Here is a 72,089-nt window from a genome sequence, read left to right as displayed (position 1 = left end):
CTGGTGCTATAACATATGAAGGTGAACATACATTTCATAGATTGTTTAAAATACATCAGCGTTTTTTTTTGCAAAATGATATCAACACAATCCTGGACAATGGGTCGTCTCAATACTTAACTGATTTCCAGTTCTACATTTATACCTTGCTTCTCCCTGACCCTGGTAGCGTAGTAGAGGAGGGTATCGGTGAGGGTGTCAACATGATGAGATGGTGTCATCTCTTTTGTGATCTTCCCAAATTATTTTCTAATGTATTATAACAGCTAACATAGATTGATCTATCAATTTTACCTGTAAATGAGGCTTCAGCTGGCATGCAAAGTCATAGTGAAGAAACGTTGTGATGTTTGGTCCCTGCATTGCTTTCAGGTCCCCCAGCAGGAACACAGCATTTGCAAGCCTGAAATGACAGTTCAACATCAGTCATCGTAGCCAATGTTATATATAACTAAAATACATCAGCTACACATTTGAAGCATCCATCCATCCATCCACATGCATCCATCAACATACTTCTCTCCTCTCTTCAGGTTCAGGAACTTCAGCGGATGCTCGTGCCTGCACGCCATCCCAAACACACCAGTTATGTCCAGTTTCTGGGTTTTGTGTTTGGATCGCAGCGCATCCCTGGCTTGAAATCCCGGGTACCCCTGTAAAATGAAGTGAAAAAAGTCACATTCATTAAGCAGTTCATGTTTCATCCAATCTGTTCAACTTCAAAAAAATAAATATGGACAGAATAGTCCAATTGTAGAGTCGCATCACCAAGGATAAATGGCTTCTCCTGATTTCAATCAAACCTTTAAACTTCTCCAACATTAGCCCAGCTGTTGGTAATACACACAAACACACGTCACACAAGTCACACAGAAGAGGGCTAGTGAAACTAACTGATTGTGAGATACATCCCATTCTTCAAAATCCAGTATACCTCAGTTGGTGTGTCTGATGCTCCTCCTACAAAGCAGTCAACTTTGTCTTGATCACAAAAGAACCGCCCAGCATGTTTGGGACCCTCAATGCTGGTCCCAGACAATCTATTTCTGGGAAGCCCAAATAGGGCATCAGCTGCAATAATTTGATGACTGTTTTCCTTTAAAATAATAATGCAAATAATTAAATTAAATTATTAGGGATACAGGGAATGGACATTTGCAAGGGTATTACTTAAACCCTTGTGCTCTTTGGGAAACATAGGTCATTTACACTATAGTTTATTCGTGAATGTATCTGTAATCAGTACTATCCACTCAGCAGATGATTGGTCCACCTAGCTTTACCAGAGCCCTGTTATCCAGCATGTTGTGGATCCAGACAGGCCTTCATGGCAACCGTAGCGGCCTTGGTAGCAAAGCCACCCACAAAACTTTGCCCTGTCTGGCAATCCCATACTTGACCTGTTTCCGCCTCCCACGACTTGGACGAAGGGTTGGGTTTTTGAGAGGCTTGCAATGGTACTGCCGCATAACATTACTACTGTTTGGCAAGGCAATGATAGAATATATTTAAGAAAGACAACTGAGGTTGGATATATTTCCCCTTATAAATTATGAACAACACTGAATGCAAATAAGAATCCTAGCTTACTGAGACTTTATAGTTGTTCCTTAATTGTTATCATTGACATACCTGTGGACAGTTGTTCCTTAATTGTTATCATTGACATATCTGTGGACAGAGAGGACATTTTGTTCCGTCCGAGGTCAGTGGCGCCAACTTCCTGACAGTCTCTCGTTCAAACTGCCAGTGTTTGAACTCCTCAAATGACTCATTTGTGAGCTCCCGGTAGAGCTCAACTGTCTGGAGATAGAACAAAACAAAAAAACGAATCCTCATAGTAAAAAACACTTACATGTATGGTTTGATTTCTAATTTAAAATACAATAACTACCTTCCAGCATGCATTGGATTTATGGAAAGGTAATCCCCCTCAAAGACACCCCACACTCCAGCTGCAGGGCTGCAAACTGGTGCAGGAGGTCCACTGAAATTGCTGTTGTGGCAGATGGGGGGTGGCAGGCCAGAGTCTGTAGCGGATCAGGGTGACAGGTTCCAGCTCACAGCTGCAAAACTGTAGCCAGACGTCATTAGCTCTTCCTGAAATGAGGACATTGCGTTTCTTAGATTGCATTGCTAAACATTACATCCGATGTTGGTGAGATGCCTCCTAAGAACTTGACACCTTATTTTCATCATAACAACAGAGTGAACAGGGTTATGGTAAACTAGATCAAATGAAATCAAAGTCAAAGTTGTCTTTTGCGCAGGAATACAGCGTAGTGTGCACAATACAATGAAATAAATAGATACAGTGGGGAGAACAAGTATTTGATACACTGCCGATTTTGCAGGTTTTCCTACTTACAAAGCATGTAGAGGTCTGTAATTTTTATCATAGGTACACTTCAACTGTGAGAGATGGAATCTAAAACAAAAATCCAGAAAATCACATTGTATGATTTTTAAGTAATTAATTTGCATTTTATTGTATGACATAAGTATTTGATCACCTACCAACCAGTAAGAATTCCAGCTCTCACAGACCTGTTAGTTTTTCTTTAAGAAGCCCTCCTGTTCTCCACTCATTACCTGTATTAACTAGACCTGTTTGAACTCGTTACCTGTATAAAAGACACCTGTCCACACACTCAATCAAACAGACTCCAACCTCTCCACAATGGCCAAGACCAGAGAGCTGTGTAAGGACATCAGGTATATAATTATAGACCTGCACAAGGCTGGGATGGGCTACAGGACAATAGGCAAGCAGCTTGGTGAGAAGGCAACAACTGTTGGCGCAATTATTAGAAAATGGAAGAAGTTCAAGATGACCGGTCAATCATCCTTGGTCTGGGGCTCCATGCAAGATCTCACCTCGTGGGGCATCAATGATCATGAGGAAGGTGAGGGGACCACAGGGACCACAGTCTCAAAGAAAACCATTAGTAACACACTACGCCGTCATGGATTAAAATCCTGCAGCGCACGCAAGGTCCCCCTGCTCAAGCCAGCACATGTCCAGGCCCGTCTGAAGTTTGCCAATGACCATCTGGATGATCCAGAGGAGGAATGGGAGAAGGTCATGTGGTCTGATGAGACAAAAATAGAGCTTTTTGGTCTAAACTCCACTCGCCGTGTTTGGAGGAAGAAGAAGGATGAGTACAACCCCAAGAACACCATCCCAACCGTGAAGCATGGAGGTGGAAACATCATTCTTTGGGGATGCTTTTCTGCAAAGGGGACAGGACGACTGCACCGTATTGAGGGGGAGGATGGATGGGGCCATGTATCGCAAGATCTTGGCCAACAACCTCCTTCCCTCAGTACGAGCATTGAAGATGGGTCGTGGCTGGGTCTTCCAGCATGACAACGACCCGAAACACACAGCCAGGGCAACTAAGGAGTGGCTCCGTAAGAAGCATCTCAAGGTCCTGGAGTGGCCTAGCCAGTCTCCAGACCTGAACCCAATAGAAAATCTTTGGAGGGAGCTGATAGTCTGTATTGCCCAGCGACAGCCCCAAAACCTGAAGGATCTGGAGAAGGTCTGTATGGAGGAGTGGGCCAAAATCCCTGCTGCAGTGTGTGCAAACCTGGTCAAGACCTACAGGAAACGTATGATCTCTGTAATCAAAAAACCTTGGAGTGAGATTTTGTCCTGGGTCCGCCTGGGTCCTGCAGTCGGTGAAAAGCAATTGCACTGCCTGCGTCTCAGAACTGCGGCTGCCTTGATCTCATGAGGTTATCGTTGCCCACGTGTGCATGACGTCAGAGAAAGTCGTGATCAAGTCGGACACAAATCTAACCAGCATGCATTGGGCGGTGATCGCCCGTGATCGATTCTGCGCAGACCTGGCTCATCTCAAATGAGCCTCTTGTCTATGATCTGTCGGCATGGTTATACTGGGTTGTGGCCTACTTGGAGGCCTTGATGATATCGGAGGGGGGCTCCCATTTGAAGCAGGGTTCCAGATTGGTCATCTTTATGGTCATTATTGAGGACAGGGTGCCATCCAATGCTAGGCTGTTTCTTCTCTTGGTTCTGTTCAGTCCCACAACTGAAAACACCCTCTCAGCATCTGCGTTTGCATGGGGCAACACCAGGACAAGCTTGGCGACGGCAGCAAGCCTCTCGAATTCTTTGGCTCCTGTCACCTATGGAAAATGCACCAAAACACAATGGAAAAACATACCTTGATTTTTGATTGATTAATACTGTAAGTATACTGTAGGTTGATCCATTAACAAATTCAGATAAAAACATGCATAATTTGCAACATGCATGACACAATTTTAAGCAACAGATGTAGCCAAGCCACACCTGCCAAAAGCAGTGGCGGCTGGTGAAAAACTATTCTCGGTGGGGCTGTGCCATACTTTTTTCCTGTAACCATCGCGATATATTTTAACACAAACTGCAGGACAGCAGTGCTCAGTGAAACATTCAGTAATTATTTAATGCCAATATTAAAAAGTTGAGGCATTCTTACACAAAAAACATATTACACAAACCCAAGCCTTTCATTTGCATTTAAAGTGAACTTTTCACCATTGGTAGTAAACAGGCAACGCAACAGGCATGCTGTCAGAACAGAGTGGAAAGTGGACAATAACATGAAATTATTATAAAGTTTATAGGAAATCTTACACTGTATGAAAGGATGTATAATATAGAAATGGATATCAAGTGGATGAACTCAAACCTTTGACTGGAAGAATAGCATACAGTATTTTATGATCATACTAAATGTGACTAATTGTTAATGTGCTCCAGAACTGCAACAATTAATTGATACAAAACAACATATATACAGTAATATTAGCAAAGACACTATTAAGACTTTCTAGAGTACCATATATAACTGGATTTTTTTATGCTAAGGTCAACTATATACAAAGAAACATGCGCCAGAGCTGCTCTGTGTGTGTGTGTCTGTCATCTTATTTGTACAGGAATTTTGCCCGTCTGTCCCTTCTGAGTGGCAAACCTCTCAATGACCCTTTGATTAAAGTCAGGAATGTCCCTGACAAGTTTCTTCTCCATGGAGAGCATGTGCCAGAGCGTTCAGGCGATCCTGTGTCTATGCTGTTTCTCAGGAAGGTCTTGATCCTTTTCAGTGTAGAGAAGCACCTTTCTGACTCAGCAGTTGTCATGGGTGTGGTGATGAGGATCTTGAGGAGGCTGGCGAGTCTCTGTGAAAGTGCTCTGAAGGTTGTTCTCCATGAAGAACTGGTACAGGGGCACTGCACCACTACAAGCCTTGAACTCACTGTTCTCATAGATGAGGGACAGTTTGGTTTTGAGCTTGGCCTTGTTCAACATGGGGTACGCCTCCACGGTTGTTTCAAGCGCTGTATCGGGAACTTCACACTGTGTTGTGGGAACAACTCTCCATGCAATAGTGTTGCGCTGATGAGGTGCTGGGTGAAGGAGAACCTCTCTTTGGCATGACTCAGGATGGTATCACATACCTGTAAAAGATACATCATCAGCTTTAATTTGCAATTAAGCTATTTTGATGCAAGTGATCCTGACTGACAATGCCTATGTCCAACTCAAGTATATGATTACCAAGGTGCTGATTGTTCAGGGTTTTGGCTACATACTACCAGGCCTGAAAAAGTTCTAGGTGGGAAACACTGACAATTACATCACAACTTACCTCTATAGCCAACCTCTGTTGTTCTCCTGGTCCCAGCATCCTCCGTCGCTTGATGGGCTGTTGCTGACTTTCGTCCAGATCGCGCTGTCCCCACACAAAGAGGGAATTGAGGCCCTGGGTCCAAAAAATAAAGTTTAATTTGATAACTTGCAATCAGACTTCTTAACTCACTGTAATTCCCCCCTCAACACACAACCAGTGACTTATATATATATATAAGACAGACAGACAGACAGACAGACAGACAGACAGACAGTGTGTATATACACACAAACTATGTCTAGTAACTGCTTTTAACCTGTGATGTACATAATTAACTGATGTTATTACGTTTTAAAGCCTTTTTCTATTACATTTGTGAGAGGGATGCAACATAATTTTGTTCTGCTGTTCACTTAGCAATAAAGTTAATATTCAATAACAACTAGGCCTCTTCTAGAAATTGACCTGGTGGACACCTGAATAATTATTACAAACTGTGTAGTACTTTCCTGCATTATTATCAACGTCTGATTGTGTCTTCTCTTTCCTTTTAAAATACTAAAACAAATATAATTGTGACGGCTCTATGATAATCACTCACACAAGCACCAACTGGCAGTGGGTGGAAACGTCAGTCGTCTCGTCAGCTTGAATGGCGATAAAATCAGCACTCTTTACTTCCTCCAGGATGTAATCCTTAAGCATTGACAGCATACAGTCCAACAGCTCGTTCTGTATCGTCTTTGACGTGTCCCTTAAAAACGGTAGCTGTCTTCAGGTGCTCCTCCAGCACACTGTCGAGGGAGGCAACAAAATCCACTAAGCCGGAAAATGCCGGGGGTTGTCTGAGGAGTCAGTCTCCTCGTGCCCACGCAAGGCCAACTCAAAAGCCCCACAGAACTTCCACACAATCGATAATTTTGGATAGAATGTGCCTGTTTTTATCCACCTCCTCATTGTGTTTCCTCACCGCAATCCTGTGGCCGTCATCCAGCTGCGAGTAATGTTCACCCTTCCTAATACAGCTAGCTTTACAGAGTTGTCCATGTGTGCCTTTGAGTGTTCTCATGTTTCTTTACCTTCTCTGACAGGTGCTTCATATCCCTCACTCCGGTACCTGTCCATGCTGAATCTGACCCCGTCGTTTTAAAAAGCAAGCACGGAAAGCAAAATAAGCATTAGCATCAGTGCACCCAGCTAGCCAAGCCTTCCTGGTGTACCAGCTACGGGAGAAGCCGCATATACTGCTTCCCTTTCTCGCTAGCCTGCTGTCTGATTGAGAGGTCAGGTTGATCTGGGCCCAGCTCTTTCACCCGAACTTTCTCTGACAAAGTTCTCCTCTCAAACGGATCTTGAGGAGAGATTTCACCGAGTTAGGGTTGGGTCTTGGAGGAGTAACGTTTGCTTCGCCATTGTTGTCTAGTAAAAATGGCGTCACTGGACCCCGGTCCTTATTTTATCAGGGGGCGAGCTTGGGAGTGGTAAAATAATCGCCCTCCTTGATTCGATTTAAGATCGCTTATTGACTACATTTTATGTCATACATTCATATCTTAAATTAGCAATTGGCTTAACTGCTACGTAGACCCGCCTCCTCGGGGCACTTTCTGTATCGCCCAGAGCTGACGCAGGCGTTTGACAGGCAGAGGAAAGGTTGCGAATATGATTTTCTATCATATCTTACACATATTACTGTGTGCATTCCATATTTCAAACACACAAATATTGACATACTGATGTTTTTATTATTATTATTATTATTATTTTTATTTTTTTATTTTTTAAAATAATTTTATTTAAGGGGGCGGCGCCCTAGCGCCCTCTATCGGCCAGCCGCCACTGGCCAAAAGGAAAGACAAAAACGGAAGAAAAAAAATTCCTTATGCTTCCGGGTTGCCATTTCAGCCCAGAAGCTTTCCATTTCAGTTTCGTCCTGCAGGGATATCATTGGCATGGTCTGATAATTTAGAAACTCCTCACCCAGAAGGTCATGCTCCTCTGGCCCATGGTATGGGAGTAGATGGGGAAACCTATTTATGAAAGTAGAGTTACAAGTTGTTACGTTTTAGGTATATAGTCATCAACCAGCAGCAGTTCATACACATCTTTGAGGAGAAGCCACATAAGAATATCTCATGTGCAGTTTAGGAGTGAACACACCTCATCATAAAACACAGGGTATTTTAGCTAAGATGATAGACAATAATTAGAGAAAAAAAACTAACCTTTCAACAAAGTACAGGACATCTTCGATGTCACTTTCAGCCCTCTGCCGTACATCTACAAATTGTGCGTGCTTGATCAGTGGCTCTTCCAGTGGCAGCTTCTTAAGTGCATAGTCCACAGCACTTGTCAGGAAACACAACACAGCTTCATGGAATGAATCCACCTGCTGTGGTGTGATGTCACCCTCGTATAGTAATCTGTTAAGTTTAGCCCTGGTTGTGAACCCAATGTTCAACTTTCTTCCTGTCACAGATACAGCATATCGGTATAAGGTACAAGGCTAAATATCACATATCACAGTGTTTGATCATAATAATAGTAAAATACTAACCTGGTAAATGGTTTGCCTTTTCTTTAAAGGCAATTTCACAAGGCTCCTCATGGCACTGCAGAGCTGCTGGAACCATAAACTTGGAACATAGCTTGCGTACGAATTTCACCATCTATAACAGACATTTACAAAAATAGTAGGTGAAACCTGTTTTAGAGGATCCCTGCAGATATCAGCAAGAAACACAGAATGGAAAAAACTGTAAAATTCAATCCCACCTCATCATGTAACAAAAATATTGATGACTGCTCTCTCTGAAGCAGCATGTTGAAAGAAGTGAAAGTTGGTACGGTGGCTTGGAAGAACAGCAGGTACACTTCTGTCATGGTGTCAGTGAATGTCTGCACAAGTCTCTTGAACCTGGCCTGATTTTCATCTTGAATCAATCAATAAATAACACAAAACAAGAGGTTGTCATTAATACAAGTATGTGACTAACAATCCATGTAGTTGCTGCATAATGAAATTGAAAATTGATGACCATACTAGCAGATTTGTAGTAGCTGGCCAGAGGTTCATACAGCCTCAGGATCCTGGTCACACAACGTTCAAGGCTTAGCCAACGGACCGAGATAAGCAGGAGGACCTCCATGTACTCCGCTTCATGGAGCTCATAAAACTCTGTTTTAGACATTAAATCCATATCATATATTTTCTACAGCTCAGCATTTCAGTATTACACTTAATAGTATCAAACATGCATACCTGTCAGGTATCCTTTTCGATTTGTGCTACCCTTGAACCAGTAACCGATGTCCACTACCATATCCTCCAAATCAAAACCGGACACCTGCAATGCATAAATCAATCATAACACATTCAGTCAATGCACGTAATTAGGATACAAATAAAAAGTTACATGTAAAGATAAATCAGGCCTTAACTCACTTTAAAAAATCCCACTCCTGCAGCTTTGGCGGTGTTATGTGCCACATGACAAGGACAACCATGAATATAGGTGTTGAGATGCTTCTGGAGCACCCTAGAGGCAATGGAATTACGTGGTCTAATGTTCACAGCTGCATTGTCAACTGAGAGACCAATGCAATTCTCCCAATGGATGCCATGCTCCTCTATGGTGGAGTTAATTTTGGTGAAGATCTCACTTGCTGTCCCACATCTCGTCCCACTTGTTGAGCACATATTTAAAAACTGGTGGACAACTTTGCTGCCCATGAAGACCCGGACAGTAAGCAGGTTTATCTTTTCCACTCCTATAATGACAAGTTAGAATCATACAGATGTTCATGTTATTAGATGTTTAAAAATACACAAAGCACATGTTTTGCAGAGGAGAAAAATCTCAAATAGTTTGTGAAATACCAGTGTCATTTGACCCATCCGTAACAAGGGTATACGGGGCTTTTTTCATCTCCTTCACAAGCTCCTGTGTGAAGTATGGTGCGAGTGCTTCATTGGTAATGCAGGATGACTTAGTCCTGGCACACCTGTACTCCTGCGCTGTCTTCGAATCTCCGATTGCACACATTTCCTGTATTTATGTTAAATTCTTTGGAATACATCTTACCTGTTCGAAATCAGCTGAGTTTACATTCACCACACTAAATCATGTTCACACGCACAAACAAATAATTTCTTTCAAAATGTAAAGTTTAAGAGAGTGAGTACTCAATTGGACGACATTTCATTGTTACATACATTTACATTTTTGTCATTTAGCAGACACTTTTATCCAGAGCGACTTACAGTTAGCGCATACATTATTTTATCGAACCCACAACCCTGGCGTTGCAAACGCCATGCTCTACCAACTGAGCTACATCCCCTGCCGGCCATTCCCTCCCCTACCCTGGACCAATTGTGCGCCGCCCCATGGGTCTCCCGGTCGCGGCCGGCTACGACAGAGCCTGGATACGAACCAGGATCTCTAGTGGCACAGCTAGCACTGCGATGCAGTGCCTTAGACCACTGCGCCACTCGGGAGACATACCTAGTCTCAGCTCAGCTTCTTATCAGACTTCTTGAGGTAGTGACAGTTTCTTCTCCTGTTGTCTTTCGTGGCAATGGTATCTCTTCTTCTGTCGCTAACTTCGGGGTGCAGTGCATATGGTTCAGTGGCGTTCATCAGCGCCATCTACCGTCGGGGAGTTTGAAAAAAGGAACGAACGAGTCTCGGCCTATTTTTTTTGCGTGAGAAATTGGATGTGTGGCGTGAGTGCGTGTGAAAACAGGCAAAAACGTGTGTCACACAGCGAAAGCGTGAGAGTTGGCAGCTCTGCTTATGTCATGCAATAAAATGCAAATGAATTACTTAAAAATCATACAATGTGATTTTCTGGATTTTCTACATGCTTTGTAAGTAGGAAAACCTGCAAAATCGGCAGTGTATCAAATACTTGTTCTCCCCACTGTAACTACAGTATATTAAGTACAGTACAGTAGTTGCCATAGCAGCAAAGAGTCAGTTAAGTTTTCATCATTAGTCTTATGGCTTGGAGGGAGAAACTGTCTCTGAGCATGGTGTTGCTACACTTGATGCTCTGATACAGTTTGCAAGATGGTAAAAAAGCCAGATGTCTTAGTTTCCAATTTTGATATAAGGCCTACCTCTAACGTCAACAACTGTCAGAAGACGGTTGTACTGGCTGTGACAGTCATGGTCATCTTGTCTCCTCCACTCCCATCGTAGGCCCACCGGGACACATGGGATGAACTGCCCTGACTAAGACAGACAGACAGACAGACACAAGGTTGTTGTAGAAAAGACTACAGTAGCTGCAGATTTGAAACTACACTATCAGGGGGATATTTCATTGCACAAGTTGTTAGAAAACTCAAAATCAACTCTGTGCTTGGCACGACAGATTTAGCCACATTTACCTTACTGCTGCAGGGAACTGTAACTTTTATAGAAACTGAACTGTATGTACATTATCAACATTTTTAACTGGGAAGCAAAAAAAATTTGCCAGCAAGTTGACAGGTTTGTTGACATAAGATTGTAGTATATGAAGATTATGACTTTGGTAATGGTTTTAAGTGGAACCTGAAAGGATGTTTATTTAGCAGAAAGAGAGCCGGTTTTAGTGTGACGCCACATACAAAATACAGGAAGTGTGTGTTGTAGACAGGGGATTGGACAGTAGAGGGAGCCACCCATATCTTGGGAAGATTATATATATTGGGTAAAAACGACGAAGAGGTTAGAGCGGCCATTGCAATCTGGGACGTCGCTCTCCGGGTGGTCATGACATCCGTAAACTCATGCTGAAAGCTTGTGATATGAATAAACTTATGATCAAGGTTCAGTATGAGCGGACTCCTTTGTTTATCAGCAATGACTAGCAACATTTGACTCGACACAACAAGATAAAATACATTACCTTCCATAACTCCAACTGGTGGACAATGTTGGGAGTGCTGTGTTCGGGAATAATATTGATATTTAAGACAGAGACAGGACACGCAGCCTAGCACCGAAAACAGGAAATGAAACCATGCCATGGTTCCTTGGACATTTAAGCCGAAAAGACTGCTAATGCAAAATTGCAAATCCTTTTAAAAGGATTATATATTCAAATCGAATTGACTCAAGACATGTTCTTCCCTACAATGGGTCATATTAGTAAAAAACCTTTTAAAAATCCATTACATTAAGCTTTTTAAATCACAGTAAAAAAAATTATGACTAAGGGAAAGGGCATCAGAAGATCTTCTTCTAGTTTTAGTTACAGCACAATAAAAATTGTCATTACCGCCACCAACATATACAGTGAGGGGAAAAAGTATTTGATCCCCTGCTGATTTTGTACGTTTGCTCACTGACAAAGACATGATCAGTCTATAATTTTAATGGTAGGTTTATTTGAACAGTGAGAGACAGAATAACAACAAAAAAATCCAAAAAAACGCATGTCAAAAATGTTATAAATTGATTTGCATTTTAATGAGGGAAATAAGTATTTGACCCCTCTGCAAAACATGACTTAGTACTTGGTGGCAAAACCCTTGCTGGCAATCACAGAGGTCAGACGTTTCTTGTAGTTGGCCACCAGGTTCGCACACATCTCAGGAGGGATTTTGTCCCACTCCTCTTTGCAGATCTTCTCCAAGTCATTAAGGTTTCGAGGCTGACGTTTGGCAACTCGAACCTTCAGCTCTCTCCACAGATTTTCTATGGGATTAAGGTCTGGAGACTGGCTAGGCCACTCCAGGACCTTAATGTGCTTCTTCTTGAGCCACTCCTTTGTTGCCTTGGCCGTGTGTTTTGGGTCATTGTCATGCTGGAATACCCATTCACGACCCATTTTCAATGCCCTGGCTGAGGGAAGGAGGTTCTCACCCAAGATTTGATGGTACATGGCGCCGTCCATCGTCCCTTTGATGCGGTGAAGTTGTCCTGTCCCCTTAGCAGAAAAACACCCCTAAAGCATAATATTTCCACCTCCATGTTTGACGGTGGGGGATGGTGTTCTTGGGGTCATAGGCAGCATTCCTCCTCCTACAAACACGGCAAGTTGAGTTGATGCCAAAGAGCTCGATTTTGGTCTCATCTGACCACAACACTTTCACCCAGTAATCCTCTGAATCATTCAGATGTTAATTGGCAAACTTCAGACGGCCTGTATATGTGCATTCTTGAGCAGGGGGACCTTGCGGGCGCTGCAGGATTTCAGTCCTTCACTGCGTAGTGTGTTACCAATTGTTTTTCTTGGTGACTATGGTCCCAGCTGCCTTGAGATCATTGACAAGATCCTCTCGTGTAGTTCTGGGCTGATTCCTCACCGTTCTTGTGGTCCTCTGTAGCTCAGCTGGTAGAGCACGGTGCTTGTAATGCCAAGGTAGTGGGTTCGATCCCCGGGACCACCCATACACAAAAAATTTAAATGTATGCACGCATGACTGTAAGTCGCTTTGGATAAAAGCGTCTGCTAAATGGCTTATTATATTATTATTATGCTCTGAGTACACGTCCTGGTAAACCGTCTGGTCCTGCGGCCTTGTGAATGTTGACCTGTTTAAAGGTCTTACTCACATCGGCTATGGAGAGCGTGATCACACAGTCGTCCGGAACAGCTGATGCTCTCATGCATGCTTCAGTGTTGCTTGCCTCGAAGCGAGCATAGAAGTAATTAGGCTTGTGTCACTGGGCAGCTCGCGGCTGTGCTTCCCTTTGTAGTCTGTAATAGTTTTCAAGCCCTGCCACATCAGAGGAGCGTCGGAGCCGGTGTAGTACGATTCAATCTTAGTCCTGTATTGACGCTTTGCCTGTTTGATGGTTCGTCGGAGGGTATAGCGGGATTTCTTATAAGCGTCCGGGTTAGAGTCCCGCTCCTTGAAAGCGGCAGCTCTACCCTTTAGCTCAGTGCGGATGTTGCCTGTAATCCATGGCTTCTGGTTGGGGTATGTACATACGGTCACTGTAGGGACGACGTCATCGATGCACTTATTGATGAAGCCAATGACTGATGTGGTGTACTCCTAAATGCCATCGGAAGAATCCCGGAACATATTCCAGTCTGTGCTAGCAAAACAGTCATGTAGCTTAGCATCTGCGTCATCTAACCACTTCTTTATTGACCGAGTCACTGGTGCTTCCTGTTTTAGTTTTTGCGTGTAAGCAGGAATCAGGAGGATAGAGTTATGGTCAAAATTGCCAAATGGAGTACGAGGTAAGTAATCGCTGTCCTAATATCCAGAAGCTCTTTTCAGTCAGAAGAGACGGTGGCAGAAACATTATGTACAAAATAAGTTACAAATAATGCGAAAAAACACACACAATAGCACAATTGGTTAGGAGTCCGTAAAACGGCAGCCATCTCCTCTGGCGCCATTCTGACTGGTAGCTACACCCCTACCTAGCAGTTTCTTGAGAGCATGCAGTCTGCCCAACCCCAAAACAGGATATCACAAAAGTTATTTCCAGTGTATAGAATACCATACAAGGTCTTCCTCCAGGGGTTGTTTCAGTTGTGAGAAGAAGGCACGTACTCAGGAGAATAAAACATTTTTGATCTGTCAAACCCATCCTTAATCTAAACAACACTGTAATATGTCAATTTCTCTCTTACTGCAATATGATATGGGCACTCATATACAAAAGCAGAATTTGCAACCTTCTGCTGCTGCAAAAGCGTGTTGTTGGACTGGCCACCAATTCAGAAGCACTTACAAGCTCATACCATTATTCCATTTACTAGGACTCCTCAACATTCACAACATCAACCAATTCCAAATCAGCCTGTGTTCAAAAATAACCTTTACCTGGACTGTTTCAAGGACCACTTCCAAACAACCTCACAGGACTCCATTTGGGGTATTCATTCATTTAGGGTGTAGTAGGCCTACAGTTAGTACTTCTCACCCCCTGCTTTAATAACCATGTAATAATTAGCCTAAAATATTATGTAAATTGGGAATGAGGGCGCACAGCAATTACAGTACATTACAATACTATCTATCTTCACACCTATGATGCCCAATAGATTGCTTGATTGGAGATCTAAAATGGCGGATTTGCCACTGGAAAGGCTCATATCAGATATGCCGCCATTCACAAATGTTGGAGTGGACTTGTTCTGTCTCATTGAAAACAAAAACGGAAGAGGTACAGTAAAGAGGTGTGGAATAATCTTCACTTGGGGTGTAATTGTGGCCCGCAATTCGGGGTGCTCCTGCATGTGGGCATTCCTGCATCTGCAGGAAGCTATCTAGCTAGCTAGGACAACGGTAGACAGTATCTTTCGCCCCACCTGTCGGGCACTGCTTTCCCGCAGTTATGTTAACGACAGCGAGGGCAGGTGTTCGGCAGGCAGGAGCGAAGGACACTGTGTGCTAGAGGTCTTCACGGATCCACCTGTACCCGAATATCCGAGACCCGATCCGGGACCTGAGTGAGTCCGGATCCAGAATTCGAAATAATGTCACAGGTCTGGGTCGGATCTGATTGCCACGCGTCTCGGGTATGTGTAATTTTAACTGACTTGTCCGGAAGGACCCATACAGATCCGAAACCAACTGCTGCAGTAGAGAGAGAGAGAGAAATGGTATTGTTTATGTTGCTGCTCTTGCTTTTCACAAGAGTGGCATGTAGCTTGTTGTTGGCCAATCATAAGTCATCAAAGCGGCAATAGGCTACAGTCATAGAGCCTCCGTGTGTGGCAAAAGTTAGGAGATATCTAATCAATGGAAGATGAAATTAAAATGATGGAATTAAAAGCTAAAGGAGAAGGATAGGCTACAACGACCAAGAGCCAAGAGGTAGGCTGGAACTTAACATTCTAAATGGAGTTGTTGTTGTTTGTAACTGTGTAGGACGAGAAAGCGCATGCTAGGTTAACTAGCTTCTCCAGGTTTGATGCAGTCAAGACAGGTACTACGTAATCATATTGGATGATAAATAACCAAGGTGGTTGGTTACTGTCTCTCGTCTATCCCTGCACCCTTGTCACTCGCTCACGCTCATAGTAGCCTACACACATACACACACAGCACGGCCCCTGTTAGGGCAGCACCACTTTCTACCTCCTCTCCCTCGCGTTATTTCAGCTCTGGTTAATAAAGTAGCTTCCCTCACTCGGATCGGATCGGACCAGGTCTGGATACGACCAGGTTTATACTCAACGGGTCTAGTTGTCCTCGGGTCTGTTCGGAACGGGTCTCTCTCTGCATATCGGGTCTGAATGGGAAAAGCCCAGGTCCATTTCTGTACTCTTGAAGGCCTCTGGGTGCTAGCCCCTCCCTTCCCTCCACCGTATATGGCTGGACCAATCAGCGTCCTCTGATCAATCAATCTATCAATCAAATGTGCTTCTACATCAGCAGAAACCCAGCCTAAAACCCCAAACAGCAAGCAATGCAGATGTAGAAGCACAGCGGCAAGCAAAACTCCCTAGAAAGGCAGAAATCTAGGAAGAAACCTAGAGAGGAACCAGACTCTGAGGGGTGGCCAGTCCCCTTCCGGCTGTGCCGGGTGGAGATTATAACAGTACATGGCCATTAAGGCCAGATTTTTCTCCAAGATGTTCAAACGTTCATAGATGACCAGCAGGGTCAAATAATAATCACAGTGGTTGTAGAGGTTGCAACAGGTCAGTACATCAGGAGAAAATGTCACTTGGCTTTTCAAAGCCGGGCATTTAGAGGTTGAAATAGCAGGTGCGGTAGAGAGAGAGAGTTGAACAACAAGAAGCGCCTGTACTGGGCGCGAAGTCAAAAATCCTAACAACAATGACTGCTCTTGAGGAGCTTGGTGTTGATTCTGCTATAGCAGCAGTTATATCAGAACTGGAAGGCATAACTTAATTGAAAGAAAAGCAAATAACTGCATTCAAGGCTTTTCTTGGGAGAGAAGATGTATTCGCTCTTCTTCCGACTGGGTTGGCAAGAGAGAGCTGGATTTATCAGCTAGCCCCTGCTGGTAGTCAAGAAAATGGGACGGATCGAGAACCCAATTTCTTGCCATTGGTCAACCTCATGGAGGACCAGATCAAAGAGAATGCAAAGCTGGGGATCACTAACATGCAGCTCGGTGTAAATAATGACGCAGACATTACATTTACATTTTAGTCATTTAGCAGACGCTCTTATCCAGAGCGACTTACAGTTAGTGAGCGCATACATTTTCATACTGGCCCCCCGTAGGAAACGAACCCACAACCCTTGCGTTGCAAGCGCTATGCTCTACCAACTGAGCTACACGGGGCCCCGAGCTACATGACATCCTCCATGGACGTTGACAAATTGTTTTCTGTAGCCCAGAGACTTGGTTGCTGAACGACAAGTGGCGGAATATGCTGGCATCAACAGTGTATTGAAAAAACCTCATGTGGATTGTTGTGTATGAGGTTCACGTCACATACAAATGGTAAATATAACGACATAATTTGAAATTAAACAAGTCTGCGCTATGTTGAACATTAATTGGACTCCTAGCTAGCAGCTAACTGCTGGGGGCCTCAGAATAAACCAGCAATCCCCCCTCACACATACATGTACACTGACGTTCCTTGGACAATTAGAATATTTTTTTACATATAATTTTTGCGTCATAATGGACAATTGTGGACAATAAATGGAACTTTGGCTCCATCTAGTGTATATTATTGGTAATTGTTTTGTGTCCGCAGTCACAATTATGGTATAGACGGGTAGGTTGTCTAGCAACAAAACCTATGCATGTGCAACTATGGAGCAAAACAGATGGGGTTGACAAAATGTAAACTATATTTCATTGCCAAATGTTTATTGAAAACATAAATACAATGGATACTATAGTATTATTCTATCACACATTCAATAGTCAGTCGTATGGATACTGTAGAGAGAGATACATTTTTACCCCTTGACGGGGGAATGGCTGACAGGTCCTTTGGCATCACAGGAGTCTGCTGATGGGAGGACAGTTAATAATAATGGCTGGAACAGAGCAAATGGAATGGCATCAAACACATGGAAACCATGTGTTCAATGTATTTGATACCATTCCCCTGATTCCGCTCCAGCCATTACCACGAGCCCGTCCTCCCCAATTAAGGTGCCACCAACCGCCTGTGTTGGGCATTGTCTTGGGCCATTTGCCTTGCAGCCAGAGGTGACAGACAGCACGTAAATTAGGGCCGAGCCTACACCCGCAGTTTATGCTTTTGCTACCCGATTGCTTTGTTTTTGGACCTTCAAAGACAAATAGCTGTTAGAGATCAAAGAGGCTTGTGCTATGTAAATCTCAGTTTCGTTATAATAAATGTTTATTATGATTTTTGCACAAGCGGAGCTTCGGATTATTTTTTGTTGAATGCTGAACCGAGAGCGTGTCTTACACGTCTTGTACCATGGGCTGGAGGGCAATTTCAAACTTTGTTTACTGGAACCCTTACACTCAGTCTCATCCTGTTTATGTACTTGAAGAGTGATTCATTTCCTGGTATGTTGTTTATGGCGGCAGCTGCCATGTGACCAGATCTGCTAATCATCTTCATTCTGCTTTTTACAGGACAACCCAAGGACAATTCTCATTAATATTCAAGGACCACTGTTTTGGAATAACCAACCTGGACATCTGACAAATCACACATCCATTAACAGTTTTAAAAAAACACAACTATTAAAACAGTACCTTTTGGCCCAATCCCAGTCATCACAACTACCCGTCACAGTAGTACCCATCCCTTGTCACGGATCCCCCCGGTACTGCTGCTCATTCCGTTCACCAGTTCCGGAGGTCTACGTCACCGGCTTTCTAGGCGTCACTGACATGGATCATTACCACCAACCCCGGACTGTCTTGTCTCATTACGCACACCTGGTTCCCATTCCCCCTGATTATTATAATTTTTTTATTTCACCTTTATTTAACCAGGTAAGCCAGTTGAGAACAAGTTCTAATTTACAACTGCGACCTGGCCAAGATAAAGCAAAGCAGTGTGATAAAAACAACAACACAGAGTTACATATGGGGTAAACAAAACATAAAGTCAAAAATACAACAGAAAATATATATACAGTGTGTGCGAATGTAGTAAGTTATGGAGGTAAGGCAATAAATAGGACATAGTGCAAAATAGTTACAATTTCGTATTAACACTGGAATGATAGATGTGCAAAAGATGATGTGCAAATAGCGATACTGGGTGCAAATTAGCAAAATAAATAACAATATGGGGATGAGGTAGTTGGGTGGGCTAATTTCAGAATGGCTGTGTACAGGTGCAGTGATCGGTAAGCTGCTCTGACAACTGATGCTTAAAGTTAGTGAGGGAGATAAGAGTCTCCAGCTTCAGAGATTTTTGCAATTCGTTCCAGTCATTGGCAGCAGAGAACTGGAAGGAATGGCGGCCAAAGGAGATGTTGGCTTTGGGGATGACCAGTGAGATATACCTGCTGGAGCGCAGACTACGGGTGGGTGTTGCTATGGTGACCAGTGAGCTAAGATAAGACGGGGATTTGCCTAGCAGTGATTTATAGATGACCTGGAGCCAGTGGGTTTGGCGACGAATATGTAGTGAGGGCCAGCCAACAAGAGCGTACAGGTCACAATGGTGGGTAGTATATGGAGCTTTGGTGACAAAACGGATGGCACTGTGATAGACTACATCCAATTTGCTGAGTAGAGTGTTAGAGGCTATTTTGTAAATGACATCGCCGAAGTCAAGGATCGGTAGGATAGTCAGTTTTACGAGGGCATGTTTGGCAGCATGAGTGAGATGCTTAATGTGAGTGGAAGGAGAGTTTACAGTCTAACCAGACACCTAGGTATTTGTAGTTGTCCACATACTCTAGGTCAGACCCGCCAAGAGTAGTGATTCTAGTCGGGTGGGCGGGTGCAAGCAGCGTTCGGTTGAAGAGCATGCATTTAGTTTTACTAGTGTTTAAGAGCAGTTGGAGGCTACGGAAGGAGTGTTGTATGGCGTTGAAGCTCGTTTGGAGGTTTGCTAACACAGTGTCCAATGAAGGGCCAGATGTATACAAAATGGTGTCGTCCGCATAGAGGTGGATCCGAGCGCCACCAGCAGCAAGAATGACATCATTGATATACACAGAGAATAGAGTCGGCCCGAGAATTGAACTGCCAGAGGTCCAGAAAACAGGCCCTCCGATTTGACACATTGAACTCTTTCTGAGAAGTAGTTGGTGAACCAGGCGAGGCAGTCATTTGAGAAACCAAGACTATTTAGTCTGCCAATAAGAATGCGGTGGTTGACTGAGTCGAAAGCCTTGGCCAGGTCGATGAAGACGGCTGCAGAGAACTGTCTTTTATCGATCGCGGTTATAATATCGTTTAGGACCTTGAGCGTGGCTGAGGTGCACCCATGACCAGCTCGGAAACCGGATTGCATAGCGGAGAAGGTACGGTTGAATTCGAAATGGTCGGTGATCTATTTGTTAACTTGGCTTTCAAATACTTTCGAAAGGCAGGGCAGGATGGATATAGGTCTGTAACAGTTTGGATCTAGAGTGTCACCACCTTTGAAGAGGGGGATGACCGCGGCAGCTTTCCAATCTCTGGGGATCTCAGACGTTACGAAAGAGAGGTTGAACAGGCTAGTAATAGGGGTTGTGACAATTTCGGCTGCTAATTTTAGAAAGAAAGGGTCCAGATTGTCTAGCCCAGCTGATTTGTAGGGGTCCAGATTTTTCAGCTCTTTCAGAACATCAGCTGTCTGAATTTGTGCGAAGGAGAAGCAGGGGGGGCATGGGCAAGTTGCAGCGGAGGGTGCAGAGCTGGTGGCCGGGGTAGTGGTAGCCAGGTGGAAAGCATGGCCAGCCGTAGCAAAATGCTTGTTGAAATTCTCGATTATTGTAGATTTATCGGTGGTGACAGTGTTTCCTAGCCTCAGTGCAGTGGGCTGTTGGGAGGAGATGCTCTTATTTTCCATGGACTTTACAGTGTCCCAAAACCTTTTGGAGTTAGTGCTACAGGATGCAAATTTCTGTTTGAAAGAGCTAGCCTTTGCTTTCCTAACTGATTGTGTATATTGGTTCCTAACTTCCTGACCAACTGGGCTGTTCGATGCTTATAATTCACTGTATCATAATTCCAGTGGGTCAGAAGTTTACATACACTAAGTTGACTGTGCCTTTAAACAGCTTGGAAAATTCCAGAAAATTATGTCATGGCTTTAGAAGCTTCTGATAGGCTAATTGACATCATTTGAGTCAATTGGAGGTGTACTTTTGGATGTATTTCAAGGACTACCTTCAAACTCAGTGCCTCTTTGCTTGACATCATGGGAAAATCAATATAAATCAGCCAAGACCTCAGAAAAAAAATTGTAGTCCTCCACAAGTCTGGTTCATTCTTGGGAGCAATTTCCAAACACCTGAAGGTACCGCGTTAATCTGTACAAACAATAGTACGCAAGTAAAAACACCATGGGACCACGCAGCCGTCATACCACTCAGGAAGGAGACGCGTTCTGTCTCCTAGATATGAACGTACTTTGGTGCGAAAAGTGCAAATCAATCCCAGAACAACAGCAAAGGTCGTTGTGAAGAAGCTGGAGGAAACCGGTACAAAAGTATCTATATCCACAGTAAAACGAGTCCTATATCGACATAACCTGAAAGGCCGCTCAGCAAGGAAGAAGCCACTGGTCGAAAACCGCCATAAAAAAGCCAGACTACGGTTTGCAACTGCACATGGGGACAAAGATCGTACTTTTTGGAGAAATGTCCTCTGGTCTGACGAAACAAAAATAGAACTGTTTGGCCATAATGACCATCGTTATGTTTGGAGGAAAAAGGGGGTAGATTGCAAGCCGAAGAACACCATCCCAACCGTGAAGAACAGGGGTGGCAGCATCATGCTGTGGGGGTGCTTTGCTGCAGGAGGGACTGGTGCACTTCACAAAATAGATGGCATCATGAGGAAGGAAAATTATGTGGATATATTGAAGCAACATCTCAAGACATCAGTCAGGAAGTTAAAGCTTGATCGCAAATGGGTCTTCCAAATGGACAATGACCCCAAGCATACTTCCAAAGTTGTGGCAAAATGGCTTAAGGACAACAAAGTCAAGGTATTGGAGTGGCAATCACAAAGACCTGACTTCAATCCTATAGAAAATGTGTGGCCAGAACTGAAAAAGTGTGTGCGAGCAAGGAGGCCTACAAACCTGACTCAGTTACACCAGCTCTGTCATGAGGAATGGGCCAAAATTCACCCAACTTATTGTGGGAAGCTTGTGGAAGGCTACCCGAAACATTTAACCCAAGTTAAACAATTTAAAGGCAATGCTACCAAATACTAATTGAGTGTATGTAAACTTCTGACCCACTGGGAATGCGATGAAATAAATAGAAGCTGAGATAAATCATTCTCTCTACTATTATTCTGACATTTCACATTCTTAAAATAATGTGATGATCCTAATTTACCTAAGACAGGGAATTATTACTAGGATTAAATGTCAGGAATTGTGAAAAACTGAGTTTAAATGTATTTGGCTAAGGTGTATGTAAAATTCCGACTTCAACTGTATATATACACGTGTTTGTGTTGGGTGGAGTAATAAAACCCCTAATATGTATTCCTGCGCCTGTCTTCTAATCATTTTGCAACGTGACACCCCTATTTTTATCATTTTACTCTTCACTCTCTCTTCGTGTCTTACCTTTCTGTTTTTCATGTAATGTCTTGTTAATCGATTTTCTGTTTTCATTATTTAGTTTGAACTTGGGTTTATTCCCCTCTCCCTGCACTGTAATGTTTGACCTTTCTTCTGTATGATGTTTTCTTTATGTGCTAAATAAATAAACTCAACTTTGTGAGTTTTGGGCATTGCAAGGCTTCCCTGGAGTCTACACCTGCATGGCTACATGGACTTCATCCAGCAGAAGATTCACTCCAACACCCAGGCTCCTGCTGAGGCCTAGGTCACCCTGAAACTCTGTTTATCACAGCCTTCAAATAGGTTTCTGGATTTTCAACTGTCAATAATATACCATAAGGATAGAAGGTTGACTCAGACAATTCTTCACTTGAATTCCTTGGATATTGTCCTCGGCTCCGATGAGGCAGGTTAATGGTTCTTAGGAGAAAATAAAAGAGAATGCACAGCCTTGCCTGGTTCGTCTGTATAGTGGATAAACACATTCACTATGGTTGGAAACGACCCTTACGGAATAACCACATGATTTCACATGTGAAATTGCAAATGTGAAAACGTGTTTTTGGAACACTTCCAGTGTGAAAACAAAAATGTGTCATTATGATACACACACAGTGCTTTTAACATAGTGTTTCCAACTTACATCGTTGACACATACAGTGTATTCGGAAAGTATAGACCCCTTAACTTATTCCACATTTTGTTACGTTACAGCCTTAATCTAAAATGGATTAAATCGTTTTTTCCCTCATCAATCTACACACAATAAATACCCCATAATGACAAAGCAAAAACAGGTTTTTAGAAATTTGTGCAAATGTATTTTTAAAAAGTTAACTTAAATATCACAATTACATAAGTATTCAGACCCTTTACTCAGTACTTTGTTGAAGCACCTTTGGCAGTAATTACAGCCTCAAGTCTTCTTGGGTAGGACGCTACAAGCTTGGCACACCTGTATTTGGGGAGTTTCTCCAATTCTTCTCTGCAGATCCTCTCAAGCTCTGAGGTTGGATGGAGAGCGTTGTTGCACAGCTATTTTCAGGTCTCTGGCTGGGCCCCTCAAGGACATTCAGAGACTTGTCTCAAAGCCACTCCTGCATCGTCTTGGCTGTGTGCTTAAGGTCATTGTCCTGTTGGAAGGTGAAACTTCGCCCCAGTCTGAGGTCTTGAGCGCTCTGGAGAAGGTTTTCATCAAGGATCTCTCTGTACTTTAATCCATTAATCTTTCCCTCGATCCTGACTAGTCTCCCAGTCCCTGCCGTTGAAAAACATCCCCACAGCATGATGCTGCCACCACCATGCTTCACCGTAGGGATGGTGCCAGGTTTCCTCCAGACCTGATGCCTGGCATTCAGGTCAAATAGTTAAATCTTGGTTTCATCAGACCAGAGAATTTTGTTTCTCATGGTCTGAGTCCTTTAGGTGCCTTTTGGCAAACTCCAAGCGGGCTGTCATGTGCCTTTTCCTGAGGAGTGGCTTCCATCTGGCAACTCTACCATAAAAGCCTGATTAGTGGAGTGCTGCAGAGATGGTTGTCCTTCTGGAAGGTTCTCCCATCTCCACAGAAGATCTCTAGAGCTCTGTCAGAGTGACCATCAGGTTCTTGGTCCCCTCCCTGACCAAGGCCCTTCTCCCCCGATTGCTCAGTTTGGCCGGGCGGCCAGCTCTAGGAAGAGTCTTGGTGGTTCCAGACTTCTTCCATTTAAGAATGGAGGCCACTGTGTTCATGGGGACCTTCAATGCTGCAGACATTTTTTGGTACCCTTCCCCAGATCTGTGCCTTGACATAATCCTGTCTTGGCGCTCTACGGACAATTCCTTCAACCTCATGGCTTGGTTTTTGCTCTGACATGCACTGTCAACTGTGGGACCTTATATAGACAGGTGTGTGCATTTCCAAATCAAGTCCAATCAATTGAATTTACCGCAGGTGGACTCCAATCAGGTTGTAGAAACATCTCAAGGATGATCAATGGAAACAGGATGCACCAGAGCTCAATTTCGAGTCTCATAGCAAAGGGTCTGAATACTTACAGTGGGGAAAAAAAGTATTTAGTCAGCCACCAATTGTGCAAGTTCTCCAACTTAAAAAGATGAGAGAGGCCTGTAATTTTCATCATAGGTACACGTCAACTATGACAGACAAATCCAGAAAATCACATTGTAGGATTTTCTATGAATTTATTTGCAAATTATGGTGGAAAATAAGTATTTGGTCACCTACAAACAAGCAAGATTTCTGGCTCTCACAGACCTGTAACTTCTTCTTTAAGAGGCTCCTCTGTCCTCCACTCGTTACCTGTATTAATGGCACCTGTTTGAACTTGTTATCAGTATAAAAGACACCTGTCCACAACCTCAAACAGTCACACTCCAAACTCCACTATGGCCAAGACCAAAGAGCTGTCAAAAGACACCAGAAACACAATTGTAGACCTGCACCAGGCTGGGAAGACTGAATCTGCAATAGGTAAGCAGCTTGGTTTGAAGAAATCAACTGTGGGAGCAATTATTAGGAAATGGAAGACATACAAGACCACTGATAATCTCCCTCGATCTGGGGGCTCCACACAAGATCTCACCCCGTGGGGTCAAAATGATCACAAGAACAGTGAGCAAAAATCCCAGAACCACACGGGGGGACCTAGTGAATGACCTGCAGAGAGCTGGGACCAAAGTAACAAAGCCTACCATCAGTAACACACTACGCCGCCAGGGACTCAAATCCTGCAGTGACAGACGTGTCCCCCTGCTTAAGCCAGTACATGTCCAGGCCCGTCTGAAGTTTGCTAGAGTGCATTTGGATGATCCAGAAGAGGATTGGGAGAATGTCATATGGTCAGATGAAACCAAAATATAACTTTTTAGTAAAAACTCAACTCGTCGTGTTTGGAGGACAAAGAATGCTGAGTTGCATCCAAAGAACACCATACCTACTGTGAAGCATGGGGGTGGAAACATCCTGCTTTGGGGCTGTTTTTCTGCAAAGGGACCAGGACGACTGATCCGTGTAAAGGAAAGAATGAATGGGGCCATGTATCGTGAGATTTTGAGTGAAAACCTCCTTCCATCAGCAAGGGCATTGAAGATGAAACGTGGCTGGGTCTTTCAGCATGACAATGATCCCAAACACACCGCCCGGGAAACGAAGGGGTGGCTTCGTAAGAAGCATTTCAAGGTCCTGGAGTGGCCTAGCCAGTCTCCAGATCTCAACCCCATAGAAAATCTTTGGAGGGAGTTGAAAGTCCGTGTTGCCCAGCGACAGCCCCAATACATCACTGCTCTATAGGATATCTGCATGGAGGAATGGGCCAAAATACCAGCAACAGTGTGTGAAAACCTTGTGAAGACTTACAGAAAACGTTTGACCTGTGTCATTGCCAACAAAGGGTATATAACAAAGTATTGAGAAACTTTTGTTATTGAACAAATACTTATTTTCCACCATAATTTGCAAATAAATGCATAAAAAATCCTACAATGTGATTTTCTGGATTGTTTTTTCTCATTTTGTCTGTCATAGTTGACGTGTACCTATGGTGAAAATTACAGGCCTCTCTCATCTTTTTAAGTGGGAGAACTTGCACAATTGGTGGCTGACTAAATACTTTTTTCCCCCACTGTATATCAACATAACCTGAAAGGCTGCTCAGCAAGGAAGAAAGCCACTGCTCGAAAACCGCCATAAAAAAGCCAGACTACGGTTTGCAACTGCACATGGGGACAAAGATCATACTTTTTGGAGAAATGTCCTCTGGTCTGATGAAACAAAAATAGAACTGTTTGGCCATAATGACCATCGTTATGTTTGGATGAAAAAGGGGGACTTGCAAACCGAAGAACACCATCCCAAATGTGAAGCACGGGGGTGGCAGCATCATGTTGTGGGGGTGCTTTGCTGCAGGAGGGACTGGTGCACTTCACAAAATAGATGGCATCATGAGGAAGGAAAATTATGTGGAGATATTGAAGCAACATCTCAAGACATCAGTCAGGAAGTTAAAGCTTGGTCGCTAATGGGTCTTCCAAATAGACAATGACCCCAAACATACTTCCAAAGTTGTGGCAAAATGGCTTAAGGACAACAAAGTCAAGGTATTGGAGTGGCCATCACAAAGCCCTGACCTCAATCCTATAGAACATTTGTGGGCAGAACTGAAAAAGCGTGTGCGAGCAAGGAGGCCTACAAACCTGACTCAGTTACACCAGCTCTGTCAGGAGGAATGGGCCAAAATTCACCCAACGTATTGTGGGAAGCTTGTGGAAGGCTACTCAAAACGTTTGACCCAAGTGAAACAATTTAAAGGCAATGCTACCAAATACTAATTGAGTGTATGTAAACTTCTGACCCACTGGGATTGTGATGAAATAAATAAAAGCTGAAAGAAATCATTCTCTCTACTATTATTCTGACATTTCACATTCTTAAAATAAAGTGGTGATCCTAACTGACCTAAGATTACTAGGATTAAATGTCAGGAATTGTGAAAAACTGAGTTAAAATGTATTTGGCTAAGGTGTATGTAAACTTCCCACTTCAACTGTACATAACATTCTGTTGGTGGCAAGAATTTTGTATAATAACTTCTATTGAAAAAACAAGTTTTGAATCAAGCATTGTTTTGTGTATCAGTTCATAAACTATGTACCATGGAATCGGCACATCGAAAATACTATTTTGCAACCTGTATGGCGCCGCTGTCAACATTTTGTACCTCAAATGAAACTGGTAAATTTGTCGATTTATAACAAATAGTTTTTGTAAATGTTGGGCAGATAAAAAAGTTCAATTTCTTCTCCCCCTTCCATTTTTTTGCAGTAATGCTGCAATCAGTTGGTTGTAATTCTGGATAGCACAAACATTTCCATATATTTTTGTTAACAGCACGTGTGACATAACTCCACCATTCCTAATATCATTCACAAAGATAATTCCCTAAAATAAAAATAAATGCATAAACAATGTTTTTATTTAATCAATTAGTATATTTGAGTTTAATAATATTTGTTCTGTCTTTTCTGGGGGATGAAACTGGAATTGCAACCAGCTTTGTATGTTTAATAAAGGGCGATATTTTGAAGATGGTTCCATTTTCAATTAACCGAAAGTGACAGGTTGTAATCTGGATAAAGGGAAAAAGGCAAGGGGTGAGCCATTCTTACTAATCTACTGGACAACCAGTAGATGTTATTTCCAGATGCTAATAGCTTTTCTTCATCCCCCTATTCTTGTTCTCCTCCCTCTCTTTCTCCTTCTTTATTTTTTTACTCTAGATCCTTTACTTTATCGTTTACCCTCTTTGTCCCCCTCTCATGTTCTCCAGGTCCGTTGTCTGCCGATAAGATCCTGCAGCAGCTGAGTGTCCCTCATTAACTCATTAAGGAGTATGCTTGCCTGGAAGCGTATTCTGTTCTCACCTTTGACATGTGTGCTGGGTTCTGGGAGGGTGGAAAGGACACCTGTCAGGTACTGCATCACTTGAAGGAACACAGTCTTACTTGTGGTTTCTCTTGTCCACTTTTCAGGGGGACTCTGGTGGGCCGTTGGTGCGTCTCTCTGCTGGTCAGTTTGTCCAGGTGGGAATCACGAGTTTTGGGAAAGGCTGCGGTAGAGAAGTCTTCCCTGGAGTCTACACCCGGTTGGCTAGCTACATGGACTTCATCCAGATTATTAACTCCGACACCAGGCTTCTGCTGAGGTCATCCTGACTGTTTATAATAGGACATTAGTCCATCCCTCTTTTTATATTCTTCTTTATCTCAGCTGAACCAAAATCTCTGTGACTTGTGACTTTTGTTAAAGGGATAGTTCACCCAAATTCACAAATAGACATTACAAATTGGCAATGGTTTCCTTACCCTGTACGCAGTCTATGGACAAGGTATGACAGCAAGCCTTGCTTTGTTTACCTTGTGTAGCTCAAAGAAGTTACTGATGAATGATATCGGGACTATTGATACTGTTTGTGAGTAAACTACTCGTTGATTCTTGACTGTGACTATTCATACTGCAATAATTATTTAGTCAACTCTGAAAGAATCAACCTGTGTGTGAGTCTGTTGTTTTAACTGCTGTGGGTGTGAGGCTGATATTGTGACTGTTCAAATGTGTCATTCATTGCCGGTCGGTTGGCATCTACAATATTACTGTATTCCTTAGACTAATGTGTATCGTCCTTGTCCATGTTTTTATGGCTACAGCATGACATGCTGTGAATTTCTGACCCGGCTGTCACTTATAAATGGTAGTTACACCCCCACCTAGCAGTTGCTTTAGAGCAGGCAGTCTGCCCAAACCCAAAACAGGATATCACAAAAGTGCATTTAGTGAATATGATTCTTTATTTCTATTTCCAGTGTATAGAATATCATACATTATTAATATACTCTACAAGGTCTTCCTCCAGTGGTTGTTTCAGTTGAGAGAAGAAGGCACATGTACTTAGGAATCATCAAGATGACAACACTGAATCACGAGGGATAGTCTGGGGGAGGAGCTTGTAAGTAGAGGGGGGGTGGGGACAAAGAGGTGGAGCTCAAGCTCAGCAGCGAAGGGGGAGTGACTAGGGGCAGAGGATCAGATTCTTCTCTTGGGGGAGGAGGGGTTTGAGGTGACGAAACACACAACGCTCCTGCATTAAACATAACATAACAGTGACATCACAAGTCCAAAGCAAAAAATATATATAAAAAAGTGAAAGAGGGAAAGAGTTTTGGGAAGAAAAGAGTAACAGGAATAGACCCATGAAGGGGGTGGGGTCAGCCCAGAACTGTATCAGCTGAGTGGATAGTGTGAGGAAATGGGGATGTGGTTTGATATTGAAAGGGGTGGGTCCATACTTAATAGGCGTGGTTGGCCACATAGAGGGATTCTCCGCCGGCGGCGCCCCTGTCTCCAGAGGAAACGTACTTGCCCTGACAGGCCTTGCTGTTGTTCTGTAAACGAGAGAGATAGAGGAGAGAGAGAAAGAAAGAGTGAGTGAGAGAGAAAGAAAGAGTGAGTGAGAGAGAGAGAGGAGAGAGCGGATATGGGAGAGTGAGAAGAAAGTAAAGATGGAGAAAGAGATGGTATGTGACAGAAAGTAGAAGACACAGATAAAAGACAACGATTAGTACAGACCCTCTGTCTCCCCACACAAGAACACATGGAGCCTTAGCTCCACTTCCTCTTGCTATCTTGTTATAGGAACAGTAGGTTCACACCCCCATGGCCTTACTTTATTAGGTTTATAAAGTGTTTGTAGTACTGTTTGCAAAAACAAATGACCACCCGATTTATAGGCTACAAACCCTCATGATATCATTCTGTCAGGTAGGCCTACTTTGGAGTCAACATTTAATTGGGAAGATTTTTTGGGAAAGCCTTAAAAATGACTGTTTCGGCATTCTAACTGGCTACACAACATACGGGCGCACACAAACAGGCGTTACTTCAGAAAGTCGCAGGAAATACAAACCTGTGATGCATTCTTTTTATGAATGATGAAAAACAAGTTTAATTTAACTACTCTACCGCTGTCGTTCGTCTGTAAGCTGCTCCATGGGACAACCAGTTGTTTGAGCTGCATGCTCTTGCTGCCCAACATATGATATTCTGCTCAATTCGAGCCCTGAGTGTAGGGAAATTGAGCATTTTGTTTGGGCTCAAATCAGAGGAGAGAATAACACATTTATTTTGAAAAGCAGTAATTTTTTCAATCATGTCAATAACTATTTTATTCCTCCCCTGTAGTACCAAATAAAGTCCATTCAAGGGATTGCAGATCACTCAAAAAACAAACCTGTGCTACGAACTTCCTATCAAGCATTTTTGCTAGATTTGTGTTGGCTTTCTTGTGGCGGCAATCACGGAAAAAAGCAACTATCTCCTCCCTAAGCTCACATACTCTCTTTAGAACATTACACTTGCTTAGCCACCTAACATCACTATGTAAAAGTAGATCATGATGACTACGAAACAAGTGATGTTCGTGCGGTGGCACTGCCAGATGTTTGCAGCCGCGATTGGCTGTATGTTGGGGGATATTAATTGACAGCACTTAATGGGCGGGACTACAGGAAAACAGATTCTCCTACTGGAGAATACTGACAGAGGGCTCATTTTGGCACTAAACATCATATCTTTTTAAAAAAAATTTTTTTATTAATGTTCCGAATTGATCAAAGGGGTAGCCTGAGGTGGTGTAGCGGTTAGGGCCACATATATACTGTCTTGGCGTGGATCCAGATCCGGCCCACGCCCTTCTGGCACAAACCTCTCTCCAATCTTTCCTGTCTTTCTCTCACTGTCTCTAACGCCAATAAAGAAAAATACACAAGGAGTGGGAATGCCCCACTCCTTAAAAAAAAATAATTGATCAAAGTTCCATTATAAATGTATAAACCGGCTGCTAGTTGAATAGCCCTGCTGTAGTTTGTTATCACAGCGGGTCACAATAATTATAAGAACCTTGTACCATGTATTTCAGTCTGTATTCACTGCTACTGTTGAACTATTCACAAAGTACCATCAGGCTTACTATATAAATGCCTTAACCTGACTCTGAGAATTGACAGCTGTGCTGCATTAGAGTCACTTGATAGATTAATAATATTTTGGGGGAGTTATCATGGTTAAAAGTGTATCTAGGAACACTTTGCTTGCCTGGTGCAATGGAACAAATTGAATAATGCCGAAAGTGCAAATCCCGCCCACCTGACACTCCAGGCAGGCAGGCTCAATGAAACGCTCAATCAAAGTATTTGAAAGAAAACAAATACTACTATTTGAACCCAGGTCTCAATGCCACCCCTCGTATCTCCCTCCCTCCCTCATGTTCTTCTCTCTGTGTGGGTCATACCAGGGCTCTCTTGATGAACTCCTCCTGGCAGGCCTTGCCGTTCTCTGGCTTGCCTCCCCAGGCCTTGAGGGCGGAGGCCTGCAGGGCGCGGCCGTAGGAGAAGGTGATGGCCCAGGGCCGGTGAAGGGGACACTGGTTCATGGCATTCAGGTTGATGGAGGCCTCCTCCTCAGACTGGCCGCCAGACAGGAAGGTGATGCCTGGGGAAGGACGGAGGGAGGGAGACAGGGAGAGGAAGGGTAAGATAAGAGAGGGGGAGGGGATGTGTGTGAGGGAGGGGGGGGTTGTGTGTATGTGTGTGTATGTGTGTGTGTGGAAAGTGGGTTGAGTGAGTGTGTGCGTGCGTGCGTAAAGGACGTCATGCTGCTTGCTTAGTGTGTACCACTTCCTCCCGATTCGGCACATACCTGGCTCGAAACCGGGACCTCTACTTCACAAACACACGTGACTGTCCTCCCTCAAGCATCTCTACGGGTTGCGCCACTCAAAAGCTAGCTCTTGAGCGGCGCAAGCGTGGACACTTAAGGCTGAGGAGTACGTTTCACACATCTCCATGTGCTACACGTGCATGCATGCATGTGTGTGTATATGTGTGTCTCCATATTTATATATGTACACTACCAGTCAAAAGTTTGGACACACCTACTCATTCAAGGGTTTTTCTTTATTTTTTACATTGTAGAATAATAGTGAAGACATCAAAACTATGAAATAACACATATGGAATCATGTAGTAACCAAAAAAAAGTGTTAAACAAATCAAAATATATTTTATATTTGAGATTCTTCAAATAGCCACCCTTTGCCTTGATGACAGCTTTTCACACTCTTGGCATTCTCTCAACCAGCTTCATGAGGTAGTCACCTGGAATGCATTTCAATTAACAGGTGTGCCTTGTTAAAAGTTAATTTGTGGAATTGATTTCCTTATTAATGCATTTGAGCCAATCAGTTGTGTTGTGACAAGGTAGGGGGGGGTATACAGAAGATAGCCCTATTTGGTAAAAGACCAAGTCCATATTATGGCAAGAACAGCTCAAATAAGTAAAGAGAAACGACAGTCCATCATTACTTTAAGACATGAATGTCAGTCAAAACGGAAAATGTCAAGAACTTTGAAAGTTTCTTCAAGTGCAGTCGCAAAAAACATCAAGCGCTATGATGAAACTGTCTTACCTCTGCTGCAGAGGATAAGTTCCTTAGCGTTACCAGCCTCAGAAATTGCAGCCCAAATAAATGCTTCAGAGTTCAAGTAACACACACATCTCAACATCCACTGTTCAGAGGGGACTGTGTGAATCAGGCCTTCATGGTCAAATTGCTGCAAATAAACCACTACTAAAGGAAACCAATAAGAAGAGACCTGCTTGGGCCAAGAAACAAGAGCAATGGACATTAGACCGGTGGAAATGTAGATGGCTTGGGATGAGTCGGACGGCAGAGTGAAGGAAAAGCAGCCAACAAGTGCTCAGCATATGTGGAAACTCCTTCAAGATTGTTGGAAAAGCATTCCAGGTGAAGCTGGTTGACAGAATGCCAAGAGTGTGCAAAGCTGTCATCAAGGCAAAGGGTGGCTATTTGAAGAATCTCAAATATAAAATATATTTGTTTAACACTTTTTTTGGATACTACATGTTTCCATATGTGTTATTTCATAGTTTTGATGTCTTCAATATTATTCTACAATGTAATTTTTTTTTACAAATAAAGAAAAATCCTTGAATGAGTAGGCGTGTCCAAACTTTTGACTGGTAGTGTATATGTCTCTCCTTCTCACCAGGCACGGCCGGGGGCACGGTGCGGCGCAGGGCGGTGACAGTTGCCATGGCTATCTCCTGGTTGCTGTACTTTTGGGAGCAGGAGTGTCCGGGGGTGACCATGTTGGGCTTCAGCAGGGTGCCCTCCAGGTACACATGGTGATCAGACAGAGCCTTATACACTGCAGCCAGAACCTGGGGGGGAGGAGGGGGAGAGAGACAAGGGGACAGAGAGAGAGAGAGAGAGAGAGAGAGCGCAAGAGAGAGAGAGACAAGGGGACAGAGAGAGAGACAAGGGGAGAAAGGAAATAGAAGAAATAGGGATGAGACAGACAGAAATAGTTAGAGATGTTGACATTGAAATTGATTGAATGACTGATTTATCTAATGAGTCTTCCTATCCTACCCAGACTAAGCACGCTCTATTCCAATACCCACACTAGCACACTAATGTTGCGTTTACACAGGCAGCCCAATTCTGATCTTTTTTTCACTAATTGGCCTTTTGACCAATCAGATCAGAACTCAACAAGATCTAATGTGAAAAGATCTGATGTGATTGGTCAAAAGACCAATATGTGGGAAAAAGATCAGAATTGGGCTGCCTGTATAAATGCAGCCTACTTAGAATGAAGCAGACATGCATTTTAAGTGGCATTCTAGAATGGCCATTGGAAGGTAGCCACTGTTTTTCTGTTAGTCAGAGCAATCCATCACCTTCTCAGTGACATACTGGCAGCGCTTCAGGTCATGGTCTCCGTCTGGCAGGATCTCGGGCTCCACGATGGGCACGATGCCATGCTAGGGAAGGGCACAGGAGCATGGCAACCAGCATCATGACTACAGAACAGACAATGCAACTTTATTGGTTAGGGTGCCTGTGCCCGGCATTTCAATGGCACTGGAGTTGGCAACTTGGCACTCGAGCTAATTTGATTCACTTGGTGGTTACCTCTATAGCTACAGAGCAGGCTAAAAAAACTACAACTCCTTGATAAGTAATTATAGTGGTGATATGGTTTTTCGAAGCAGAGATGTGAAACATTTATAAGAAATAGATATTGTTTTGTGGAGATTGATGAAGAGTGGGGAATGATGTTATGTAAGTGTGAACTGTAGGGGCCAAGTGTGTGCCAACTCATTTTATGTGTGCCAATATGTTCACACATGTTCAATGCGTTTGTTGTTCTTTATGTGTGTGTGTGTCTCTCACCATCTGGCAGATGCTGGCGTAGCGGGCCAGGACGTTGGCGTTCTCCTTGATGGCCAGCTCTGAGGGGGTGGTGTCAGTGATCTTCAGCACACAACGCCACTTAGCAAAGTCAGCGCCGTCCTTTTTGTACTGGGCACACCGCTCGTACAGCCCATCCAGACCTGAGGGTGAGTGAGTGAGTGATAAAGAGGGGATGGATATGTTTAACATTATGAAATAAACATGACTCGACACTTTGTTCCAGTTTCACTCTTCAAACCATCCCCTGAATACAATCTGCATATGTAGCAAAGTTGAGCTCAATACTAGAGGTCAAAGGTCACCTAGCCCTGGCGTCATCTCTCACCCTGAGTGGTGGTCTCTCCGTTGGTCCCAGCCAGGGGGACGACACCTTTGTCCACCTTGATGCCCACCACCATGTCCCTCTCCTTGATGAGCTGGGGGAACAGCTTGCCGTCGTCTGTCTTCTGGTACAGGGTCTCATGGAAGAAGATGACTCCGCCGATGCATGGCTCTACACGGTCGGCCGTGAAGAGGAGCTGGCGGTAAAGACGGCGGTTCTCCTCAGTGTTCTCAGCGTTGATGCTTTGGAAGCGCTTGGCCACGCTGCCTACAGGTGGGTTGGAATGAGGTTAAATATTAATACAATAAATAAAAAATATATACAGTGCATTCGGAAAGTATTCAGACCCCTTCTCCACATTCATTTACGTTACAGCCTTCTTCTAAAAAGGATTAAATAAATAAAAATCTTCATCAATCTACACACAATACCCATAATGACAAAGCAAAAACAGGTTTTTAGAAATACCTTATTTACATTAGTATTTAGACCCTTTACTATGAGACTTGAAATTGAGCTCATGTGCATCCTGTTTCCATTGATCATCCTTGAGACTGGAGTCCACCGGTGGTAAATTCACTTGATTGGACATGATTTGGAAAGGCACACACACCTGTCTATATAAAGGTCCCACAGTTGACAGTACACGTCAGAGCAAAAACCAAGCCATGAGGTCGAAGGGATTGTCCGTAGAGCTCAGAGACAGGATTGTGTCGAGGCACAGATCTGGGGAAGGGTAATAAATGTCTGCAGCATTGAAGGTCCCCAAGAACACAGTGGCCTCCATCACTCTTAAATAGAAGAAGTTTGGAACCACCAAGACTCTTCCTAGAGCTGGCCACCCGGCCAAACTGAGCAATCAGGGGAGAAGGGTCTCAGTCAGGGAGGTGACCAAGAACCCGGAGTTCCTCTGTGGAGATGGGAGAACCTTCTAGAAGGACAACCATATCTGCAGCACTCCACCAATCAGTCCTTTATGGTAGAGTGGCCAGACGGAAGCCACTCCTCAGTAAAAGGCACATGACAGCCAGCTTAGAGTTTGCCAAAACACACCTAAAGGACTTTCAGACCATGAGAAACAAGATTCTCTGGTCTGATGAAACCAAGATTGAACTCTTTGGCCTGAATGCCAAGCGTTACGTCTGGAGTAAACCAGGCACCATCCCTACGGTGAAGCATGGTGTTGGCAGCATCATGCTGTGGATATGTTTTTCAGCGGCAGGGACTGGGACTCTAGTCAGGATCGAGTGAAAGGTGAACAGAGCAAAGTACAGAGAGATCTTTGATGAAAACCTTCTCCAGAGCGCTCAGGACTTCAGACTGGGGCGAAGGTTCACCTTCCAACAGGACAACGACCCTAAGCACACAGCCAAGACAATGCAGGAGTGGCTTCGGGACTGAATGTCCTTGAGTGGCCCAGCCAGAGCCTGGACTTGAACCCGATCGAACATCTCTGGAGATGGGGTCTGAATACTTTCCGAATGCACTGTATACAGCATACTAGTGAACATGTTATGTGGTCCGGAGTGTGGTCCGGTGTCAATGTGTGGTCCGGAGTCAACAGCACTACCACTATACCAGACTCTGGCACATTAGGTTAATTATTAAAGTGGAAATGAACTGACAGCATTTTAACTAATTTGCAGATATGAAACAAACAGACACATTATATCAGTTAAGAATATCTAATTCCCAGTTTATGCTACAAAACCACCTTTAGAAAGAGGTTTTAAAAATAGGTTATATTTGATTCAACATTCCATGACGTACAGTAAGGCATTGTTGGCAGAATAGATTCATGGAGTTCACCAATACATTTCTTGGTAGTCCAAAATAATATTGCTATCAGGTTGTAAATCACAGCTGGCCTGCCTGGTACATTGTTTGCTGCCTCCATTCGCGATGCACCGTTTTAGTTTCAATGACTCAATATTTTGGACAAAAACTGACGAATGTTAACTAAGGCTGGGAATCAAACTAGCAAGGGCAATGATCACAAGTCAGTCATAACGTGGCTAATAGGCTAGAGTATCTATTTATGTAGCAAGCTAGATAGCTAGCTGTTAGGAGGATGTCATGCCATTGGAGTTGGTAAGTCATTTACTTTTTCCCCTCATGTTGTTTTTCGTGGCTACACAGCTAGAGATGGAAGTGTCATTTGGTTAGCTAGCAAGAAATGTGAATCGCTTTGCTAGCTAGCTATGCTGAACGACTGTTATCCAGTTAGCATATCTCTTGCGTTCGCAAATTCACTCTGGCTATCTACTCCGATTTCAGAGCACTCTCGTCTGAGTGTGCCAGAGCGCAGAATAACAGATTAATTTATGAATGTGCAACACCCGCTGAATATGACCGGTGTCAGTAAACGTAGGAAAAAAGGTATTAGTTTGTGATGAACGCTCGAGAACATGTAACCAGCCTAACCAGCTCTGCTAGGGCGAGTAAAATGGTCAGAGTGAGGTGTTCTCTCATTTGTGTCTGGAAGTAGCTAGCTAGCAAGATAAGTAACCAACATTAGCCAGTTAGCTTGGTTGCTTGGTTGGGACAAGCATGCATTGGCAGGCAAGCTGCAGAAGGACGAGAAGGCTACTTACTATTCCCCGTCATTTATCAGTGCAATTTTGACAGCCAACTAGCTGAAAATGTTTAAGAGGGTTTATCTAATGTTCCTTCGTTAAATTTTAGCTCATCTTGCTCTGGCTAGCATTAGTTGTTGACCTTGTTGTTGTTTATGAGCATATAGGGAAAGATAGCCTACCTTTTTATGGTTGTTAGATCAATAGGACTCCTGTGGTATTTAGCTACAGTGCATTCGGGAAGTATTCAGACCCTTTCACTTTTTCCACATTTTGTTATGTTACAGTCTTATTCTAAAATGGATTTTTTTGTTTGCAAAATTATATTTAAAAACAAAACTGAAATATCACATTTACATAAGTATTCAGACCCTTTACTCAAGCACCTTTGGCAGCGATTACAGCCTCGAGTCTTCTTGGGTATGATGCTACAAGCTTGGCACACCTGTATTTGGGGAGTTTCTACCATTTTTCTCTGCAGATCCTCTCAAGCTCTGTCAGGTTGGATGGAGAGCATCGCTGCACAGCTATTTTCAGGTCTCTCCAGAGATGTTCGATCAGGTTCAAGTCTGGGCCAATCAAGGACATTCACGAGACTTGTCCCGAAGCCGGTCCTGCATTGTCTTGGCTGTGTGCTTAGGGTTGTTGTCCTGTTGGAAGGTGAACCTTCGCCCCAGTCTGAGGTTCTGAGCGCTCTGGAAGAGGTTTTCATCAAGGATCTCTCTGTACTTTGCTCCGTTCATCTTTCCCTCGATCCTGACTAGTCTCCCAGTCCCTGCCGCTGAAAAAGATTCCCACAGCATGATGCTGCCACCACCATGCTTCACCGTAGGGATGGTATTGGCCAGGTGATGAGCAGTGCCTGGTTTCCTCCAGACGTGACGCTTGCCATTCTGGCCAAAGAGTTCAATCTTGGTTTCATCAGACCAGAGAATCTTGTTTCTCATGGTTTGAGAGTCCTTTACGTGCATGTTGGCAGACTAAGCTGGCTGTCATGTGCCTTTTACTGAGGAGTGGCTTCCGTCTGGCCACTACCATAAAGGCCTTATTGGTGGAGTGCTGCAGAGATGGTTGTCCTTCTGAAGGTTATCCCAGCTCCACAGAGGAACTCTGGAGCGCTGTCAGAGTGACCATCAGGTTCTCGGTCACCTCCCTGACCAAGGCCCTTCTCCCTCGATTGCTCAGTTTGGCTGGGCGGCCAGCTCTAGGAAGAGTCTTGGTGGTTCCAAACTTCTTCCATTTAAGAATGATGGAGGCCACTGTGTTCTTGGGGACCTTCAATGCTGCAGACATTATTTGGTACCCTTCCCCAGATCTGTGCCTTAACACAATCCTGTCTCGGAGCTACGGACAATTCCTTCGACCTCATGGCTTGGTTTTTGCTCTGACATGCACTGTCAACTGTGGGATCTTATATAGACAGGTGTGTGCCTTCCAAATAATGTCCAATCAATTCAATTTACCGCAGGTGGACTCCAATCAAGTTGTAGAAAGATCTCAAGGATGATCAATGTTAACAGGATGCACCTGAGCTCAATTTCGAGTCTCATAGCAAAGGGTCTGAATACTTATGTAAATAAAATGTCTACAAAACAGTTTTTGCTTTGTCATTATGTGTGTAGATTGATGAGGAAAAAATTTTATTTAATCAATTTTAGAATAAGGCTGTAACTGTAAATGTGGAAAAAGTGAAGGGGTCTGAATCCTTTCTGAATGCACTGTATTTGCAGAAATCCATTCAGGTGTATTTTGTGGCTTTTGCCGAATGCGTTCTAATGATCTGATTGGCTATGGCACACCTGTCTGTGTAGACTCTGGTCCTGGACGGGACAGATGTTTTTATTAGGTTTTATTTACTGCAGTGTCTATTAATTGTCCAAACGCACGGCCGCTATCCCACTCTATATTGCTATAGAATTTTCACAAATGCCTTACTATACGTAATTCCCAAACATTCTAAGAATTTATGAAAATGTCCATATCTAAGTGCTCGCTTGTCAGAAAATGTACAAATAAAAAAAGTGGCATATTCTTTCTGGGGTGTATAAGAACAGATTTTAATAAGATGTAATGTTGCTAGAACGCTTTCAGTTCCACTTTAATACATTCCTAAATATCAGTGGCGGCTCCTGAAAAAATTCTCAGGAGGGGCAATTTTTCTGATGATTTAGGTGACCTACACACATTTAAAAAAAAGATATGTCCAGCAACAACATGAAGACAGGGGCAGCATATAAGTCAATACCAGAAGCATTTATTGACTGATCTCAAAAGTGTTGGCTTACCAGGGTTGGTGGAGCCCTCAGTTTCATCTTTGCCTCGCAAAGCTAACTCAAACACTCCGCAAAACTTCACACACTGGATTAGCCGGCTGAGGATGTGGCGGTTCTTGCTAATGTCGTAGTAAATATATTTGTTATAGTGAATATGGAATATGATATGTTGAGTAAAATGTTGTGCTAAGATCTATTTAGGTCAGGAGCTGGTTATAAGTTCTGTTCCTATCCAATAACAATGGACAAAAGGGTCCTATCTTGTCAGCCTTGTCAGCAGGTGGCCAAGGACAACACCCACGCCATAGGCCTCTCAGTTCTTCCAACTCACGAGTTCTTGCTCTGAGGACACACACACACACAAACACACACACACACACACATCATCACTGTTAAACACACACACACACACACACATCATCACTGTTAAACACACACACACACACACACACACAAAAATCCCCTCTCTTAGGCTGAACATTTGAAGACAGAGAACCCGACTCAGAGCCAATGCAACAGTGACAGTAGCCTGGAGGTGACCTCGCCCAACTCATCAGGACCAATCAGAAGATCAGAACTACTAGATTGAACCTACTTCATTTATTGCATAAAATGTCTGCACACAATGTTTCGGGGCTCTCTTCAGATAATAATAATAATAATAATAATAATAATAATTGCCATTTAGCAGACGCTTTTATCCAAAGCGACTTACAGTCATGCGTGCATACATTTTTGTGTATGGGTGGTCCCGGGGATCGAACCCACTACCTTGGCGTTACAAGCACCATGCTCTACCAGCTGAGCTACAGAAAGTGGATACTCATGGATGCGCATTGCAATTGTAAAATGTCAACACAATTGGAGACACCACGTCATTTTTGGAGACATGTTATTGACAGTAAACTATTGTAGATGCGACTGCTAACTAAATAAAACATTTTAGCTGGCTAGCTAATCATCTTAGCTAAATGTGGGGCAAACAATTCAGTTATTTACCGTTCATTTGAGGGATTGGGGTGAAAGAAATCGAGTTACATAGTGATACTTTACGATATACTGTATTGACAATATCGCAATATTTTAGCGCTAGTTGGCTGTACCTGCACCAAAACACCATTATTGTTCCTTCATAGCTTGTTCTCAATCTTTTCACATTGGGAGCCAATTTGTTTTCAGCACTTTTATTTCCATGACTGATCAAAACTCGTTCTCATGGCTTTCTGATCCCTCTGCAACAGACATATGGTGCGCAATAAAATCACAGTATCGAATCGCAATACGTATAGAATCATGAGACTCGCAATGCTGATGCATATATCTTATCGTGAGGTTCCTGGCAATTCCCAGCCCAAGTTCATTTGCCACAACAAATCTCTTCGCTAGCAAACGCTAATATTTTGGTAAGTGATGCAAATAGTGAACTATGTAGGGCCAGGATGTAAAATATATGTAGCTGCAGCAATTTCTCTTATCTGATATGGTAAGTAATGGGGCTTAATTTATAGCTCCCTAAGAGTTTGACGAACGGGTCCGTGAACGCGATTCCAGATATATTTACCTCTGAATAAACTGCCTTTATTACACCATATCCACATCCAGTAAACTTGTGATTATCAACACTAACCTCATCGTTGTGGCGGCGGACAGCTAGCCTGTATCCCTCGTCATCCAGTTGAGTGAGTGGCAATGTCTTTTTCGTTCGTACCAATTTTTGGAAAATCCTCGGGTGTAGGACTTTCCGCCTTTAGTAGAAACCTGTTGAATTATTAAATTTGGTCTGGGAGGTCCTAATTGTTTCGTTGCCAATTTATCTTCATTTGTTCGCCGACAAAAAGGAACTTATTTCAAAGACACAATCGAGTTGGACTGAAGCCTAGCCATTTTGATAGTAGTAGTGAATTGATTGAGGCTGCTACCTGGTCTTTTCTTAGTTACGTTCATTCGTGGTTACGTTATGTATGACGAAAGCGCGTAAGTGCAAGCCCACAGACACCCATAGAGAATGTATTGAAAGCTTTGAAATGTGAAACAAATAGATTTTACATGACAGGCTATGAGAGACTTCTGGGCGATTTTCAACCTGACTGAAATCGCCCAAAAAACGGGCGGGGCCATTTGAAGCACGACTTTAGCCTGATTTGACATTTAGTGGCTGGCAGATCAGACGTGAACACTGATAACTGCTGTTGCCGTGATATAATTTTTTATAAATTTATAATTTTTTTTAATTATTTTTTATTTTTTTATTTTTTTATAATTGATTAGAAAAAAAATCCCTTCCTTTTCCCGTTTGGCAGTGCGTCGCCCATATCGCCCTATTGAACAAGCCGTCCCTGCTAAATATACAGTATATACTAGTGTTATGACAATTCCAAATCTCTACTTTGGTTAGCAGGCTGGCCTTGGGACATGAAGATTCTGGTTTGAAGTGCAATACCATGCACAGACAAACCCCACAAAATCACCACTTAATAAATACTACATTTGGAAAACTGGCCTTGTTGGCACCAAATGCTCCAAGACATCTGTATTGTAATTTGAATGGGAGGTTTAGTGTCAGCATGCAGGACAGTTTGCCAAGCGTTGTATTTCCGGAGGCTCTCGGAAGGATGGAGGGATATCACCATGGTAACAGCAGAGTGTGAACTTGGATGTTGCCATTCTCCCTTTCAGGGATTGGGACATTTGTTCTATGTGTTATGTAAGTAGCCTACAGTGCCACTTGGGCAAGACTTTCTCTGCGGTAGGTTACAGCTGAAGATGTGGTTTTGCTTGCAGACATTGTGAAATGTGATGGTAAGCGTTCGAATTGTGTTTAATACATTTTTATACCCTTCTCTCTGATAACACTGTTTTACATGTAGGCCTTGTTATGTAGGGCATGTTGTTTTATGTAATAGTGCGATCTCTCGGTCTCTGGCTCTGCCAGTCTGGCAGTGTCAGTTATAGCCCATTATAGGCCACCGTACACCATCTTTGATATGCCATGTATGAGTGTGTTTAGTGGGTGATCTGATCCGTGTGTGTGGACTCATCGGCAGTCCCCTACCTGTGGACTCATCAGCAGCAAGGATTCCCTTGCCAGGAGCGACGATCTTCTGAGCAATATCACTGAGCTCCTTCTTCTGCTCCGTAGAGAGGAATGGGAATGAGTGAGGCATCGTGTCTCTGAGAGAGAGAGAGAGCGAGAGGGGAGGTGGGAGTGAGGGAGAGAGAGGGGGTGAGGGAGACATGGAGAGATAAATCATTGTTATAAATTATTCAGTTGAAAGGATTATATATATATATATATATATATATATATATATATTCAGTGTTTGTAGCATGGATGGTTTATCACCAATGACGCAATCAACTGTCATAGCAGCATCATAAGGTATAGGCCTGGGCCTATGCTACTAAATTACCTATGTGTATTGTGTTTAATAAATACATTAACATTGGTAATCATAACCATATTGACATTCTTGCTAGCTTAGTGTCCATTCCAAGCGGTTATCATAGCCTGGCAGCCGCTAGTGCGCTTTATGGATCTCCACTGCTATCTTCTGAGCTTGATGTGCATAGCTGGTAATACACTCCCCTGGCGACCGGTTCGTACATAAAACATTCTCCATTCAGGCTGCAAAGGCTTCAATTTCCTCCTTAACTATATTTAATGGCGAGAAGGCGAAAAAAGTGGAAATATGTGTACTACGAACCTGTCGACGGGGGGACACGAGTGTATTACCTACAGTCTGTGTACATCAAGCCCAGACGATATAGTAGATATAACGTTAACACACTAGCAGCAGCTGCCCAGGCTAGTTATCATGATGAGTCTCCCAATATTACCTTGGTCTGCCTATGTGCGCCATCGGAGGAGACCGTCTGATTTCTCTAATAAAAGCATCTCAAATATTCTGGTGAGCATTTCAACCGTGAAAAACGACATGACACTCTTTTGAAATCTCATTATGCATCCAAATCTCCCTTATAGCCGGTGCGTTGCGCTCTATGGAGTTTTCACATGCCGTGCGTTCGTGAGGGATTCGCTTTTGGCATCCGTTGATGTAGGCGTGTACACGATGTTCTGATCGTCTTTTGGCGAGAGCTTGTGTGATATTTCTGGATTTATTTGCGCGCTATTAACAATTTACATAATATGCGCGTTATTAAATGCCCTGTGAAGTCATGGCAAGCGTTACTTCCGCGTCTGTCCTTGCCATTGCATCCCGTATGACCTTGTAATACATTGGGAGTTGCCGGAGAGGAAGTCACACGTAAGTCATACTTCAACAACTATAGACATAAAATAAAATACGACATCATTCATACATCTCATATATATATATATATATATATATATATATATATATATATATTACCTATTCAGCTTGAGGCTTATAAATACAATAATATAGTAATGTCTGCTGAAAACGACATCATCTTACATAAAAAATGATTAGTTGATGGAAAAAAACGTACCAGTTTATCTGCGCAAAAGCTGTACGGGTTTGAGGATGAAGCGATTCGTTCTGTTGCAATGAAGGAGGATGTCTAGTATTGTTAAATGTCAAGCGACAGGGGGAGGCCAGTGACGAAGAAGAGGGCCTTGCACCAGGCCACGTTCGGAGACTGTCCAATCAAAACGCACTATGAAAGATTGACATTTCATTCCATCCATTGTCTGGAGAAAACACTTTTCTTTCTGTGACGGTGGTTGGCTCACTTGCATCCAAGGGTTGTTCTTTTGAGTGACGGAAGAGAAATAAGGCGTGTTTTGGGAATAACGGGGTGGAAGGATTTGTGATAATGTACGTGACGGTTCTCACGTGAATAATTCATGCTCTTAACATGCCCGTGATATACAGCCACAGCAGAAAGGCACTAAATTGCAGTGGTGCCGCATTGAGTCACGACTGCACCATAGAAGCAGCATTATCCTCAATCTAGGCCTACTATGAATAATAAGCCTTTTCAATTGAAACTTCAGGGATGTTATCAACATGTTGCTGCTGATTGTTATCAACATGTTGCTGCTGATTTGGCTTGAGACTGTTCATGATTATGATAGTTTACATAGCATAAGAATAAACCTTGGTCATAATAATCAATTGAATTGAATTACTAGACCTACTATATACGATAAATACAATATGATGATGGCAAGATGTGCAGAAGACTACTGGCAGCAAAGCTATTCAAAAGATGTCCTATTATAGACCTACTGTAGCCAACTCTAAACTAACTCTGAATGCTCAAAATAGCATTGTCATGCTCAATGTGCTTCATCATCACCATACATTACTTAATTGTCTCCCTTTCAAAAAAATAAATATATATATTGTAAAGTGGTTGTCCCACTGGCTATCATAAGGTGAATGCACCAATTTGTAAGTCGCTCTGGATAAGAGCGTCTGCTAAATGACGAAAATGTAAATGTAAATGTAGTTTCTAACTCTGCTCTCCTTTGCTTCCTTCAACCATACCTCCCTCCATGTCACCCATCCCTCCCTCCATGTTACTGGTGTGGAACATGATGTGCTGGTTTGGTTTGGTCATATTGATGTTCAGCCTTAGCCACCATTGGTGCAACAACTTAGCACCATCATCACACATTGTAACAACGTTTCCTAAACATTTCCAAAACTCTGCACTGGTAGTATTGAATTCAGTCTGTGTGTAATGTGACCTTCCTCTGGCGCAGTCAGACCACCATGTTACATAATACACTCTGGCTCGCTGTGCTGCCCAGGGGACCACATACTGACCGATGCTGTTTCCACAGGGGACACACTCTTTTCAAGGCATTTCGATACAAAGTTATTTTCGTAGCAGATTAGGAGAGCATTTTCGCTAACCCTAACCCCTTTCCTTACCTTAACCTCAGTCTCCTAACCTTCTATGTTAATTCTCCTAACCTAATACGAAAAAGTCACAAACTATAAACCAAAAGATTACATGATTGGCTATAGAAGAGTAGTATGAGTCCGAGAGAAACAGAAAGAGAGATGGTGTGTTATAAACTCACATCACTTAGACCACACAGAAAAGTTATGCAAAGGGAATGACAATAAAATGCCCTAGAAAGAAGTGATTCAATCCACTCACTGCACACTTCGATGAACTAAACTTAAACCTGGTAACCTTAGAGGATGGGTAAACCCAGCTCTACTGCTGAAGGAGGAAGAATTCACTATCTGTCCCCCAGTACTATCCTCCACCTGCCACACTCATGACAGGATGTCACCTGGAACAACCCAGTCAATGGCATTTGGGTGCCTTTCTCTACAAACCAAAGCAATTTTATGTTGTTTGACTTACAGACAACGTAGGTTTACCACCAGTCCCACTTATTGTGATAATTCTTGCCTCAAGTGAACTTCCTGCTGTAACTGAGCCAAAGTGTGTAGGTTTTCAGGCAACTCAGCTGACTGCAACACATTTTCTTTCCTGTGTTGGTACTTTGGAATGTATTGACCATTGATTTGGGACAGTGGTCATTGTCAAGTGGCAGGGCTCATGTGACAGTTGTTATTAGCGAAATAATGACGGGACTGACAGTCTTATGTTGCTTGAGGCTGGGAGAGGACCATACTGAGGAAATGTCACAATATTGTGCATATTTTGAGAAAAAGAAGAACCGCACAATATATTTCATCAGGAAAAAAAGTACAAGTCCACTGCGTCAAAGCTACAGTATATACATATGTATTGTGAATAAACTTGAGTGTAAATGTGATAAAAATAACTGATTAATGAATTAGGGAACAACTAAAACCATCATTTACATTTTACTCATTTAGCAGACGCTCTTATCCAGAGCGACTTAAAGTTAGTGAGTGCATACATATTTCATACTGGCCCCCCATGGGAAACGAACCCACAACCCTGCCGTTGCAAGCGCCATGCTCTACCAACTGAGCTACAGGAGGCCTGTAATCATGTAAGTATTACATCAGCTACAGGTGTACAAAACATTAAGGACACCTGCTCTTTCCATGACATAGACTGACCAGGTGAATCCTGGTGAAAGCTATGATCCCTTATTGATGTCACTTGTTAAATCCACTTCAATCAGTGTAGATGAAGGGAAGGCGACAGGTTAAAGAAGGATTTTTAAGCCTTAAGACAATTGAGACATTAATTGTGTGTGTGCCATTCAGAGGGTAAATGGGCAAGACAAAAGATTGAAGTACCTTTGAACAGGGTATGGTAGTAGATGCCAAGCCTACCAGTTTGTGTCAAGAACTGCAACACTGCTGGGTTTTTCATGCTCAACAGTTTCCCGTGTGTATAAAGAATGGTCCACCACCCAAAGGACATCCAGCCAACTTGACACAATCTGTGGGAAGCATTGGAGTCAACATGGGCCAGCATCCCTGTGGAACGCTTTTGACACCTTGTAGAGACCATGCCCCGACGAATTGAGGCTGTTCTGAGGGCAAAAGGGGGCAACTCGATATTAGGCAGGTGTGTTTCATGTTTTGTACACTCAGTGTATTTGATTGCTGCAGAGGCACAGAATTGTACTTGTGCTGTAATGAAAGTAGATGCCCTATATTGTAATAGCACTCTAATAATGTTGTTCTCTCTTGGACACATATGTCACAACCATCCATAAACTGGTTGTAGCCTTTGACTTTAAGGATGTGTGTTAAAAGGATTCAGATTGTATTTTCATATTGGTACATAAATACAGTAACCCACCCTGTCTTCCCTTTCCATTTATCTAGGGATGAACGCATAACTCCTTACTTTTGCACAAATTGTCCATTAACATCAAGGTGTGAATATGCAAACATGCTGTGCGTCTTGAGTTAGGATTCATCATTCAATCCTACCGCTCCTCCGTTTCTCCCTCTATCTAAATTTGATCTCGAAGCAGAGGCAGTTGAAGGACTCACATTCTGGGGGTTGGCAGGTGCAAGCACAGTCCCACATGTTACACTTTGGGGAAACAAAGCAGAGGGTAAGAACAAGTGATTCAAACCCTGATCAGTCACACACTCAGGGGTTTTACTCACATTAGGAAGAGCGGGGCAGGTTGAGGGGCAGGTCTGGTCAAGGCACGAGCGCAGTGATGGCATGCGACAGTTGCACGACTCTGCACATGCTAAACAGTAATCGAATGGGGCGATATTTGGACAGCAGTCACCACACTCAGGACAACACTGCTCCTGTAGGGCAAGAGGCCATGAATGAATTAACATCACTCACACCAGTCAAACCATATCTCCATTTGCTGCTGGAGCTTATGGTGGAGACAGTTTGCTAGGTCAATACATTTTGGGGCCAACATTAAAAAAGGCAACGTCAGCCAAACCTATCTGCAGCATCAGTGCCTCTCACTTTAAGTATTTAAAAAATATATTTGATTCAGCAAGGTTCATCTTCCTGGCTTTGTTGAACTGCACTCTTTTTTTTTGCAACATTTGCAAGGTATCTGTGCACAACAGCATACTGTCTCTCAACTGGACAACAGCATATAGGGATAGGGAAGTAAATGCTGTACCTTGAGGCATTGGCGGAACCATAACGCCATTGCAAGGAAAATAATGTAAAGACCAACAACAATCATCAGTACAGCGGGAAGAGGGAGTGTGAGGCCCCACACAGGCAACACCTGAAAAATGATAGAAACAAGTTTACTGTGTGCAGGAGATGTTCAGGATTATACTAATATGAATACCATGCACACTCTACATTAGTTCGTTGTTACGTTAGCTAGATAGCTATGCCTAGCTAATAATGTAAAACATATATATTACATCTGCTAACAAGCACACACACCGGCCACAATGTGTTTATAATGCTGCGTTGGTAATAGATGGGTTGGCTGACAACGTCACAAAAATGATGTGCGCATCCATTGGGCAGAAGTCAGCCTGTTGTTGTGATTCTGGATGGCCAGATTGCTAGCAAGAATGACAAGAAACTGCCACGTGGGGAATCGTGTGGCTAATTTCAGCTTGTTGTTGATACCATGTCTTGTTTTGAGGTATTTTGACTGATTTAATGTTAATGCTAATATGGCTAAAATTCGCTAGCTAGCTAACCAACAACTTTAACAATGTAAGAGACAACAAATGGTCATTGTGCACATGTATTTATGTTTTCAATAAACATTGGTGACGAAATATAGCTTACACGTTGTCAACCATCTAAGCCAACCTCATCTGTTTTGCCCCATGGTTGCACGCGCATCGTTTCTGTTGCTGAACAACCAACCCATCTTGTTCAACCGAATTGAAAAACGTCTGTGTGAGCATTTGAATTAAGATCAGGATCAAACGAGCAGGATCAAAAATGTTAGCTCGGTAGTCCAACATTCTCCCCTACATGCAACCATCACAGAGGCAGGGGAGAAAGGATGGTGATCCTGATTCTGCTACTGCTGCCTGCCGTATCCCAAGCAGTTGCACCTGATTCATCCTAGCCCAATATTTGTATTGTTCTATCTGTGTCCTAGTCAAAATACAGAAATATAATCAAGCATTTTGTCAACATTGATGACAGTTTGTAAACTGGAGGTAGGCCGTTTCCCTACTATGTTGACTTCGGTTTGCAGTATGAAACTCACAAATATCTTTGATATAAATGTTTTAGCAACTTCTGGGATACCTAGCTAGCACCAATGCAACCAGTAACTGCAATCATTTTCAATATTCTTATCAATGATTTGGGAATCCATGTGACTAAGTATTAGCTAGGCAGCCACTTGTTGTTCTCCTATTGAAATCGACCTTCAGTTCATGAAAATAACTAGCTACAGTGAGGGAAAAAAGTATTTGATCCCCTGTTGATTTTGTACGTTTGCCCACTGACAAAGAAATGATCAGTCTATAATTTCAATGGTAGGTTTATTTGAACAGTGAGAGACAGAATAACAACAAAAGAATCCAGAAAAACGCATGTCAAAAATGTTATAAATTGATTTGCATTTTAATGAGGGAAATAAGTATTTGACCCCCTCTCAATCAGAAAGATTTCTGGCTCCCAGGTGTCTTTTATACAGGTAACGAGCTGAGATTAGGAGCACACTCTTAAAGGGAGTGCTCCTAATCTCAGCTTGTTACCTGTATAAAAGACACCTGTCCACATAAGCAATCAATCAATCAGATTCCAAACTCTCCACCATGGCCAAGACCAAAGAGCTCTCCAAGGATGTCAGGGACAAGATTGTAGACCTACACAAGGCTGGAATGGGCTACAAGACCATCGCCAAGCAGCTTGGTGAGAAGGTGACAACAGTTGGTGCGATTATTCGCAAATGGAAGAAACACATAAGAACTGTCAATCTCCCTCGGCCTGGGGCTCCATGCAAGATCTCACCTCGTGGAGTTGCAATGATCATGAGAATGGTGAGGAATCAGCCCAGAACTACATGGGAGGATCTTGTCAATGATCTCAAGGCAGCTGGGACCATAGTCACCAAGAAAACAATTGGTAACACACTACGCCGTGAAGGACTGAAATCCTGCAGCGCCCGCAAGGTCCCCCTGCTCAAGAAAGCACATACAGTGGGGAAAAAAAGTATTTAGTCAGCCACCAATTGTGCAAGTTCTCCCACTTAAAAATATGAGAGAGGCCTGTAATTTTCATCATAGGTACACGTCAACTATGACAGACAAAATGAGGGGAAAAATCCAGAAAATCACATTGTAGGATTTTTAATGAATTTATTTGCAAATTATGGTGGAAAATAAGTATTTGGTCAATAACAAACGTTTCTCAATACTTTGTTATATACCCTTTGTTGGCAATGACACAGGTCAAACGTTTTCTGTAAGTCTTCACAAGGTTTTCACACACTGTTGCTGGTATTTTGGCCCATTCCTCCATGCAGATCTCCTCTAGAGCAGTGATGTTTTGGGGCTGTCGCTGGGCAACACGGACTTTCAACTCCCTCCAAAGATTTTCTATGGGGTTGAAATCTGGAGACTGTCTAGGCCACTCCAGGACCTTGAAATGCTTCTTACGAAGCCACTCCTTCGTTGCCCGGGCGGTGTGTTTGCGATCATTGTCATGCTGAAAGACCCAGCCACGTTTCATCTTCAATGCCCTTGCTGATGAAAGGAGGTTTTCACTCAAAATCTCACGATACATGGCCCCATTCATTCTTTCCTTTACACTGATCAGTCGTCCTGGTCCCTTTGCAGAAAAACAGCCCCAAAGCATGATGTTTCCACCCCCATGCTTCACATTAGGTATGGTGTTCTTTGGATGCAACTCAGCATTCTTTGTCCTCCAAACACGACGAGTTGAGTTTTTACCAAAAAGTTATATTTTGGTTTCATCTGACCATATGACATTCTCCCAATCCTTTTCTGGATCATCCAAATGCACTGTAGCAAACTTCAGACGGGCCTGGACATGTACTGGCTTAAGCAGGGGGACACGTCTTGCACTGCAGGATTTGAGTCCCTGGCGGCGTAGTGTGTTACTGATGGTAGGCTTTGTTACTTTGGTCCCAGCTCTCTGCAGGTCATTCACTAGGTCCCCCCGTGTGGTTCTGGGATTTTTGCTCACCGTTCTTGTGATCATTTTGACCCCACGGGGTGAGATCTTGCGTGGAGCCCCAGATCGAGGGAGATTATCAGTGGTCTTGTATGTCTTCCATTTCCAAATAATTGCTCCCACAGTTGATTTCTTCAAACCAAGCTGCTTACCTATTGCAGATTCAGTCTTCCCAGCCTGGTGCAGGTCTACAATTTTGTTTCTGGTGTCCTTTGACAGCTCTTTGGTCTTGGCCATAGTGGAGTTTGGAGTGTGACTGTTTGAGGTTGTGGACAGGTGTCTTTTATACTGATAACAAGTTCAAACAGGTGCCATTAATACAGGTAACGAGTGGAGGACAGAGGAGCCTCTTAAAGAAGAAGTTACAGGTCTGTGAGAGCCAGAAATCTTGCTTGTTTGTAGGTGACCAAATACTTATTTTCCACCATAATTTGCTAATTCATTAAAAATCCTACAATGTGATTTTCTGGATTTGTTTTTCTCAATTTGTCTGTCATAGTTGACGTGTACCTATGATGAAAATTACAGGCCTCTCTCATCTTTTTAAGTGGGAGAACATGCACAATTGGTGGCTGACTAAATACTTTTTTCCCCCACTGTATACAGGCCCGTCTGAAGTTTGCCAATGAACATCTGAATGATTCATAGGAGAACTGGGTGAAAGTGTTGTGGTCAGATGAGACCAAAATCGAGCTCTTTGGCATCAACTCAACTCGCCGTGTTTGGAGGAGGAGGAATGCTGCCTATGACCCCAAGAACACCATCCCCACCGTCAAACATGGAGGTGGAAACATTATGCTTTGGGGGTGTTTTTCTGCTAAGGGGACAGGACAACTTCACCGCATCAAAGGGACGATGGACGGGGCCATGTATCGTCAAATCTTGGGTGAGAACCTCCTCCCCTCAGCCAGGGCATTGAAAATGGGTAATGGATGGGATTCCAGCATGACAATGACCCAAAACACACGGCCAAGGCAACAAAGGAGTGGCTCAAGAAGAAGCACATTAAGGTCCTGGAGTGGCCTAGCCAGTCTCCAGACCTTAATCCCATAGAAAATCTGTGCAGGGGAGCTGAAGGTTTGAGTTGCCAAACGTCAGGCTCGAAACCTTAATGACTTGGAGAAGATCTGCAAAGAGGAGTGGGACAAAATCCCTCCTGAGATGTGTGCAAACCTGGTGGCCAACTACAAGAAACGTCTGACCTCTGTGATTGCCAACAAGGGTTTTGCCACCAAGTACTTAGTCATGTTTTGCAGAGGGGTCAAATACTTATTTCCCTCATTAAATTCAAATCAATTTATAACATTTTTGGCATGCGTTTTTCTGGATTTTTTTTTGTTGTTATTCTGTCTCTCACTGTTCAAATAAACCTACCATTAAAATTATAGACTGATCATGTCTTTGTCAGTGGGCAAACGTACAAAATCAGCAGGGGATCAAATACCTTTTTCCCTCACTGTAGCTAGATAACGAACTAAACAAGCTAGCCAGCTACTGTTACCTCAAGCTAACGTTATAAGCATGGCTAGTGTGGCTTGACCGGACCGAGTCCGACCATCATCAACCAAATACGAAAACTGTCTTATAAATTTGGGGTATTTTAGATGATAAAACCTAGCTAGATAGTTAGCTAGCTATAGCTACTGAAACAGATGGTCGTGTTGCTATGTTTTTGAGGGAAACAAATTGTTTGCATCCAACACCTAGCTAGCTTTTTTCTGACCAGCACTGTCCCAGAGCTTGGGGAAGTGTGTCTGCCTCGTGCGGCAGGTGCAGGAGATAACTTTACCAGCATCATATTACGTATAGGTGAATCGCTATAACATATGACATACTAGTGATAGTGTAAGCAATGTTTAATAACTACGTAAACATTTTATGAACGTGTTAAATTATTATGTGATGTGCAGTCATATTCAGGTCCTGATTGGTCAACAAGCTTATTTGACGTGTCAAATAGTGTTATTTCATGCGTAAAATAGTTTTTATTTGAGGTGTGTATTTTTATCACGCAAAGCAAACACCCAAACAGCGTTCCATAATATGGTAACTAGCTAAAACGACAGTCGTCTGTAAAACATACATACCATCATCACTTCCACTATTTTCTCCTTCCTGCTCCTGGAGCGTTTAAGGGACTCTCATTTGTGTCGGCTGTTTGGTGGATGAAACCAGCAGAAAAGAGGCCACGTTAACTGTACCAAGCTAACGTACTGTATCTAACTAGCTAGCTAACGCGTTAATTAAATCAGGATTGGACATGGCTGGCATACAATCGTGTTAACGTTATCTAGCTAGCAAAGAAAGGAACCCAAGCTAGTAACGTATCTTAAGCGATTTCACACATCGTATAATTTTGGTAACTAGCTAGCTAGCTATCAAAGTCGAACAGCTGGCTAGTCAAGTTTGTAAACTGTTGAAGTTGCCATAGAAACAGACGGCTCCTTGGGAGGGACAAACTGTACTGGTACCTGAAACACATGGGGTGTTTCTCAAAATGCATACTACCGTACAATTTTTTTTAAAACTAACCCCCTCATTGTTCTATCTGTGCTACCGTGCTCCGATCACGCAAATTGGAGCACGGGGGATCAGATTACGAGTCCAAATGAAAGTATGCAAATTAGAGCACGGAGGGCACTTCTCAAACGCTTACTCCGTTTGTACATATTTTGAGTGCACTCGGAGCATGAGTGTGGAGCATGGTAGTATGCATATTGAGTAACACCCATGGTTAAGCTAAAACGCCTTTCTTTTGGGATAGCATGTTCTTTTACAGATATTTGCATGGTAGTGTTTATATTTTATCAGTGTCAGCAGTTATTAATTTATACCCTTATAAAAAAGATAGAAGTTTTGAAGCTGCAGTAAAAGTGCAGTAACTGCAGTTGACTGTGGTATTTTGTACGCAGTAATTGCAGAATAACTGCAGTGGTGCGTTTGTAGCTAAGAACAACCTGACACAAGCGTAGTCAAGTTTCAGTTTTTCTATCAAGATATCATTTTGCAGGTCTTGTCAGATTAGAGTAATGATGAGCGAGGTTCGGTTCACAGTGTTGTACTGAGAGAAGTGGAGTTCAAGGTGTTGGTGAAAATTAAGGAACAAGGTGGAGTCACGGCGGTGAGTCCGAACGCAGATTTGGAGAGTAAAGTAGGAGTGGTTGTGTCTGCTAAAGTTCTTTGTGATGGAAGTTTGGTGTTGGTGTGTTTCAATGCTAAACAGTATGAGAAGGCGCTCAAACTCAAGTAGGTATATAAACGTGTGGTTGATAGTAGCCTGCTGGATCAAACTTGACAGCAGTGGGTGAAGGGAGTTATTACAGGAGTTCCAAAAATTGTTAACATGAAAGAAATAAAGGACCACTTGAAGGGAGGCTCTCTTATTGAGGCAAAGCGCCTCCAGATGACACCAGATGGGGAGAAGGTGGATAGCTTGTCAGTGCTACTAAACTTTGATGATCTGGTACTGCCAGAAAAGTTAGGATTGGGTATATGAGTTACTATGTGCGAGCATACAGTGCATTCGGAAAGTATTCAGACCTCTTCCCTTTGTCCACATTTTGTTACTTTACAGCTATGTTATAAAATGAATTCAATAATTTTTTCCCTCACCAATCTACACACGATACCCCATAATGACAAAGCGAAAACTGGTTTTTAGAATATTTCTGCACATTTCGTAAAAATAGAAGACAGAAATACCTTATTTACATAAGTATTCAGACCCTTTGCTATGAGACTCGAAATTGAGCTCAGGTGCATCCTGTTTCCATTGATCATCATTGAGATGTTTCTACAACTTGATTGGAGTCCACCTGTGGTAAATTCAATTGATTGGACATGATTTGGAAGGGCACACACCTGTCTAAGGTCCCACAGTTGACAGTGCACGTCAGAGCAAGAACCAAGCCATGAGGTCGAATGAATTGTCCGTAGAGTTCCGAGACAGGATTGTGTTGAGGCACAGATCTGGGGAAGGATACCAACACATTTCTGCAGCATTGAAGGTCCCCAAGAACACAGTGGCCTCCACCATTCTTAAATGGAAGAAGTTTGGACCCACCAAGACTCTTCCTAGAGCTGGCCACCCGGCCAAACTGAGCAATCGGTGGAGAAGGGCCTTGGTCAGGGAGGTGACCAAGAACCCGATGGTCACTATGACAGAGCTCCAGAGTTCCTCTGTGGAGATGGGAGAACCTTCCAGAAGGACCACCATCTCTGCAGCACTCCACCAATCAGGCCTTTATGGTAGAGTGGCCAGACGGAAGCCACTCCTCAGTAAAATGCACATGACAGCCCGCTTGGAGTTTGCCAAAAGGCACCTAAAGGACTCTCAGACCATGAGAAACAAGATTCTCTGGTCTGATGAAACCAAGATTGAAACCTGGCACCATCCCTACGGTGAAGTATGATGGTGGCAGCATCATGCTGTGGGGATGTTTTTCAGCGGCAGTGACTGGGAGACTAGTCAGGATAGAGGGAAAGATGAACGGAGCAAAGTACAGAGAGATCCTTGATGAAAACCTGCTCCAGAACGCTCAGGATGTCAGACTGGGGCGAAGATTCACCTTCCAACAGGACAACGACCCTAAGCACACAGCCAAGACAACGCAGAAGTGGCTTCGGGACAAGTCTGAATGTCCTTGAGTGGTCCAGCCAGAGCCCGGACTTGAACCCGATCAAACATCTCTGGAGAGACCTGAAAATAGCTGTGCAGCGATGCTCCCCATCCAACCTGACAGAGCTTGAGTGGATCTGCAGAGTAGAATAGGAGAAACTCCCCAAATACAGGTGTGCCAAGCTTGTAGCGTCATACCCAAGAAGACTCGAGGCTGTAAACGCTGCCAAAGGTGTTTCAACAAAGTATAGAATAAAGGGTCTGAATACTTATGTAAATGTGATATTTCAGTAGGTTTTGTTTTTGTAAAGTAGCAAAAATGTCTAAAAACCTGTTTTTGCTTTGTCATTATGGGGTATTGTGTGTAGATTGAGGGGGGGGGGGGAACAATTTAATCAATTTTAGAATAAGGCTGTAACGTAACAAAATGTGGAAAAAGTCAAGGGGTCTGAATACTTTCCGAAGGCACTGTATGTTCCAAAACCGTTGCGTTGGTATAACTGTCAAAGGTTTGGGCATGTGGTGGCGGTGTGTAAAGGCAAAGGGAGATGTGCGAAGTCTGGGGGAGAACCATGCAGATGGGGAATGTGGAGAAGGGGTCCAGTTAAAGTGCTGTAACTGTGGGGAAAAATCTTGTATGCAGAAGCAGTGAAGGTAGTTCACGCAGAAACAATCGGGGCACCTAGAAGAACAGGTATTCTAGGACAGATCGTGATGCAGGTTGGGCATGATGTAGGGAGCAGAATTGGGGAGAACACAAGAATGGTAGTAGACATGACGAAGGTTGTTACATTTGTGACAACAGCACTCATTTGCACAGAAAAATTACAATCGAAGACTAAGAAGATACAGATCATAGTGGAGAAGGCAGTGCGGTATCTTGGATCACAGGACTGACATGGGAAAATGTACAGGATGACCTCAATAAGATTGAGAATCAGTCCGGTCAGGAATCATATATTGGTTAATTTTCATAATGGTTCTTTCTTAAAACTGCATTGTTGGTTAAGGGCTTGTAAGTAAGCATTTCACTGTAAGGTCTACACCTGTTGTATTCGGCACATGTGACAAATACAATTTGATTTGAACTGCCAGACCTTTTGGGTAAGAAGTAATGCATGTATTTACTTGTTGAAGGTCTTCCTGGTGTATCTCTGTTGGACCCATGCCTTTGTGGAAAGGGTTCGATTGGGCCTTCTCCTTCATTCTCAGGTGTAAGGCTCTGATTGTCCACAAGAGGTCACAATGTCCTTCTTATTTATTTTATTTTTTTACATTTTAGTCATTTAGCAGACGCTCTTATCCAGAGCGACTTACAGTTAGTGAGTGCATACATTTTTCATACTGTTAGTTGTCTGTTTACTTTCACTCATTCTGGAAGTGGTCTTCTGAGGACAGCTAATCAGTGTCGATGATCCCCAGTGGGGTAATGAGAGCAGTGTAACAGATGTTGGTTTGAAGAGAGTAACAGGATGGTCCCACTTAAATTCACCTTCTTAGATACAGTACTTAGAACAGCTAGTCAGCCGTACCGTTGATTGTTAGAGAGGCGACTTTGTCGTCTTCACCTCGTGTTGATTTTCTGGGTCGTAATCAATGGAGACCTAAGCTGCAGCTTGAGTCCGTCTGGTCTGGTATGTTAATTCTTAACTCAATCTTTTATACCCTCGGGTAAAAAGGGGTGTTTCCGTCATACTGACATGCTCTCTGAGCTCCCTCGGGCGTGGCTAGTTACGAGGCAAAATATCATCATCACTATGGTCTTGTTAGAAAGCTAAAATCACATTCCTATCTTCACGAAAACATGTCTTCCTCCTTGATATTTTCTACACAACGTAAAGGATGTAAACCTGATAGACACAGTGTAAAAGCTCTTCAAGTTACAATGTTTTCATTATAACGCCTTTATACCATTTTTAATGACATCACAAAATATACATTCATTTTCCATATTCCATTTCTCATCATTCCCAACATTCGGATCGTACGTACATACCCCAACCAGAAGCCATGGATTACAGGAAACATCCGCACTGAGCTAAAGGGTAGAGCTGCCGCTTTCAAGGAACGGGACTCTAACCCGGACGCTTATAAGAAATCCCGCTATGACCTCCGACGAACCATCAAACAGGCAAAGAGTCAATACAGGTCTAAGATTGAATCATACTACACTGGCTCTGACGCTCGTCGGATGTGGCAGGGCTTGAAAACTATTACAGACTACAAAGGGAAGCACAGCCGCGAGCTGCCCAGTGACACAAGCCTACCAGACGAGCTAAACCACTTCTATGCTCGCTTCGAGGCAAGCAACACTGAAGCATGCATGAGAGCACCAGCTGTTCCGGACGACTATGTGATCACGCTCTCCGTAGCCGATGTGAGTAAGACTTTTAAGCAGGTCAACATTCACAAGGCCGCAGGGCCAGACGGATTACCAGGACGTGTACTCCGAGCATGTGCTGACCAACTGGCAAGTATCTTCACTGACATTTTCAACATGTCCCTGACTGAGTCTGTAATACCAACATGTTTCAAGCAGACCACCATAGTCCCCGTGCCCAAGAACTCTAAGATAACCTGCCTAAATGACTACCGACCCGTGGCACTGACGTCTGTAGCCATGAAGTGCTTTGAAAGACTGGTCATGGCTCACATCAACAGCATAATCCCAGAAACCCTAGACCCACTCCAATTTGCATACCGCCCCAACAGATCCACAGATGATGCAATCTCTATCGCACTCCACACTGCCCTTTCCCACCTGGACAAGAGGAACACCTACGTGAGAATGCTATTCATTGACTACAGCTCAGCATTCAACACCATAGTGCCCTCAAAGCTCATCACTAAGCTAAGGATCCTGGGACTAAACACCTCCCCTCTGCAACTGGATCCTGGACTTCCTGACGGGCCGCCCCAGGTGGTAAGGGTAGGTAACAACACATCTGCCACACTGATCCTCAACACGGGGCCCCTCAGGGGTGCGTGCTCAGTCCCCTCCTGTACTCTCTGTTCACCCATGACTGCATGGCCAGGCACGACTCCAACACCATCATTAAGTTTGCCGACGACACAACAGTGGTAGGCCTGATCACCGACAACGATGAGACAGCCTATAGGGAGGAGGTCAGAGATCTGGCCGTGTGGTGCCAGGACAACAACCTCTCCCTCAACGTGACCAAGACAAAGGAGATGATTGTGGACTACAGGAAAAAAAAAGGACTGAGCACGCCCCCATTCTCATCGACGGGGCTGTAGTGGAACAGGTTGAGAGCTTCAAGTTCCTTGGTGTCCACATCACCAACGAACTATCATGGTCCAAACACACCAAGACAGTCGTGGAGAGGGCACGACAAAGCCTATTCCCCCTCAGGAGACTAAAAAGATTTGGCATGGGTCCTCAGATCCTCAAAAAATTCTACAGCTGCACCATCGAGAGCATCCTGACTGGTTGCATCACCGCCTGGTATGGCAACTGCTTGGCCTCTGACCGCAAGGCACTACAGAGGGTAGTGCGTACAGCCCAGTACATCACAGGGGCAAAGCTCCCTGCCATCCAGGACCTCTATACCAGGCGGTGTCAGAGGAAGGCCCTCAAAATTGTCAAATACTCCAGTCACCCTAGTCATAGACTGTTCTCTCTGCTACCGCACGGCAAGCGGTACCGGAGTGCCAAGTCTAGGTCCAAAAGACTTCTCAACAGCTTCTACCCCCAAGCCATAAGACTCCTGAACAGCTAATCATGGCTACCCGGACTATTTGCACTGCCCCCCACCCCATACTTTTACGCTGCTGCTACTCTGTTAAGTATTTATGCATAGTCACTTTAACTCTACCCACATGTACATATTACCTCAACTACCTCAACTAGCCGGTGCCCCCGCACATTGACTATGCAACGGTACCCCCTGTATATATAGCCTCCCTACTGTCACTTTATTCTATTGTATATATAGCCTCCCTACTGTCACTTTATTTTTACTTCTGCTCTTTTTTTCTCAACACTTTTTTGTTGTTGTTTTACTCTTACTTTTTTGTTTAAAATAAATGCACTGTTGGTTAAGGGCTGTAAGTAAGCATTTCACTGTAATGTCTGCACCTGTTGTATTCAGCGCATGTGACCAATAAAATTTGATTTGATTTGATTTGAAGTTCCTTGGTGTCCACATCACCAACGAACTATCATGGTCCAAACACACCAAGACAGTCGTGAAGAGGGCACGACAAAGCCTATTCCCCCTCAGGAGACTAAAAAGATTTGGCATGGGTCCTCAGATCCTCAAAAAATTCTACAGCTGCACCATCGAGAGCATCCTGACTGGTTGCATCACCGCCTGGTATGGCAACTGCTTGGCCTCTGACCGCAAGGCACTACAGAGGGTAGTGCGTACGGCCCAGTACATCACTGGGGCAAAGCTCCCTGCCATCCAGGACCTCTATACCAGGCGGTGTCAGAGGAAGGCCCTCAAAATTGTCAAAGACTCCAGCCACCCTAGTCATAGACTGTTCTCTCTGCTACCGCACGGCAAGCGGTACCGGAGTGCCAAGTCTAGGTCCAAAAGACTTCTCAACAGCTTCTACCCCCAAGCCATAAGACTCCTGAACAGCTAATCATGGCTACCCGGACTATTTGCACTGCCCCCCCACCCCATCCTTTTTACGCTGCTGCTACTCTGTTAAGTATTTATGCATAGTCACTTTAACTCTACCCACATGTACATATTACCTCAACTACCTCAACTAGCCGGTGCCCCCCGCACATTGACTCTGCAACGGTACCCCCTGTATATATAGCCTCCCTACTGTCACTTTATTTTACTGTATATATAGCCTCCCTACTGTCACTTTATTTGACTTCTGCTCTTTTTTTTCTCAACACTTTTTTTGTTGTTGTTTTATTCTTACTTTTTTTGTTTAAAATAAATGCACTGTTGGTTAAGGGCTGTAAGTAAGCATTTCACTGTAATGTCTGCACCTGTTGTATTCGGCGCATGTGACCAATAAAATTTGATTTGATTTGATTTTGAAATCTTGGTGGGGCAAAGTCCCCACACATTTTTTAGATGCATGCCAGAAAAGCCACTACACAACAGAACACTAAACAATAATTAATTGCACTTTAACGGTGACAAACGGTGCCCACAAACTGTTAGGGCCTACATAAAGCTGTCCCAACAGCAGAGCTTTCTTTTCAGCACCATGCAGTGAATCCTTACCACCGCTTCATCTGGCTATCAGCGGAGCCTTGTCTGGCAGTGAAACAGTTCATTCAGCCTCATTTACTGCCTTTAAAAAAAAACATAGCTGATATGGCTGACTTGCTTAAACAAATGTGGTTTCTACTGACAATTGAGATGTACAAACTATGGCATAAGGGGACAACGAGTGGATAAGAGGCAATCCGTAATTTCGATTAAGACATTAATGAGCAAGCTAGGACGGACGTAGTCAATATAACTATTTGTTCAGCGCTTTTGAAATGTACAGCGACAGAATTCAGAACATGGGCCGTTCTTACAGTATTCTCCCTGTACACCAAGTCAGAACCGTAGGTTAAATAAAGGGGGCATATAAGCAGACAATGAAAGCTCTTAAAATATAAAATGATGAAATTTCTCTAAAACAGGCTATAGGCTACATGTGCACCACCAAGTCAGAACAGTAGGCTAAATTATGAGGGGAAAAGGGACCAGATTATTAGGGTGAGGCACATGGGCTACTAACAGCTTACTACACAACATACACTTAGCATTACTTTCTTAGATACAGTATATACACTACCGTTCAAAAGTTTGGGGTCACTTCTTGTTTTCCATGAAAACATACATGAAATGAGTTTGAATAGGAAATATAGCAAAATGCCATGATGATCTGAACGAGACTGCTGAATCGAGGCAAAGGTAAGAATCTCTTGATTAACTATCTAATGTGAGCTAAATGTAGTAATTAATAAATTGGCTACATTTCTTTAAATGGACAATTCTGTGAACTGTTTTGTGCAAGTTTTAATTTGACACAATACCTGGTAGCAACGGTGTCAGCTAAAATGTATGCACGCATGACTGTAAGTCGCTTTGGATAAAAGCGTCTGCTAAATGGCATATTATTATTATTATTTAGCTAGAGATGACTTGCAGGGATTTGTAGTCTACTTTGACACTAATTAGCATTTTCAAATCTGAGAGTAAATAGAGCCGAATATATTGCTAAGTCACCTTGTCTGAGAGAGATTTACATGGTTATAAAAAACGTCACGCCAGGGTAAGCCTACACTAATACCCATGTCGCAAGGACCTGTACACAATTCCTGGAATTTCCCTTATTTTAAGTGTTTCTAAAATCCCCTATGGGAAAAATCAGGGGCGCAACTTTGGTTTTAGAAGTGGGTGGGACATAACTCTTTATTTTAATTTAATTTTCCAGTCAGATAAACACGCCAAACAGCCTACCCGCTCGGAGGCGTCCACATGGTCCTAAAGCACACCGTTGCCTCGTTTTGTTTCACATTCCAATGATAAAACTGGGGGGGACAAAAATGCAATTTCAGAATGTGGCAAATCCTTTTCAATCCTTGTCATATGAAGATAAATAATGAAGAGAAATGATAGATAAAACCTATCTGTGCATATCGGCCATTGGACATAAACATTACACAACAAGTTGGAAATCGCAAATTCAACAATGAGTGGTTTGGAAGGAATCAGTGGCTAACTGCAAGCATTGCAAAGCAATGGGCTCCCGGTCTAAGGCACTGCATCTCAGTGCTCGAGGTGTCACTACAGACCCCCTGGTTCGATTCCAGGCTGTATCACAACCGGCCGTGATTGGGAGTCCCATAGGGCGGCGCACAATTGGCCCAGCGTCGTCCGGGTTTGTTCTTAACTGACTTGCCTAGTTAAATAAAGGTTAAATAAAAAAATGTAAAATCCACTATATGGCGGTCCCCAGTGAATGTTGCGCCCCTGGGAAAAATTAATGGTAGAAAAACGATTGGAACAATTTCCCTGTTTGACCGCTAGGTTTTATGGGTATTATGACACCTCCACTGTGGGGCTCTATGTCATCTACACTGAACAAAAATGTTAATGCAACATGTAAATTGTTGGTCCCATGTTTCATGAGCTGAAATAAAAGATACCAGAAATTGTCCATACGCACAAAAAGCTTATTTCTCTCAAATTTTGTTTACATCCCTGTTTATGAGTATTTCTCCTTTGCCAAGATAATCCATCCACCTGACAGGTGTGGCATATCAGCAAGCTGATTAAACAGCATGATCATTATACAGGTTCACCTTGTGCTGGGGACAATAAAAGGCCACTAACATGCAGTTTTGTCAAACAACACAATGCCACAGATGTCTCCAGTTTTGAGGGAGCGTGCAATTGGCATGCTGACTGCAGGAATGTCCACCAGAGCTGTTGCCAGATAATTAAATGTTAATTTCTCTACCATAAGCCGCCTCCAACGTCGTTTTAGAGAATTTGGCAGTACGTCCAACCGGCCTCACAACTGCAGACCACGTGTATGGCGTTGTGTGGGCGAGCGGTTTGCTGATGTCAACAATGTGAACAGAGTGCCCCATGGTGGCGGTGGGGTTATGGTATGGGCAGGCATAAGCTACGGACAACGAACACAATTGCATTTGATATATGGCAATTCGAGATACCGTGACAAGATCCTGAGGCCCATTGTTGTGCCATTCATCCGCCGCCATCACGTCATGTTTCAGCATGATAATGCAGGGCCCCATGTCGCAAGGACCTGTACACAATTCCTGGAATTTCCCAGTTCTTCCCTGGCCTGACATGTCACCCATAGTGCATGTTTTGGATTGTCTGAATCAACATGTACGACAGCGTGTTCCAGCTCCAGACAATATCCAGCAACTTCACACAGCCATTGAAGAGGAGTGGGACAACATTCCACAGGCCACAATCAACAGCCCGATCAACTCTATGCGAAGGAGATGTGTCGCGCAGCATGAGGCAAATGGTGGTCACACCAGATTAGGGCTGTCCCCGACAAAAACAAATATTGGTTGACCGAGAATCTTTTGTTCTTTCGACCAATCGATTGGTCGAAATTTTCAAACGTGTATTTTTCCATATATAGACACACCCTATGTTTGAATAAAATCAACTAGGCCTATATGTAGGCTACTGAGTTTGTCTGATGTTTTAAGCACTGCAATAAAAAATGTAGACACAAATTACTAAAGAGGGAGCCAGAGATCAATATAGCCTAAACAGAAGAAAAAAACAGCGGTCGGCAACCTTTTCCATTTGGAGTGCCAAGTTATCGTATCATTTTTACTGATCTGCCTGCCAGTTATGGTTTTCATATGAACAGATTCATTTAATTTATATTAAAGTCTTCATATCTCAAAATCAATGTCATGTGGTTAATCAAAATTCAATCTAAATGAAAACGATACAAATTTAAAAGTAACTTATATTGCCATTATGTAAAAATGGCCTACATAAAGCCAAAAAATAAAAACATTGCAGCCCGCAGGTAGAAAATATCCTGATAAATCACATTGGCTAAGCATGGCCTGTCTGCAAGGAACTTGAAACATGATCAACTATTAACATAGCTCCTGAAGCTCGTGCTAGTAAACTTGCAACATTGTATGAAATATTCTGGGCCCTCGGAGCCAGTGAGCTCCTGACAGACATGTAGGCTATTTGTGCAAGGGATAAGAAGTAATCAGGTAGGCTTTTTTTATGACGTTTCCATCGGATCAGAGCACAACATATTTTTCTCCCTTTCATGATTCCATCGGATCAGAGAATGACATTTTATTTCCCTTTCATGCTAAGTGGTTATCGAAAGGGAGAGAGCTGGAAAGATTTTTCAGGCTATGTTGAGGAACTATTGTCATTCTCAATGGATGTAAAAACAGACTTTGTTTACTTGCTGTTTGAGGCCTAAATCTATGCGTAATCAGGTCCTTACTCAAGATTGACAGGAGCGCTCCAAACAAAAGTCAATGAATAAATTGACAACTCGTAAATGGAATGAAATAAACCAAAACCTTTTTCTCACAAGTGTAGCCTAGGTTGTGTACTCTGCAAACAACGTGTCCACTTCTACAATGACAACAGTAAGACTGTAATAATAATATATTGAATGCATAAACAGAAATGACTGTAAACAAACCAACATTGTAGATTAGAAATGATGGTAATTAACGGTAAATGTACTACTGGCGATACTAGTATGCCATCCCCGTGGCCTCTGCAATGGATTAGTCCACTCAGACAGGCTTGAATCAGACGGGTGTCTCGTGTGCCATAAAATGTTTTTATTTATTGACTAAAAAAATCTCGGCCGACCAACAGCCTATCGACCAAACAATCGGCCAGTCGACTAAATGGGGTCAGCCCTAGCTTCTATGTAATAGTTCCTTGGTTCAACTTGAACACCAAGGCACCAAGCGATGGAGATCTGACCATATGCATCTGAACAACTCACCCCTGTTTACATACAAGTGGAGTGTGTTACCTGGAGAAGCACCCAGCATCACTCATGACATAGTCCTCTGATACCGTTGTGCCCCCGCAGACGTGTGTTCCATTTGTCTGTAGACTGGCTATCCGGGGCCAGGAGCCCATTGACACCGAGTCCATACCAGTAAGGGAGTTCAAAGAGACACTGCCACACACCACGGCTGCAGAAACAGGGAGAGAAGAGCTACAGAAGTCAGGACTGTAACACTGTCTGAGGGAGACTTTTGGCTGAGTGTAGTAAAGAGAGGGATACACACTCAAGTTTGGATGTGGTCAAATGGAGAGGTATAGATAAGTTGTCTATAACTACAACAGGAGTAACAGACATGTTTGGGTGTGGCTCTAAGAGGAGGCACCAATTTGTTTGTTTCACAGAGGAAGGTAAATCCGATTACCTTTAGGAGTGGTTTCAAGGGCAGTTTTGGTGGTAGTGGTGGTCACAGGGGCAGTTGTGGTTGTAGTGGTGGTCGCAGGGGAAGCTGTGGTGGTAGTCGGTGTGGTAGGGGTAGCTGTGGTGGTAGTGGTGGAAGTAGCGGCAGTTGTGGTCGTAGTGGTGGTCACAAGCACTGAGATTAGATTTTCTTATGAAACATAATGGGTAGGTTATTCAGACACAGATTAAGCCTAGTCTTGGACTAAAAAGCACTTTTAATGGAGAATCTCTATTGAAAGTGCTTTTTAACCTAGGACTAGGCTAGATACAGTATAATCTGGGTCTGAGAAACCAGACACAGATTAGGAATGTGTAGTTAACCCACATTGTAATAAACAAACAAGATAGCAAAGAGATTTTCCTGACAGGAATCCTTTCCTCCTGCTGATAGACCAGCACAGATTATGTTGTCAGTGATGGAGCCAACTCTATAGTTAGTTAGTTACACTGCCTGTTCCCCACTAATGGCACATACAACTCCTGTGGGGTCTGTGGTGAGGGCAGGGACACTGAGGAGAGACATTCAACCCATAAAAAAAGGTATTCCTCAACATACACAAGACAAGATCTATCAGTATTCTGATCCATCATCCGTAGTACTTAATGCAAGCTACAGTATATCTGTGCGCTTACCTCCACTGCTGATGGTGCCGCAGCCGGTGCCCCAGCTAGTAGTGCCAGCATAGAAGGAGCTGCCTGGTGCTGCCAGGCAGACTGGCCGGATGTGGTTGGTAAAAGTCACGGGGGAGGAGAGCTTCAGCAGACACATGTCGTTGTCACTGGTACTACTAATGTAGTTGGGGTGGCAGATGATCTGAGTGACTGTCCGGCTCACCTCATTGGAGTTGGAGCCCTCCTGGCTCTGACGACCCACGGAGACCACCAAATTTGATGTACTGGTGCTGAGAAAAATAGTTTCAAGTTTGAATTGTATTAAATGTTTGAAGGGCCGGTAGCACCCACCTCAGCAATATTTGAGTATTATCGTATTTACGAACTGCTTCCCTTTACTTCCCACATCTCATTTTGGTGGGTAAAGAAAAACATGGAGAAGAAAGTCTGTTTACAAAGTATTTTTACTGTCCCAAAAACAATTTAGTGGTTTTATGTGATCACATGAAAATCTAAATACATATTATTATTATTACTATGTGACAGTTTGTGGAAATACTACAATACGGATTTTTTTGAGCCCTGTGTTTTTTATGGGTCCTCACCTGGGAAAGCAGTGAGCAGCAGTCAGCACCCACTCTTTGTTGATAAGGGATCCCCCACAAAAATGTCTGCCAGATTTCTGCAGACTGGCCTGCCATGGCCAACTCCCTGGAGGAGCATCCTAACCCCCCACGATCCTAGTGTTGAGAGGAGAGATTCCACACACTAACAGACACAGATGGACGAGGGATTACAATAGAGCACACACAGGAAGTGAAGAGATTGAAACCTCACTAGTTAGTCAGTGGATAGGTGCATGGTTATATCATTAAATTAGGAAAAGAACGGACATTTGATTGAAAAAGGATGGGACTTACCATCCAATTGAGAGTGAGACCCTGTAAAACAGGAGAAGCAGAAAATAGTTGAACATTTTTGGCACACTGTGGGCAAACATGTAATTCATAACTCTTAGTACCCCATTGGTTTTATAGTAGCTACATACAGTCATGGAGCTTTGTCTGTCTGGCTGGCTAGGTGGCTGGCTGTGAATTATTATTGTGTTTTCTGACGGTACTGTACAGTATGTGTGTATTTAGTGTCCCTACAGAGTTTTCCTGTGAACAAACTCTGTCGCAATTGTTTTCTTGTTATGAGTCTGTGGACTGTTAAGCCAAACGCTGTCAGTGGCTGATGTGGATGTGGTGTAGGAGTCAGGCGCAGGACACAGAAGCTACTTCCAACAGACTTTACTCGAGGACACGAAATACAAAGAAAATGGCCTCAACAAACAAGGAGGCGAGCGATTACGCAACAGTGCGCAAAAACACTCCAATGCACAAGCAATACGCAAAAGTGCGTCTGGACTCTAAAACACAATAGAGCAAAATACCAGCACCTACGGACAGGCGGAACAATTACACACAACTCACTACAAACAAAACGAGACACATATAGGGAACATAATTAACACTAACAGGAAACAGGTGAACAAGGAAGACAAAACCAAACAAACATCGATAACATACAACGGTGGCAGCTAGTACTCCGGGGACGACGACCGCCGAAGCCTGCCCGAGCAAGGAGGAGGAGCAGCCTCGGCCAAAACCGTGACACACGCCATCTGTCAAAACTAGTTTCATCACTGTGTATGTTACCTAATGCTACCGTGCACTTAACATTGTCCAGAATGTGTCTTTAACACTAATTAGCACATTACCTATTAAAACAACCTATGAGAATAGATTACTCTCAGAATTACTAAGACATTTGTATATTTTATACTAATACTAATGAACTAACACTAAATAAATATCATTTGTGGACCAAAGCCTTATGAATAAGATAAAGAGGATGATTAAATATATACTGTATCTTTAGAGAAGAGCTAAAGAAAAACAGGCTCATCGGGAAAGAAATTCTCAAAAATAAAAATAATAAGAAGAAATGCACAATCATCCTACAAAGGAAGCAATGTGGTCACAACAAACAGTCATCAGTGCTGTAGGGCTGTAAGGGGATTTCACATGAAAGAATACTTGGTAATGTTTTATAATGCATTGCTTCTACATCTGCATTGCTTGCTGTTTGGGGTTTTAGGCTGGGTTTCTGTATAGCACTTTGTGACATCGGCTGATGTAAAAAGGGCTTTATAAATAACATTTGATTGAAAAAATGTGATTGACAAGACTAAAAAGGATAGATCCCCCAATCACCCTTCTCTTGCCTCCACTATTGTTTTGAATCTTCTCAGTATGTGACAAATCAATGGTGTAAAGAGGCTTCCTCTCCTTACCTACTTATTTGAAGTAATCTAAAAGAACTGGACAGATGAAATTAAGCCTACTGCTAAACGTCTGTCATAATAACACTTTCACCTACTCTGTCTTTTCAGACTAGTGCAGCTAAAGGAGCACCCTACTTCTGGGAAATCTGTGGGTGTGACTGTCAGGTTGGCTGGCTGGCTTCACATTCAGTCTTCACCCACTAAATTAAAATCAGGTAATATTTTGTCATTAATGTATACAACACATAAAGAGGCAAACAGACAAATCAGACTTGATATTTGTTTCTACAAGTTCATTGCATTACATAATGAACATATCAAATATTCTATTCCATCCAACTGTTTTGTGTGAGGACAAACAACTTGCCAGTCACCACCAATGTTCATTCACTTTGGAACCTCAATTTCCCCCCTGTATTATACACTTAAGACAAGGACAGATGAGCATTGCATTGGTGACACAATTTTCCATTAAGATGGATAATGTCATTGTCAGCCGAAGGCACAACATTTCCTTTACATGCTCATTGAACTAGTGTTAAAAAGCCATTCAATGGTCTTGCTCAACTCTCCAAACACTTCAGAAGGCACGCACACATGTACCCACCCACACACGCACCCACACACCCACGCACACCCACACGCACTCACACGCACCCACGCACACACACACACACGTCAGTGAAAGACTGATAGGCCTAATTAAGGTATGTATTTTTCACGTCAGGTCCAGTGGCACAAACAGGAAGACCAAGTGTCAATCATTTTACAGGTGCATCAATACTGGCTTTACAGATGTATTAGATCTAAGAACAAATCACAGTCATATAGGCCGCAAATGTGGTGCATGTGTCAATTAAAAATATGTATTTATTTACACTGCTCAAAAAAATTAAGGGAACACTTAAACAACACAATGTAACTCCAAGTCAATCACACTTCTGTGAAATCAAACTGTCCACTTAGGAAGCAACACTGATTGACAATAAATGTAACATGTTGTTGTGCAAATGGAATAGACAACAGGTGGAATATATAGGCAATTAGCAAGACACCCCCAATAAAGGACTGGTTTTACAGGTGGTGACCACAGACCACTTCTCAGTTCCTATGCTTCCTGGCTGATGTTTTGGTCACTTTTGAATGCTGGCGGTGCTTTCACTCTAGTGGTAGCATGAGACGGAGTCTACAACCCACACAAGTGGCTCAGGTAGTGCAGCTCATCCAGGATGGCACATCAATGCGAGCTGTGGCAAGAAGGTTTGCTGTGTCTGTCAGCGTAGTGTCCAGAGCATGGAGGCACTACCAGGAGACAGGCCAGTACATCAGGAGACGTGGAGGAGGCCATAGGAGGGCAACAACCCAGCAGCAGGACTGCTACCTCCGCCTTTGTGCAAGGAGGAGTAGGAGGAGCACTGCCAGAGCCCTGCAAAATGACCTCCAGCAGGCCACAAATGTGCATGTGTCTGCTCAAACGGTCAGAAACGGACTCCATGAGGGTGGTATGAGGGCCCGACGTCCACAGGTGGCGCAGTGGTCTAAGGCACTGCATCGCAGAGCTAACTGTGCCACTAGATCCTGGTTCGAATCCAGGCTCTGTCGCAGCCGGCCGCGACCGGGAGACTCATGGGTGGCGCACAATTGGCCCAGCGTCGTCCAGTGTAGGGGAGGGAATGGCCGGCAGGGATGTAGCTCAGTTGATAGAGCATGGCGTTTGCAATGCCAGGGTTGTGGGTTCGATTCCCACGGGGGGCCAGTATAAAAAAATAATAAAAAAATGTATTCACTAACTGTAAGTCGCTCTGGATAAGAGCGTCTGCTAAATGACTTAAATGTAAAATGTAAATGTTGTGCTTACAGCCCAACACCGTGCAGGACGTTTGGCATTTGCCAGAGAACACCAAGATTGGCAAATTCGCCACTGGCGCCCTGTGCTCTTCACAGATGAAAGCAGGTTCACACTGAGCACATGTGACAGACGTGACAGAGTCTGGAGACGCCGTGGAGAACGTTCTGCTGCCTGCAACATCCTCCAGCATGACCGGTTTGGCGGTGGGTCAGTCATGGTGTGGGGTGGCATTTCTTTGGGGGGCCGCACAGCCCTCCATGTGCTCGCCAGAGGTAGCCTGACTGCCATTAGGTACCGAGATGAGATCCTCAGACCCCTTGTGAGACCATATGCTGGTGCGGTTGGCCCTGGGTTCCTCCTAATGCAAGACAATGCTAGACCTCATGTGGCTGGAGTGTGTCAGCAGTTCCTGCAAGAGGAAGGCATTGATGCTATGGACTGGCCCGCCCGTTCCCCAGACCTGAATCCAATTGAGCACATCTGGGACATCATGTCTCGCTCCATCCACCAACGCCACGTTGCACCACATACTGTCCAGGAGTTGGTGGATGCTTTAGTCCAGGTCTGGGAGGAGATCCCTCAGGAGACCATCCGCCACCTCATCAGGAGCATGCCCAGGCGTTGTAGGGAGGTCATACAGGCACGTGGAGGCCACACACACTACTGAGCCTCATTTTGACTTGTTTTAAGGACATTACATCAAAGTTGGATCAGCCTGTAGTGTGGTTTTCCACATTAATTTTGAGGGTGACTCCAAATCCAGACCTCCATGGGTTGATAAATTTGATTTCCATTGATCATTTTTGTGTAATTTTGTTGTCAGCACATTCAACTATGTAAAGAAAAAAGTATTTAATAAGATTATTTCATTCATTCAGATCTAGGATGTGTTATTTTAGTGTTCCCTTTATTTTTTTGAGCAGTGTAGAATGGAGACGTCTCTTCTTGACAGTGCTTTAGCTTTTCTTCTCAGGCTGTTAACAAATGCAAATTCTCATGCAAAATATAGTTCCGGAAAAAGTGAATTTGTCTGGCTGCCTAGTTTGTATAAAGGTATACACATCACATGCATAGGAACATTGCCTGTGGTCTTTTTCATTTCAGTAATTGCTCATCTCCTTTATGTTGTCATCAAATGTTGTCATGACACCCTATCATCAAAGTGCGGTTTTATGCTCTCTCTCTCAAATGTTACTTAATGGCAGATTGTAGTTTAATGAGTCTCATTACTTGAATGAGGAATTTGGATGCTTTTGAAATGTTTTACAGGGGGCCATTTTTTTATTGAACCTTTATTTATCTGGGCACTTTTGAGGGAAACATTTTTACATTTACATTTTAGTCATTTTAGCAGACGCTCTTATCCAGAACTACTTACAGGAGCAATTAGGGTTAAGTGCCTTGCTCAAGGGCACATCGACAGATTTTTCACCTAGTCGGCTTGGCGATTAGAACCAGCGACCTTTCGGTTACTGGCAAAACGCTCTTAACCACTAAGCTACCTGCCGCCCCGTTTATAAGAAACCTGGGGCCTCATTTATAAACATTGCATATGTACAGAATATACCCCAAAACATGCACGCGCCAGTTTTCATGCAAACATTGGCATTTATAAAAACTGAACTTGACGTGAAAATGTGCTTACCTCCACGTAAACTTTAGACCATGCGTACACACAATTTCTAGTGGTTGAAGTATTGCATTGCAAGCAGGCCGTTAATGAGAAGAGCAAACATCTATTTTATCTTTGATCATCTGAACTAATTAGAAATAGGAATTTATTTCCTATTTATTTTATTTCCATAATCATTGCTTTTCTGACTGTGATGGTTTAGAATACCATTCGTCACATCTGTTATTAGATAAGCTATTTCAAGTATTTTGCTCTGAGATCCGGAGCGCGGTTTACAGTATAATTTAATGAGAACAGACAGTTTATATTTTCCATTGAC

General features: G+C 43.3%; 2 protein-coding genes and 2 long non-coding RNA genes across 7 annotated transcripts in view; all 4 read right to left on the bottom strand.

The window, feature by feature from the left end:
• Window positions 1–2,296, bottom strand: part of LOC123491230 — a 4,475-nt gene extending 2,179 nt beyond the window's left edge. Inside the window, exons 1-6 of one of the 2 annotated variants that reach the window (XR_006661182.1) lie at window positions 1,895–2,296; window positions 1,633–1,803; window positions 935–1,096; window positions 517–653; window positions 295–403; window positions 1–6 (exon numbers count right to left, since the gene is read on the bottom strand). The exon at window positions 1–6 is cut by the window's left edge and continues 84 nt beyond it. This is a non-coding gene — a long non-coding RNA (uncharacterized LOC123491230). Of the gene's footprint in view, window positions 7–294; window positions 404–516; window positions 654–934; window positions 1,804–1,894 lie in introns of both variants that reach the window. The other variant, XR_006661181.1, reaches the window with a different exon arrangement.
• Window positions 2,297–8,282: 5,986 nt separating this feature from the next.
• Window positions 8,283–8,802, bottom strand: LOC123491231. The gene is made up of 3 exons (XR_006661183.1): window positions 8,689–8,802; window positions 8,421–8,578; window positions 8,283–8,314 (listed from the first exon to the last, which is right to left on the bottom strand). It is a non-coding gene; the product is annotated as an uncharacterized LOC123491231 (long non-coding RNA).
• Window positions 8,803–28,597: 19,795 nt separating this feature from the next.
• Window positions 28,598–43,864, bottom strand: LOC123491222 (fructose-bisphosphate aldolase A-like). Of its 2 annotated transcripts, none has more exons than XM_045221353.1 (8): window positions 43,747–43,864; window positions 42,329–42,447; window positions 34,431–34,694; window positions 34,085–34,245; window positions 33,589–33,672; window positions 32,892–33,066; window positions 31,115–31,314; window positions 28,598–29,210 (listed from the first exon to the last, which is right to left on the bottom strand). In XM_045221353.1, exons 2-8 carry the CDS (start codon window positions 42,438–42,440, stop codon window positions 29,115–29,117), a joined length of 1,092 nt encoding a protein of 363 aa, XP_045077288.1. In that variant the 5' UTR covers window positions 42,441–42,447; window positions 43,747–43,864; the 3' UTR covers window positions 28,598–29,114. The 2 variants fall into 2 exon arrangements, with proteins under 2 accessions (XP_045077288.1, XP_045077287.1); XM_045221352.1 differs by lacking the exon at window positions 43,747–43,864 and adding an exon at window positions 43,114–43,221.
• Window positions 43,865–47,349: 3,485 nt separating this feature from the next.
• LOC123481351 (integumentary mucin C.1-like) lies at window positions 47,350–67,623 on the bottom strand. Of its 2 annotated transcripts, XM_045221373.1 has the most exons (8): window positions 67,531–67,623; window positions 66,880–66,900; window positions 66,565–66,727; window positions 65,981–66,249; window positions 65,310–65,495; window positions 64,910–65,075; window positions 47,777–47,887; window positions 47,350–47,441 (listed from the first exon to the last, which is right to left on the bottom strand). In XM_045221373.1, the coding sequence occupies exons 4-7, from the start codon at window positions 66,114–66,116 to the stop codon at window positions 47,842–47,844; spliced, it is 534 nt and encodes a 177-aa protein (XP_045077308.1). In that variant the 5' UTR covers window positions 66,117–66,249; window positions 66,565–66,727; window positions 66,880–66,900; window positions 67,531–67,623; the 3' UTR covers window positions 47,350–47,441; window positions 47,777–47,841. The 2 variants fall into 2 exon arrangements, with proteins under 2 accessions (XP_045077308.1, XP_045077309.1); XM_045221374.1 differs by having other exon boundaries at window positions 66,880–67,535.
• Between the last annotated feature and the right edge of the window lie 4,466 nt (window positions 67,624–72,089).

Source organism: Coregonus clupeaformis, chromosome 7 (assembly GCF_020615455.1).
Source record: "Coregonus clupeaformis isolate EN_2021a chromosome 7, ASM2061545v1, whole genome shotgun sequence".
Lineage (NCBI taxonomy): Eukaryota > Metazoa > Chordata > Actinopteri > Salmoniformes > Salmonidae > Coregonus > Coregonus clupeaformis.
Note: the sequence above shows the minus strand (reverse complement) of the source record. Positions and strands in the feature narration are given on the sequence as shown.

What these genes read in the sequence shown, in the direction of transcription:
- LOC123491222 (XM_045221352.1), bottom strand. Translation starts at nt 43,136, where the DNA reads ATGGCGCACATAGGCAGACCAAG. An exon ending in CGTGCCCCCGGCCGTGCCTG is followed by an intron (nt 31,315 to 32,891) that starts GTGAGAAGGAGA and finishes GTCCTTCCCCAG; the next exon opens with GCATCACCTTCCTGTCTGGC. An exon ending in AGTTCATCAAGAGAGCCCTG is followed by an intron (nt 29,211 to 31,114) that starts GTATGACCCACA and finishes TCTCGTTTACAG; the next exon opens with AACAACAGCAAGGCCTGTCA.
- LOC123481351 (XM_045221373.1), bottom strand. Translation starts at nt 66,116, where the DNA reads ATGTGTCTGCTGAAGCTCTCCTCCCCCGTGACTTTTACCAACCACATC. An exon ending in CGGCACCATCAGCAGTGGAG is followed by an intron (nt 65,496 to 65,980) that starts GTAAGCGCACAG and finishes ATGTTTCATAAG; the next exon opens with AAAATCTAATCTCAGTGCTT. An exon ending in GATGCTGGGTGCTTCTCCAG is followed by an intron (nt 47,888 to 64,909) that starts GTAACACACTCC and finishes ATCATTTTTCAG; the next exon opens with GTGTTGCCTGTGTGGGGCCT.